General features: G+C 38.0%; 4 protein-coding genes and 2 long non-coding RNA genes across 9 annotated transcripts; all 6 read right to left on the bottom strand.

Moving 5' to 3' along the window:
* Positions 1–18,903: 18,903 nt before the first annotated feature.
* LOC110800218 (uncharacterized) lies at positions 18,904–22,573 on the bottom strand. Its single transcript, XR_002536561.2, has 4 exons — positions 22,231–22,573; positions 20,316–20,410; positions 19,895–20,209; positions 18,904–19,286 (listed from the first exon to the last, which is right to left on the bottom strand). It is a non-coding gene; the product is annotated as an uncharacterized lncRNA (long non-coding RNA).
* A 5,779-nt stretch (positions 22,574–28,352) lies between these two features.
* LOC110800217 (pentatricopeptide repeat-containing protein At1g80270, mitochondrial) lies at positions 28,353–32,596 on the bottom strand. The gene is made up of 3 exons (XM_022005521.2): positions 32,383–32,596; positions 31,062–31,647; positions 28,353–29,985 (listed from the first exon to the last, which is right to left on the bottom strand). Exons 1-3 carry the CDS (start codon positions 32,418–32,420, stop codon positions 28,735–28,737), a joined length of 1,875 nt encoding a protein of 624 aa, XP_021861213.2. The 5' UTR covers positions 32,421–32,596; the 3' UTR covers positions 28,353–28,734.
* Positions 32,597–33,431: 835 nt separating this feature from the next.
* On the bottom strand, positions 33,432–35,609 carry LOC130463784 (uncharacterized). The gene has a single exon (XM_056833022.1). The coding sequence runs from the start codon at positions 35,607–35,609 to the stop codon at positions 33,432–33,434; it is 2,178 nt and encodes a 725-aa protein (XP_056689000.1).
* Positions 35,610–35,645: 36 nt separating this feature from the next.
* Positions 35,646–37,767, bottom strand: LOC130463782 (uncharacterized). The gene is made up of 4 exons (XM_056833020.1): positions 36,874–37,767; positions 36,599–36,782; positions 35,950–36,498; positions 35,646–35,791 (listed from the first exon to the last, which is right to left on the bottom strand). The coding sequence occupies exons 1-4, from the start codon at positions 37,765–37,767 to the stop codon at positions 35,646–35,648; spliced, it is 1,773 nt and encodes a 590-aa protein (XP_056688998.1).
* Positions 37,768–38,718: 951 nt separating this feature from the next.
* On the bottom strand, positions 38,719–41,557 carry LOC130465809 (uncharacterized). The gene is made up of 3 exons (XR_008925824.1): positions 40,952–41,557; positions 40,651–40,739; positions 38,719–38,998 (listed from the first exon to the last, which is right to left on the bottom strand). It is a non-coding gene; the product is annotated as an uncharacterized lncRNA (long non-coding RNA).
* Positions 41,558–41,857: 300 nt separating this feature from the next.
* On the bottom strand, positions 41,858–45,683 carry LOC110786540 (replication factor A protein 1). Of its 4 annotated transcripts, none has more exons than XM_056834653.1 (12): positions 45,448–45,683; positions 45,142–45,228; positions 44,292–44,436; positions 43,931–44,114; positions 43,746–43,836; positions 43,522–43,646; positions 43,352–43,430; positions 42,911–43,040; positions 42,615–42,775; positions 42,414–42,534; positions 42,173–42,333; positions 41,858–42,078 (listed from the first exon to the last, which is right to left on the bottom strand). In XM_056834653.1, exons 3-12 carry the CDS (start codon positions 44,433–44,435, stop codon positions 42,018–42,020), a joined length of 1,257 nt encoding a protein of 418 aa, XP_056690631.1. In that variant the 5' UTR covers position 44,436; positions 45,142–45,228; positions 45,448–45,683; the 3' UTR covers positions 41,858–42,017. The 4 variants fall into 4 exon arrangements, with proteins under 4 accessions (XP_056690631.1, XP_056690630.1, XP_056690632.1 ...); XM_056834652.1 differs by having other exon boundaries at positions 43,931–44,204; positions 45,448–45,682; XM_056834654.1 differs by lacking the exon at positions 44,292–44,436 and having other exon boundaries at positions 45,448–45,678.
* Positions 45,684–72,089: the final 26,406 nt, after the last annotated feature.

Raw genomic sequence — 72,089 nt, 5'->3', positions numbered from 1 at the left:
ATGCCGAATTTGCCAGTGAACGTCCCTTCAGCTGGTTCGAGAAGTTCCTCACCTATCAGATTGAGGTGGAGAAGGCTCAGAAGGAAGGACGCATTCCTCCTGAGTTTGTTCCCAGCGAGGATGAGGAATGAGAGCTCCTAAGCGTCTTGTATTTATTTTGAGCTTGTTTTCGTGACTCCTTGCTTAGTGGCACTATGTGCATAATTTTTGTAATTATGACTAATTTTTGGAATGACCTGGTGTCTTTTGAAAGTTCTATTGCTCTTTAGCTTTTGTTATCTATTTTTTTTTATTGATTCTACGATTATATCCGACGCCTCTGAATTGAGATGTCAGATGCCTGCCCTGGTCTTTTTGCCGAGGTCTTTAGCTACTTTATATAGCTATTTTTAGAAATGTGTGACCCCTGTGTTCTAGGTGATCAGCCTAGTGAGGGTGCTAATCTGGGCCACTTCTTAGGCCTTTAAACGACTAGTCTTTATTTCTTGGGAGAACGTTAGTTTGCATTTCTCCAAGGAATTTGGTAACATATTTGTCATAAAGATTTCCCAGCAAGGCCGGCTTGCGGGGAATTTTTCATTTAATGTTTAAAGCATGCTACATGGTGCGTCTAGGTTTTGGACGTCTTTACAAAACATATAATCAAGATAACATAAGTGTTAATCTAGAAAAAGTACTTCTTGAGGTTATCCGCATTCCATGTACGCAAAATCGGACGTCCCTGCATGTCTTGGATCCGGTATGTTCCGTCTCGAACCTCCTCGTAAATCTCATATGGACCTTCCCAAGTAGAAGTGAGTTTCCCTTGTTCATTGGCGCGTCCGACGGCTTCCATTTTTCTAAGCACAAAATCTCCGACTTTTAGTATTCTTCTAGAAACCCTTTTGTTGTACTCCCTCGTCATTCGGAGTTTGTATAGCTGCTGTCGTAGAGCCGCGTTTTCTCTTGTTTCTGGTAAGAAATCCAAGGCCGCTTTCATCATTTCCCAATTGGCATCTTCATTAAACAACATGACGCGCAGAGTTGGTTCACACATTTCAATGGGTAGGACGGCTTCAGCTCCATAAACTAACAAGAATGGTGTTTCTCCTGTGGAGTTTTTTGCCGTGGTCCGTATAGACCATAAAACATTGGGTAACTCGTCGGCCCATAAGCCCTTTGCCTCATCAAGCTTCTTTTTCATCCCTTCAGAGATGATTTTGTTGAATGCTTCTACTTGTCCGTTAGCTTGGGGGCGTCCTACTGATGCAAAACATGTTGTGATACCATGGTCAGCCAACCAATCTTCCAATTTGGGCGTCTTGAATTGTGGCCCGTTGTCAAAGACAATAGACTGAGGCATTCCAAATCTTGTGATGATGTTTTTCCAGATGAATGCTCTCACATCTTGTGCCTTAGTGTTTTTTAAAGCTTCAGCTTCTACCCATTTAGTGAAATAGTCGACGACAACTATTACATAACGCAATCCTCCTGGTGCCGTCGTATAGGGACCTAATAAGTCCATCCCCCATTTGGAAAATGGTATAGGGCTGGTGATTAGTGTCAGTTTCTGCGCCGGCCGTCGAATTAGGTGAGCAAATCGTTGGCATTTATCACACCGCTTGACCAAGTTGAGAGCGTCTTCTTTGAGAGTGGGCCAATAGTATCCGGTTCTTAGGGCTTTTTCTGCCAGGGCCCTCCCTCCTATGTGAGAGCTCCATAATCCCTGATGAAGATCTTCCAGTACCTCATGCCCCTTCTCGGGGGTTACGCAGCGAAGAAGAGGCCGTGAGAAGGCTTTCTTGTATAGAGTCCCATTCCATATCTCAAACCAAGTACTTTTTCTTTGTAATTTTTCTGCCTGCCTGGGATCATCAGGGAGTACTCCATTCATTTTGAAATTAACAATGTCGTCCATCCAGGTGGCTGTTCGGTCTAGGATATATGTCCTCGATGTGTCAATGCTTTTGAGCTGCTTTACTTCCCAAAACACATGATGTAATACCTCGTATTTTTATAATATTTATAAATATATTTTGTTATATTTATAAAGCATTTTACGATTCATTATCATGTAAATAATATTTAAATGCATTTTATTTAATGTATTTTAATTAATTAGAATATTTATTATTTTAATTAATTACGAAACGAAGTTAATTCTTGAGTCGGGAAATTAAATGAGTTGCAAATGATTTTTAAAGCTTCGGGTTTTAAATAAAAAGTCCAGTTCGTTTTATTAATCAAGCCCAATCCAAACAGTTTAATTTAAATCCTAAGCTAGCCCAATTTATTTAATTCCTAAGCCCAACCCAAATATCCTAAGCCTAGCCCATCAAGGGATTAGGGAGCCTATAAATAGACTCCCCCATCATTAAATAAACCCCTAAAATTTCATAAAGCCCCTTTTTGATTTCTTGCCCAACACTCCTCTCCTCTCTTTGCTCGGCACCCGCACGGCCTCAGCCTCGAGCCTTCATGCTCGCCCGTGCTCGCCCGCCCTCGCCCACACACTCGCCCTCGCCTCTCCTCTCTTGCCCGCAGCCGCAGCGAGCCTCGTGCGCTGCTGCTGTCCCTTGCTCGTGCACTCGTGCACACCTGCTGCCCCTCTCTCTCGCTCGTGCCCTCACGCACAGCGCTGCACCGCTCGCCCTCTCTCTCTCGCTCGTGCCCTCGTGCCCTCGCGCACAGCGCTGCCCGCTCGCCCTCTCGCTCTCCTTCGCGCCCAGCTCGCGCGCGCCCCCTCTCCCCGCTCGCGCTCGTCGCCCTTGCTGCGCACACACACATTCGTGTGTGTGTGTTATTTGTTCGTTGTTCAATTCTTTTCGCCCAGCCACATTACATTCGCGGTTGTTCCGTGCTATAGGCCGGATTTGTATAATTCTCTTCTTCCTTACCTATTCTATTTAAATTCCGTATTTTAAATTATTATATTAATATTGTTTTGAGTAATTAAAATGCTGGGAACCGGTTATGAATACCGTGGTTTAAGGATTTGTGTGTTGTGATTCATTAGGTTTGTTTTAATTATTAAAGGATGAATTTTCAGATTTTGTTTATTTAATAAAGCATTGATTTTTATGATATTAAACTAGTTTAATGGAATTTTCAAGTTAGGGTTTTAACCTAGACCTAATGAGTCAATTGATTAGCATAATTAGGTGATGATTTTAATTATGATAATCAATTATATTTTCAGATTTGAATAAAGGTTTAAAGTGTCAATTTTTATTGATTTTAAAGGCGGAAAAAGTATGTTTTCGTACTAGGGATTGATTTTGCAAATTGAGACGATTTTATTATTGAAAAACGATTGAATTCTAAAGACTAAATGAGGTTTTAATTTTTATAAAGCTGCTGGAAATTTAATGAACATGGAAATAATTTAAGTTTCATTATTTTGATGATAGGAGGTGATTTCTAGTTGAGTGCTCGTTATTGCAAAGTGGCCCCTACGCTTAGGTATTCAAGGTACGTACAAGTCTAGGGCGACCACACCTTTTTGTCAATGACATTACATGATTGTTGATGATGTGAATTACATTATGTGGAATCATGTTTATTTTGGTGAACGAGCATGTGATTTGTGATGTTGGATTTATTGGATTAATTGTTGAACAAGCATGTTAAAATTATTATGAGTATGGATTTCATTGTCAATCATGTTGTTCAATATTTACGCATGTATGGTTTATTTCACATGCAAGGGATGGATTAGTTATTTGTATGCTACTGTACGGGATGTCTAGCATACTTTGAGCCATTTATTTGTACCTCGTTGTACTATTTATTTTACCACATGTGAAGGGTTAGCTCACGTAAGCCACCGCAGATGTAGGGTTCAGTTGGGAATATTATGTATGATATGAATTAGGATTTGTCGTGCAAGGGCACAACCCTCATGTTAATGTGCATGAAGTGGAGTCTCACTTTGGTGAGGAGGAACATGGTAGTAATATCACAAGTGTCTTGCTTGGTTGATCACAAGTCTTAAAGCATTAAAATAAGATTGTTTTGGTTGTTGTTTATTAATGGTATGTATGCATGTTGACGAGTCTTGAGTTCACCTTTAATAAAATATTAATAAACATAAAGTGCAACCGGAACAAGCTTCAAAACTCTTGGAACGTATATACCTTGAGTATGAACAATGGGGGGAGTCTTGCCGGAAATCTCGTACTCCTACTAATGATACAAGACGTTGTTTCATTTATATTATGCGCAGGAATTCCGTCGGTATGGCCCGACACTCGGTATGGCCCGATTTTATTATTATTATATTTGGTGTATGGTTGGCTCCCATCACCTTTTCCCTTTGTGGATTATTCTTTTGGCCCGTTCGAAGCTTATTCTAATTAAATTGTGAGTCAAGAGTCGAGTCAAGAGTCGAGTCTTGTGTCTCATGATTGTTTGTTAAGTATTATATGGCTTTTTCATGTTGATTAGTACTTAGTGAGTGATGCATGTTTTAGTTTCATTTACTCTATGCTTGTAAGTACTCAGCTTTTGCTGACTACGTGCTTTGTGTGTTTCTGGTCATGGCCTTTGCCTTAATGACCCTATGATGATCCATCATTTGCACTTGCATTGTTGGGGAGTAGATTAATATAGCAGGTTGGTAGATCAAGTACGATCGAAATCATGTGGCTTGGGATGATTGAGAGAGTTGCATGCTTTCGTTCTTTGAAACTATTTTATTTAATATTTTAATTACGTTTGAAATGTTTGAATTATTTATATTTTGGGTTTTGGGCCATTATGGTTCCAAATTGTAGGAGGCCTCAATATTTCATTAATTATGGTTTTTAAAAGTTAGTTGACATTTAATTCCGCTGCGTAATTCTGGTAATAGCCTTAACCGTTATCACGGTGGCGGTAATACTTTAGTAATTCCTTTATTTTAAGTTAGAAAATGATTTTATAAAAGCAAGGAATTATTAGGGTGTTACAAAGTGGTATTTGCAGAGCTCTAGTTTGAGAGCTGCTTTGCATTAATTAATAGTGCAAAGTGGTAAATCCTTAAACTACGATTGCGGAATTTTAGGATTTTCGAAAATTATTTTCCTAAAGTCAAAACGTATTATTTTGAGTACTCAATATTTTAAAGGTCAAATATTAATTATTTTGGGTCGTTTGAAAAGAGTTGAAAAGTTCGAGACTATTATTTAAATTAAGTTATTTTATTCGAAATTTTTTCGGAATTTCCGAATTAATTTTTAATTCATTCGAACTTCCTTTTTTTCGGATTTTTCTTTTAAATTTCCGAATTAATTTTTTTTTTAATTTTTATTTTTATTCGAATTTCTTGAATTTATTTTTATTTTTATTTTCGGATTTTCTTTTAATTTAAATATCCGAAATTAATTTAATTTATTAATAATTCTTATTAATTTTCGATTTTAATTTAAATAATTTCAACAAAGTTATGAGTTATTTCTTAATTAATTTCGAAAATTAATATTATTTTCAAGTGAGAAATGGGTAGACTAAGAAGGGCATATTAGTCTAAGAATGCATATTATGTGACAATGTGATTATTAAGTGCCATGTATATGTTCTAACCATGTTTTATCTTGCTTCATGTGATTAATTGCATCATATTTCATGTTGAGCATATATTTGTGCATTGAAATTGTATGGCTCCACGAACTATTTATTGTATGCTTTTGGGGTTGGAATTTCTATGGAAACGCGTTAGTAAGATTTTTGAGTTGTGAATTTTCAGGAATTAAGGATGCTACCTTCTAAGTTCACCAGTCTAGGATACTTAGAGAAGATGGATAAAGAGACTCCTCGCACGTATGTTCAGAAGATCGTGTTTGCTTGTAACTATTTGGCTTCGACCAAGAATATGCCCCACCTTAGGCACAAATATATGATGGCTAGTATGATTATACATTGTTTACCCCATAAGAATCCTTACATAGACCTCAAGAATAGGTTTAGTGACATGCATTATGGTGATGGTACCCCTAATTGGTACAAATATGGGACTAGTGATGGTAGGTGGAAGTATGATTCTGAGGTTCTTGCTACTATCCTAGAGGTTGCGGAAATTAGCTATGAGGATGGAAAGTATTCTGCGGGTCTAGGTATGGGCTATGGAGGAATAGAAAGTGATGGTGAGGATGGCATGATCCATGATGAACAAGCTAGTGATGTTGAGGAGGATAGTGATGATGATGTGGTAGAGATTGAAAATCCTAACCCTATAGTTCCTGAACCAACCATTGAGATATCCAGTGGGTCTGAAGATGAGCTTGAAGAGAATAATGTGGTTGATAGTGAGCCACAGCAAAATGATGAGGCTATGGATGAAGACTCGGATCCGGAAGAAGAATTGGATGATCCTAATGATCAAGACTTTACTCCAGAGCAATACAAGGAAAGAAATGATCGTTGTGATGACGTTAGTCTCTAGAGAAATGTAATCCTTAGTTTTATTTTTCGTTGATTAATAAAGTGGCAAAGCTACTATTTATGGTTTTAGTTTATTATAGTTGGAGAATAAATGTTATGGCATTAGTGGATGTAAGACTTATTCATTGGAGTTTTAATAAAAGAATAGAATTTCCTTTTCGTTATCCTTTAAGTTTAATTCTCAATCCTAAGTCTTGTGGGTATCGCAAAGGGATTATTTTTTATTTCTTCAATGAAATTTTATGTGCAAGGTGGTTTAGTAGCAACCATCTAAATTTACTTGCATCGAATAGTGGGGTGAGAAGGCCCGAAGGTGGCGCCAACTCTTCCCCCTAGGTTGCGCTTAAATGTGTTCTTGTTGTGAGTAGGTTCGCTGTCGAACCAGTGCCTTAGTGATGTCATGTCCAACCAATATTAAAGTTAGCCTCTTTATTTATTCAAGAGAAGGGATATGGCTAGCCAAGAGATTTCTGAAGTGGTTAGACAACTAGCTGAGGTAGTTCGTGACCTAGCTCAAACCAGAGCAAACCCAATGCATGACCCGGCTGGGGAAATGTTTAAGAAAATAGCTCAAAGCAAGCCTTCACTCTATAGCGGAGAGATTAAACCAAGTGTGTTAGAGAACTGGTTGAGAGAGTTTGATAAACTCATTATAGCTGTGAATTGCCCCGAAAACCTTAGGGTGAATAGTGTTGTGTACTACCTGAGGGGTGAAGCTGATTTATGGTGGCAACGATGTGAAAATACCCTTAGAGCCACACCTAACTTTTGATGGGAAGCATTCAAAACTGCACTAAGGAACAAGTTTTACCCACCTTACCTGAAGAAGAAAAAGGCGCAGGAGTTCATTGAACTCAAAATGGGAGGTCTGTCTGTGACAGAATACTATTCTAAGTTTATAGAGCTGTCTAGGTTTACACCTGAAGTGGTGGCAACGGAAAAGCTCAGGGCTCAAAGATTTGAGAATGGTTTGACCATGGACTTACAACTGTTGTTGTCTGGAGAGACCTTTACCTCATTAGACACCCTGTACGGAAAAGCTGCCCACCTGTATGGGTTACAGCAAAGGAAGAATGGTAGTGCTGAAAAGAGAAAGGATGGTGGAAGCTCGAATCAAGGAAATAACCATCAGAATCAGGGGAATTTTAAGAAGCACAAAGGAAATGGGAATTTCCAGTTTAGGGCTAACAATGGTGGTAATCGCAACAACCAAGGTGGTGGAAATCAGTCTGGAAGGAATGGAGTACGGACCTACGAATGTAGGCGCTGTAACATGAATCACCCTGGAAAGGATTGTGATGGAAACTTGGTGACTTGTAGATTCTGTCAGAAGTTAGGCCATAGGGAGTATGAATGCTATTCTAAGAATGGAAAGCCTAACCTAGGTAACCACCAAGGCAATAACCGGAATAATCAGAACCGGAATGGGGGAAATGGAGGTGGAAATCAAAGGAACTACCAAAGTGGTAACAATGGAAATAGCAATGGCAATCACCAGAACCATGGAAAGCCTGGAGGGAACCAACAGCTGAATGAGAATCGAAACAACAATGGGAACACCAATGGAGGTGGCTATAACAAAGGAGTTGCCCAAGGAAAGTTGAATGTGATATCTAGGCAAGAAGCGGAGACTTCCTCTGACGTCATAGCGGGTACTTTTTCTATTAATTCCGTTTTAGTTAAAGTTCTATTTGATTCTGGTGCCACTTATTCTTTTATATCAGTAGATGCTTTGGGGAAATTAGGGTTGAAAGAGCCTGAATCAATTGAAGTACCTATAGTCATACCTACTGGTAGTATAGTGAAGTGTACCAAAATCCATAGAGATGTGCCTATGACCATAGCCAAGACCGTGTTCTTATCTAACCTAATCGAATTCAAGCTAGGAGAGCTAGATGTAATTCTAGGAATGGATTGGTTGGCCAAGTTCAAACCCAAAATAGATTGTGAGAAGCAGAAGGTTCACTTGAGGTCTAGCCTAGGCAAAGTAGTGTCATATCGTCGTTTTGGTAAATCTAAGAACATAGGAATCATCACGGCAATGGAACTCGTGAAGCTAGTCAGTAAAGGGAACCCAGCCTTCTTATGTAATGTGAGGAACTTAGAGCATGTGATCAAGGATCAGCCTGAGGGTATTGCAGTAGTCAATGAATTCCTTGATGTATTTCCAGAAGAGATCCCGGGGATGCCTCCCAATCGACCTATTGACTTTACCATAGATTTAGAGCCTGGAACCGCCCCTATTTCAAAAGCACCTTATCGAATGGCTCCAGCAGAAATGAATGAGTTAAAAGGCCAACTAGAGGATCTATTGGAGAAAGGTTATATTAGGCCAAGCGCATCGCCTTGGGGAGCACCAGTGTTGTTTTTGAAGAAAAAGGATGGAAGCATGAGGCTTTGTATAGACTACAGGGAGCTCAATAAGGTCACAATCAAGAACAAATATCCATTACCTAGGATAGAAGACCTATTTGAACAACTAAAAGGAGCAGGAATCTTTTCAAAGATCGATTTGCGTTCGGGTTATCATCAATTGAGAATCGCTGACCATGACATACCAAAGACTGCATTCAGAACTAGATACGGACATTATGAGTTCACTGTTATGCCTTTTGGGTTAACCAATGCCCCTGCAATATTTATGGACTTAATGAACCGTGTATTCCATGCCTATTTGGACAAGTTTGTAGTGGTTTTCATAGATGACATCCTAGTGTATTCAAAGAGTGAAGAAGATCACGCGGAACACTTGAGATTGGTGTTGAGTACCTTGAGAGATAACTAGTTGTATGCCAAGTTCTCAAAGTGTGAGTTTTGGCTGGAAAGAGTTGCATTTTTGGGACATTTTGTGTCAAAAGAAGGGGTGGCAGTTGACCCTACTAAGATCAAAGTTGTTAGTGAATGGCCTACACCCAAGAGTGTGACTGACATTCGTAGTTTTCTGGGATTAGCTGGCTACTATAGACGATTTGTACAAGACTTCTCTAGGATAGCCAAGCCCATGACTACCTTGATGAAGAAGGAAACCAAGTTTGAATGGAGTGACCAGTGTGAGGAAGCATTCCAAGCCTTAAAGACGCGATTGACAACCGCGCCAGTGTTAACCTTACCAGATGAGAGTGGTGCATACGATGTGTATAGTGATGCCTCTAAGAATGGTTTAGGGTGTGTATTGATGCAAAACGGGAAAGTTATTGCGTATGCGTCAAGGCAATTGAAGCCATATGAATCCAATTACCCTACCCATGATTTAGAGCTAGCAGCTATAGTATTCGCATTGAAGATATGGAGACACTATCTGTATGGTGTGAAGTGTAGGATATTTACGGACCACAAGAGTTTGAAGTACATCTTCACACAGAAGGATTTGAATATGCGCCAACGAAGGTGGTTGGAGTTAATTAAGGACTATGATTTGGATATCCAGTACCATGAGGGAAAAGCCAATGTAGTTGCGGATGCCTTGAGTAGGAAATCAAGTCATAGTGTTAATGCGTTAGTAGTTGCTAACGAGCTGTGTAAGGACATGCAGCGTTTGAACCTCGAAATAGTAAGTGGTGAAAGCCTTGTGGGATTAATGAATGCCTTAACCATCCAACCGTCAATATTTGATGAGATTAGAGAGAATCAAGCTGGTGATGTAAAGTTGGAGCGAATCAAGGAAAAGATTTCGCAAGGTAAGGAGTTAGATTTCCGAATCCATGATGATGGAAGTTTGAGGTACAAAGGCAGGTGGTGCGTGCCTCAAAAGTGTGGAGAATTGAAAGAGAGATTGATGAAAGAAGGGCATAATACGCCATATTCTGTGCACCCAGGGGGTGACAAGTTGTATAAGGACTTGAAAAAGGTCTACTGGTGGCCAAGGATGAAGAACGAAGTGGCTGAATTTGTGGCTAGATGTTTGACTTGTCAGAAGGTTAAAATTGAGCATAGGAGACCTCAAGGGAAGGTCCAACCATTAGAGATTCCAAGCTGGAAATGGGACTGTATTTCTATGGACTTTGTCACTTGTTTACCTAAGTAAAAGACTGGGAATGATACAATTTGGGTTGTGGTAGATAGGTTGACCAAGTCAGCAGTGTTTATACCAATGAAGAAAACCTGGAAAATGGAACAACTTGCTAAAGCCTACATTAAGAATGTTGTGAGGTTACATGGAGTTCCTAAGATATCGTATCAGATAGGGATTCAAGGTTTCTTTCGAATTTCTGGAAAAGTGTGCAGAAGAGTTTTGGTACGACATTGAAAATGAGTACAGCCTTCCACCCAGCCACGGATGGACAAACTGAAAGGACTATCCAAACCCTGGAGGACATGCTTCGGGCATGCGTTATTGATTTCCAAGGAAGTTGGGAAGATAGCCTAGATTTGATTGAGTTTTCCTATAACAATAGCTATCATGCTAGCATTGGAATGACACCATTTGAAGCTTTGTATGGACGAAAATGTAGAAGTCCACTTTGTTGGAACGATATTAGTGAAACCGTAGTGTTGGGACCTCAAATGATAGAGGACACCATGAACCAAATCAGAACCATCCAATCAAAGATTCAAGCGGCGCATGATCGCCTAAAGAGTTATGCAGACTTGAAACGTAGGGATGAAGAGTTCAACATAGGTGATAAAGTGTTGCTCAAAGTGTCACCAATGAAAGGTGTCATGAGATTTGGAAAGAAAGGGAAGTTAAGCCCTAAGTACATAGGCCCACATGAGATCTTAGAAAGAATCGGAAAGGTAGCTTATAGACTAGCCTTGCCTATGGACTTGCATAGAGTGCATAATTTGTTCCACATATCTCAGTTAAGGAAATATATCCCGGATAAATCGCATGTGTTGCAACCGGAGACCATAGAATTAGACCAAAGTCTAACCTTTGAGGAAATACCTGTCAAGATCCTTGATAGCAAAGTGCGTAGTACGCGTACTAAAGATGTGAAAATTGTCAAAGTGTTGTGGTCTAATCAAGAATCTGAGGAAGCCACTTGGGAAGCGGAGGACGAAATGAGAAAGAAATATCCCGAGCTTTTTCCCGAGGTTAGTTGAGTTACGGGGTCGTAACTCGTGTCTTTTAAGGGGGGTAGAGTGCGGTAGAATTTCGCGCTTTTTACCTTGTTTTTCCCTATTTTATGCTCAATTTAGTGCTTTCTATTGAATTTGCACTTATTATTGTCCTGTTTAATCATGTAAAGAGTACAACAACTTAAAACTTTTGTAAATGAACGTATTGAAAGTCTCAGAAAGTCTCAAGTTTTGAGTTGAATTTAGATTTCCGAACCCAAGTTTCGGGATGAAACTTCTTTTAAGGAGGGTAGACTGTAATACCTCGTATTTTTATAATATTTATAAATATATTTTATTATATTTATAAAGAATTTTACGATTCATTATCATGTAAATAATATTTTAATGCATTTTATTTAATGTATTTTAATTAATTAGAATATTTATTATTTTAATTAATTACGAAACGAATTTAATTCTTGAGTCGGGAAATTAAATGAGTTGCAAATGATTTTTAAAGCTTGGGGTTTTAAATAAAAAGTCCAGTTCGTTTTATTAATCAAGCCCAATCCAAACAGTTTAATTTAAATCCTAAGCTAGCCCAATTCATTTAATTCCTAAGCCCAACCTAAATATCCTAAGCCTAGCCCATCAAGGGATTAGGGAGCCTATAAATAGACTCCCCCATCATTAAATAAACCCCTAAAATTTGATAAAGCTTCTTTTTGATTTCTTGCCCAACACTCCTCTCCTCTCTTTGCTCGGCACCCGCACGGCCTCGGACTCGAGCCTTCGTGCTCGCCCGTGCTCGCCCGCCCTCGCCCACACACTCGCCCTCGCCTCTCCTCTCTTGCCCGCAGCCGCAGCGAGCCTCGTGCGCTGCTGCTGTCCCTTGCTCGTGCACTCGTGCGCACCTGCTGTCCCTTGCTCGTGCACTCGTGCACACCTGCTGCCCCTCTCTCTCGCTCGTGCCCTCGCGCATAGCGCTGCCTGCTCGCCCTCTCTCTCTCCTTCGCGCCCAGCGCGCGCGCGCCCCCTCTCCCCGCTCGCGCTCGTCGCCCTTGCTGCGCACACACACGTTCGTGTGTGTGTGTTATTCGTTCGTTGTTCAATTCTTTTCGCCCAACCACATTACATTCGTGGTTGTTCCGTGCTATAGGCCGGATTGGTATAATTCTCTTCTTCCTTACCTATTCTATTTAAATTCCGTATTTTAAATTATTATATTAATATTGTTTTGAGTAATTAAAATGCTGGGAACCGGTTATGAATACCGTGGTTTGAGGATTTGTGTGTTGTGATTCATTACGTTTGTTTTAATTATTAAAAGATGAATTTTCAGATTTTGTTTATTTAATAAGCATTGATTTTTATGATATTAAACTAGTTTATTGGAATTTTCAAGTTAGGGTTTTAACCTAGACCTAATGAGTCAATTGATTAGCATAATTAGGTGATGATTTTAATTATGATAATCAATTATATTTTCAGATTTGAATAAAGGTTTAAAGTGTCGATTTTTATTGATTTTAAAGGCGGAAAAAGTATGTTTTCGTACTAGGGATTGATTTTGCAAATTGAGACGATTTTATTATTGAAAAACGATTGAATTCTAAAGTCTAAATGAGGTTTTAATTTTTATAAAGTTGCTGGAAATGAAATGAACATGGAAATAATTTAAGTTTCATTATTTTGATGATAGGAGGTGATTTCTAGTTGAGTGCTCGTTATTGCAAAGTGGCCCCTACGCTTAGGTATTCAAGGTACGTACAAGTCTAGGGCGACCACACCTTTTTGTCAATGACATTACATGATTGTTGATGATGTGAATTACATTATGTGGAATCATGTTTATTTTGGTGAACGAGCATGTGATTTGTGATGTTGGATTTATTGGATTAAATTGTTGAACAAGCATGTTGAAATTATTATGAGTATGGATTTCATTGTCAATCATGTTGTTCAATATTTATGCATGTATGGTTTATTTCACATGCAAGGGATGGATTATTTATTTGTATGCTACTGTACGGGATGTCTAGCATACTTTGAGCCATTTATTTGTACCTCGTTATACTATTTATTTTACCACATGTGAAGGGTTAGCTCACGTAAGCCACCGCACATGTAGGGTATAGTTGGGAATATTATGTATGAAATGAATTAGGATTTGTCGTGCAAGGGCACAACCCTCATGTTAATGTGCATGATGTGGAGTCTCACTTTGGTGAGGAGGAACATGGTAGTAATATCACAATTGTCTTGCTTGGTTGATCACAAGTCTTAAAGCATTAAAATAAGATTGTTTTGGTTGTTGTTTATTAATGGTATGTATGCATGTTGACGAATCTTGAGTTCACCTTTAATAAAATATTAATAAACGTAAAGTGCAACCGGAACAAGCTTCAAAACTCTTGGAACGTATATACCTTGAGTATGAACAATGGGGGGAGTCTTGCCGGAAATCTCGTACTCCTACTAATGATACAAGACGTTGTTTCATTTATATTATGCGCAGGAATTCCGTCGGTATGGCCCGACACTCGGTATGGCCCGATTTTATTATTATTATATTTGGTGTATGGTTGGCTCCCATCACCTTTTCCCTTTGTGGATTATTCTTTTGGCCCGTTCGAAGCTTATTCTAATTAAATTGTGAGTCAAGAGTCGAGTCAAGAGTCGAGTCTTGTGTCTCATGATTGTTTGTTAAGTATTATATGGCTTTTGCATGTTGATTAGTACTTAGTGAGTGATGCATGTTTTAGTTTCATTTACTCTATGCTTGTAAGTACTCTGCTTTTGCTGACTACGTGCTTTGTGTGTTTCTGGTCATGGCCTTTGCCTTAATGACCCTATGATGATCCATCATTTGCACTTGCATTGTTGGGGAGTAGATTAATATAGCAGGTTGGTAGATCAAGTACGATCGAAATCATGTGGCTTGGGATGATTGAGAGAGTTGCATGCTTTCGTTCTTTGAAACTATTTTATTTAATATTTTAATTACGTTTGAAATGTTTGAATTATTTATATTTTGGGTTTTGGGCCATTATGGTTCCAAATTGTAGGAGGCCTCAATATTTCATTAATTATGGTTTTTAAAAGTTAGTTGACATTTAATTCCGCTACGTAATTCTGGTAATAGCCTTAACCGTTATCACGGTGGCGGTAATACTTTAGTAATTCCTTTATTTTAAGTTAGAAAATGATTTTATAAAAGCAAGGAATTATTAGGGTGTTACACATGACGCGGCGTATCACAAGACGCTGAGCTTGCTACTTTGGACAAAGCGTCTGCTTTGTTGTTTTCAGATCGGGGTATATGTTGTATTTCAAAGTTAGACAGCTGCTGAACTTCCTGACGGACCTTTTCCAGATATTTTATCATGGCGTCATCCTTGGCCTCATATTCTCCTTTTACTTGACTGACGGTTAACTGTGAGTCAGATAAAACCAGGACGTCTTCCGCCCCTGCTGCTTTGCTCATCTGAATTCCAAATATCAGGGCTTCGTATTCAGCTTCGTTGTTTGATTCCTGAAAGTTAAAACGCATTGCATATTCATAGATATCCCCTTCTGGTGATTCGCAGATAATGACGGCTCCCGACCCATTTTGGGTGGCAGAGCCGTCCACATGAACTATCCACTGGGTTTTCTCATTCCTCAAATAGGGTGGCTTGGTCAGTTTCGCAATGAAATCAGCAAATGCCTGTCCCTTTATTGCCTTCCGCGGCTCATACGAAATATCAAATGCGTTAAACTCAATTGCCCAGTTGAGCATTCTTCCGGACGCTTCTAGATTGGTGAACGGCCGCTTTAGCGGTTGATCCGTGTAGACTATCAGCCGATGAGCCAGGAATTATGGACGAAGCTTCTTACTAGCCAAGAACAGAGCGAAGCCGAACTTTTCAACTGTTGGATATTTGAGTTCGGCATTCTGCAACATGTGGCTGACAAAGTAGACAGGTAGTTGCGTCCCATCCCTTTCTGTAAGCAAGACGACACTTAGTGCGTACTTTGAGATGGCAAGGTACAGATACAAGACTTCTCCTGAGAGAGGGCTGACCAGTCGTGGCAAAGTATGCAGGTGTTCTTTTAGACGAAGGAAGGCGGCCTCTGCCTGCGTCGTCCACTCAAACTGGGTGCCCTTTTTGATGGTACTGAAAAAGTATTGACACTTATCTCCAGCTCTAGATAAAAATCGCCCCAAGGCGGCAAGACATCCAGTTAGGCGTTGCACATCTTTGACCGTCCTTGGAGACGTCATATTGATGACCGCCTGCACCTTGTCCGGATTTGCTTCAATGCCCCTTTCGTCGATCAAGAAACCAAGGAACTTGCCAGAGGATGCCCCGAATATGCACTTCTTGGGATTGAGCCTCATTTGGTATGTCCTCAGGGTCTCAAAGGTTTCTCGCAAATCGTCGAGGTGATCCATCTTTTGTTTGCTTTTTACAATCATATCGTCGATATAGGCTTCTATATTCCTCCCCAGCTGCTTCGCGAAAACCGTGTTCACCAACCGTTGGAAGGTGGCTGGGGCATTTTTTAAACCGAAAAACATTACTTTGTAGCAGTACAATCCTTATTCCGTGACAAATGACGTCTTCTCTTGATCTTCGGGCCACAATGGGATCTGGTGGAATCTGGAGTAGGCGTCCATGAAGCTCATCATGGCATGTCCGGTCGTTGAGTTGACGAGTCGGTCTATCTTTGGCAGTGGGAAACTGTCCTTGGGGCAAGCTTTGTTGAGATCGGTGTAATCAACACACATCCTCCATGTCCCATTGGTCTTGGGTACCAGTACTACGTTAGCTACCCAGTCGGGGTACTGACATGGACGTATGAAGCCTGCATCCATTAGTTTTTTAACCTCAGCAGCGGCGGCCAAATTTCTTGCTTCTCCATGATTCCTCTTCTTCTGGAGCACTGGCTTTATAGCGTTATCTACATTTAGCTTATGCACGGCTAACGCCGGATCAATGCCTGGCATCTCTTCTAGCGTGAAGGCAAATATTTCCTTGTATTCTCGGAGTAGTTGCACTAATGCTGCTGACATGGGGTCGTCAGGGTGAATCCCAATGGGAACCGTTCGAGACGGGTCTGCTAAGTCCAGGATTATAGCATAGTGTGCTCCCACTGGTTCAGGTCGTCTTTCTGCATTGTGCTCCGTTGGTGTCTCCCGGGTTTTACGACGGGTTGTCAGAGGTTTAGCTTGCTCTTTTCCCTTTGGAGAGGCTCCCCAGTCCGTTGGCTCCAATGTCGATAAGTAACAATCCCTGGCCAACTGTTGATTTCCATAGAGAGACCCAACGCGTCCGTTACTTCCTACAAATTTGACCAGTAGTAAATGAGGAACGATCACAGCTCTTAGGTCGTTGAGTGTTGGACGGCCGAGTATGATGTTGAATGTGGTGAGGTTTGCTACAATTATAAACCGGATGACGCCTTCTTTGGTCACTGGGGGAACTCCAATAGAGGCCGGGAGTAAGATGGAGCCGATTGGACGAACGATGCTCCCTCCGAATCCTACCAAGGGCCCGTACACTTTTTCTATGGCTTCAGGATCGTGTTTTAATTTCCGTAGACATTGAAGACTGATTATGTCGGACGAGCTCCCCGTGTCCACCAGTACTCTCTTCACCTTGAGATTAGCCACCTTAATCTCTATAAGCAGAGGGTCATCATCATATGGGGCTGCCGCCCTTCTGTAATCGTCTTTGGAAATTTCTACAGAGGGTAGATTCATCTGTGCAGGGCGAAGATAAGATGGGCCTATTTGCCGTCCTTCCTTACATGGTTCTCCTGCAGCTATTCCCCCTGATATTACCATAACTCTTTCGTCTGAATACTTCTTAAAGGTGAGGCTCATTTCTTTGTCCGCGTCATTTAAAAGGATGTACTGGCGGAGGTGTCCTTCAGCCGCGTGGTCACTTAATATCTTTCTCAACATCCGACAATTTTGGGTGTCATGTCCTTCATCGTTGTGGAAAGCACAGAAAGGGGCCTGTTGGCTGGAGGTGGTCAGTCGTCGGGGGGACGGTTCTATTGCCAGACTCGGTCCCTCAGCAAGGAGGATGTTTTCAAGAGCCGTGTTGAATATAAAGGAGCCCCTAGAGGACGACCTCCTTCGCCTTCTTTTCTCCTCAGTGCCGCGGCCATTCTTTCTCATGATGACGCTCTCATGCTGTCTTCTAGGAGTCTTGAGAGAGTGATGGCCCTGGGCCTCATTATTCTTCTGTGAAGTTCGTCTCGTCCATCTTCCTGGACGTTCCTCTTTTACATGCCGACTCTCCTTCTCCAGGGTGCGTCCTTTCATAGGTGAGTCGGGATCTTCTGACAAAGACTCTACCATCCTTCCATTATCGTGCTTAGGATTGACTTCGTGAGCGCCATTCAACAAGTGCTGCACAGAATTCGCGGCAGCAGGCCGGCTAGCTGCCGTGTCACAATGAGTTTCGGACCCATCTTTAGACACTCCTCCCCTGACTGGGAGTCCCGTTTTGTCCTCGGGTTTTCCGCACTCAGATTGAAGTTCAGCCATGACACTGTACCTCCCCACAGACGGCGCCAAATGTTGTGGGATCTTTTACGGTGCTGACGTGGCACGCGTTCCTCGGAGGTATCAAGTATGACCTGTCACGAACTTCTGGCAACCTGCAAAACAAGAATATTCCCATAGGAATATTCCCTTCGATGCTTAAGTAAGTATAAGCTAGAGAGAGAAGTAATTTATAGAGAGAAGGCAGAGCAATGTTCGTTTTTGTTGGTGGGAATCAATTGATTGCCCCTTACCTTGGGATCTGAGCTATTTATAGGGCTAGGGTGTCTTGGGAATTGATCCCTCAACCCTAGCTGTGGGATGCGTGCCCCTTGGGGAGTTTATGACACGTGTCATTTGGCCAACAATGATGAGCCTTTTACGAATTGGGCCTGGCTTCTCAGAGAAGGTGGGCTTTCCAAAATAAGGCTTTGCTCTTATTTCGTTTAGGTACCAAGTTTTGAGCCTACTTCCTAGGCTAGGGCCCAGCTGGCCTGTATTGGTCATTGTAGCTTCTTTGGGCCTTATGGCGGAGATATTCAGGCCCACATCAACAATAATAGTAGTTTGGATTTAAAATTAATAATTTTCCATCTAGCACTCTCACTACAAGATAATGTTTTATTTATGACGGTAAATCCCGTCATTGACTCATCGTAAAAGACCAATTATGATTGGATTACCCGTCACAAGCCCGTCATGAAAGGGGGTCGTTGTAATTGACTACCCCGTCATGACCCCGTCGCAAAAGCTTATTGTGACAGGAAAAATTCATGTCGCAAAAAACCTATTATGATATTAGAAAATCTCATCGCAAAAGGAAAAACACGACGGGCTAACCTCCTATCGCGAAAAGCCAACTAGCAACTATGACAGACATCTCTCGTCGCAAAAGACATGGCAATTATTCTCATATGCACCTGCTTGTTCATTATGCACCTGCTACATATCCCAAAGCAATGTCAATGATTCCTACATATAGTAATACCATCATCAATCATCATTGCATACAAATACCATGAAGTTCATTTCCAGTTTCACAAAATCCAAATCAACATCAGTTGTCCATGATTAAAACCACCACAACCAATTATCTGATGCCCAAGATATACAAATACCATGAAGTTCATTTCGAGTTTATCTGATGACTAATTATATAAAAATTCAAACTGAAAGTCCACAACATAGAAGAGTCAGCCAGTAGAAATGAGGCACTTTAGCAGAGTAGTCAGCATGGAAGCATATCAGCAACACCAACTTAACTTGAGAGCAGTCAGCAAGGAAGCCAGTAGAAATGAGGCACTTTAGCAGAGCAGTCAATAAGCTTACTCGGCTATTCTTGAGTCTGCATCAAATACATTGCATGTAAACCTTGAAATTGAGTTTTAATTTGAATCAATCAACTTGTAAACCACATACATCACAAACATATTGTGCACATCAGTACCTATTATTATTACTAACCACAAATGCAATATAAGAAGTAGAAGAACCATCACAATTATTTCCAAATTTATCACTTACGATATCATCAATTCATCACTACTTGATCAATTGTAAGATTAAGAGGAAACTGCTTTTCACGGTCAAACATCATGTAACAATAGCAACACATCTTATTCTTGTTTGCAGCATTATATTGTAAGAAAAAATGTAATTGTTCTTCACCAAGTGAATTCAGGACAACTAAGTAAATATTAATAACTTAATTCATTCCCATGAACTAATTGCTAGATCCCTGCTGCTCATATTTGATCTAACACTTCCTTGAACTCTTAATGTATTCGGATCATTCTACAATAGTTTGATAAGTAACTAGGACTAATTTTTTCAATTTTATCTACTAATCTGCTACACACACACACTTTTTAGTGCTGCCAATACCTGTACATCATGTATTTTATCTATCATAAAAAGTGACTTAATTTAAAGAGGGGGATTTATAGTATTTACCTTACTAATCACTAAAAGCATCTAGAATGGCCTGAAGTTTTCCCTCAAATTTTGCTTCAACTTCATTTAAGCGAGTAGCGAAGGTTCTATTTTCTGCTTCCACATGTTCTATTCTTCCCAGTAACACTTCATTAACTTTTCCAACTTGTTTTAACTTCATTTCAAGGTCGAATCGGTTTGGTCTCTTAGATCCTTAGGCTTGATAGCACCACCATACCCAGCAACATATCCTTTATTTTGCCTCCCAAAACATTCTTCTATGACATCAAATACCTACATCTCTGGATTTTTTTGAATTTTCTTCTTGATCATTTCCTTTAAGAATTAAAAATCAAGTTAGTTGCAATATCCAATAGAGTTTCACAGTTTCAAAATCCACTTATGGAAGTTAAGAAACAAAGAGGAAGGACGATAAACTTACATGTTTTTCCACAGTTTCGGGCTTGTCTAAGATATTTCCTGTTTTGTGAGTGTCGAACTAAAACTTCTCAAAACCTGGAGGATTTCGAGATCACCCTACAAATAATTCAATCAATATATCACACTTCTATAAAACAAAGTAATTTATGTAAACATTATTTTCGTATGGATGTCATATTACTATGTCATACTTTATTTGTCGAAATTAGGTTGTTTCATACACATGTGAGGAGGAAGATTATACGGAATGAAAACAACATGCCAAATGCTATAAGATGTACGTGAATTTTTATAAGGTTGGAACCCATCACTAGCCAGACCAAGCCTCACATTACGGGGCTCCATAGCAAAGGTCTTATGCAACTCGTCAAAATGTTTCCATGCCTTTGAGTCCGAGGGATAATGTGCCAGATTAGCATCAACATCTCTGCCATGATGCCAACTCATCATTGAAGCTATCTTGCTAGACATGAACAATCTTTGAAGCCTTGGCTTTAATGGAAAGTACCTTAATATCTTTGCTGGAATTTTCTTACCCCTCTTGCTAATTTTAGGTTCCCCACTTCGATTATCTTCCTCCCATCTAGATTTCTTACAAATTTTGCAACACTCTAGATTTATATCATCCTTCCAATACAACATACAATGGTTTGGGCATGCATCTATCTTCTTGTAGGACAACCCAAGGTCTCAAATAACTTTTTTTGCCTCATTATATGAATCTGACAAACTAGAGTTAGAAGGAAGCATTTTCTTCTGCAAATAAGCTAACAACATATCAAATGATTCATTAGTCCAACTACCGAGACAGTTGATATGTAACTAATTCCGACAATTTTGAGCACCTTGAGCCTTCATATAATGGTTGCTCATTATCATGAAGCAACTTATAGAAGGTTTTTGCATAGTCACTTGGCTCATCCTCTTCTACTTTTATGCCCTCCATTTGACCAATATCAGGAAACATATCACCCAACATCTCTCTTATCTCATTGATCCTCTTCCTCTTCCTCATCCTCGTCATCTAATTCGTTATTCTCCTCATTTTCTTCAAGATCCACATCCACTAAACTTTCCCCATGAAAATACCAAGTCGTGTACCCCTTGTCCATCCCATAAATAATCAAATGACTACTTACTGTTTTCCTATCATTATATGAGTTTTTGCATCTATTACATGGACATGCAATAAGTTGAGAATCTATAAATTTTTAAAAACGCATAATCTAAAAACTCCAAAACTCCATCTCTATATGCTTTGCTAAACCTATCATCCAAGTGCATCCATTCTCGGCCCTTTTCCTTATCCATCCTACGGCATTATGAATAAAAAAGATATTCAAACAAACATACTTGATAGAGCCATCATTAAAAATTCCTAATTGCGACATACACCATTAAAACCCATTATGAAATAAAGAGCAGTAGATTACAACTTGATCTTATTTGCAGGACATGAGAGATAGGTTTACACATGAAGTTTTTTAAAACTTACTAAAAGAAGGCAGTGATAGAGTAACGGCTAAGGTATATGTCAATATCAAAACATTTAAATACAAATATATGTGATCGCAAACACAACGAGAATTGATAAATGCTTGATGGTATAAGGTAATTACTGTACTGGTGATTTTCTGCTCTGACGCTAATATCTTAAATTTGCGTGTTTAATAATCTGAATTAGCCAATTCCAAAACATAGGAATCACTAAAGGAATTCCCAATTTAAGCACACTAAGTAGATAACATAGGCTTCTATCAGCAATATTCTTCACATATAAAAAACAGAGACTAAATGAAACATAATTTCATTATCATAAACAGGAAATATGCCGTATCATACTCAACAAATCAAATTGAAGCAACAAATCAACTTAAAGCAACTAAAAACGATAATAAAAGAGTGAAATTATATACCTGATAATACGAATCTGCAAACAACAATATTCGAATCTTCAACTTGGAAAAAACCTAAGTTGCATCCTTCAATATTTACTCAAATAATCTCTAACTTGCAATTGTATTGTCTTAATTAAACTTTAAAAGCTCGATTAAGATTGAATAAACTCGATTTTCATGTAGGAATTTCAAGAATCTCTTGCGGTGAAGATGGAGTCGAGTCGCCGAGTGAGAGAGGAAGTTTGTCGCCTTTGTTTGTTTGTTTGAAGCTTTGATAACTTTGTCGGCTTCCCCTCTTGTTTGATGGAGCAAAATGAAAGAAGAGGGAAAATAAGAGAGCCTGAGTTTAATTCTTGTGGGTGGGTTATGACGGTTCACATTTCCCGTCGTAGAAACCATGCCATAAACGACGGGTTTTGGGCCTGTCTTAAATGGGTTGTCGTTAATGGCCCAGTTTTTTGTAGTGTCTTTTACCTATATTGAGACCTATATTGTTCATATAGTGACTATAATAAATTAAACACAAAATTTCTTAGATATAGTAACCATTTTTTGAATCATAGTAACCCTATATTTTTAAATGAGAATTGTGACTTAAAATGACATTATTCAAGCACAACATGTAACAACACATTAATTTGATATTTTTTTTCCATTATAATCCTAATAAACATACAAAAATAAATTAGGAACAAGTTGTTAACTTATTTTTAATAATGGTCCGCAATAAATTTAGTGTTCACCAAGTCCATTTAAGTGGTGGAATTTAGAGTACTCTGTAGTAACTTACAAAGTACTCCGAATTGACTGAAATTTCCTGATTTCTTTCAGGAAAGGAGAGAAAGAACTTTTAACTAAGTGGTAAAAAAATTGGTCAAAATACCGTACAAAATCTACTCTTTCGTAGGAGTAATCACGTGGCTCATGACTAGGTGTCAAATCGGGTCATCGGATCGGTTTTTGGTCGGTTATAAACGGTTCGGGTCTTGTCAAAATTCGATTTCGGATGAAGTCGGTTAATATGTTGTTTCGGTTTCGAGTCGGTTTCGGTTTGGGTAATTTTGGTTCGGTTAAATCTCGGGTTCGGTTTGAACGGTTTTAAAATGGTTTTGTATCAGTTTAGTTCGGTTCGGGTGTATGTCGGATACATTGCTATTTTTACCGGCTTACTGCGGGTACGGGTGATATCCGGATCGGACAAGTCTCGGGTTCGGGTGTACGTCAGATTCAGTTAATATTTTAACCGATTTACTGCGAGAATGGGTCATGTCTGAATCTGATATAGTCTCGGGTTCAGGTCAATTTTGATCGGGAGTCTCGTGTTCTGGTCAAGTTCGGATCAAGTTCGGATCGGTAGCACCTCAGATCGGGTCAATTACGGATTGAGTTTGCGGTTTGTTGTTCGAGCTAAGATCGGGTTGGCTTGTATTCTTATGTTGTATGGATCGAGTAGCTCTCGAGTTCACTATCAAATTCAAGTCACTTTATAATTATAATATTAAATTCCAAATACTGATTTTTTAGAATTCTACTCCCTCCGTCCAAAATTCGGTTGAAAGTCGGTTTCGGGTTCATTCGTACCGGGTCAACACCAATGCGGGTTAAATCGGATATCGGGTTTTACCGGGTTAGTTCGATTGCAGTAGTTATCGCGTAAAATCGGATTTCGGATTGCTATCGGGTCGAATGCGGGTTCGGTTCGGTTCAAACTAGTCGGATACTAATCGGGTTACGGGTCTCCTCGGGTTGTTAGTGGATCGGTTCAGGTCTTTGATATACGGGTCAAATCGAATTTTGGATCAATGTCGGATCGAATCGGTTTAGTTCGTTTTCAAGAGCCTCTACTTCTCGGATATATTCGGTTTGGATGTTGGTCGATTTAGGTCGGTTTCTCGGATCGGGTCAAATTTTGACAGCCCTACTCATGACTACACAAATCATACTCCGTTTTTTTACCAATTACTATAATTTCTGGTTTCGAGAAGAGGTGAGTGTAACAAAAAGGTAGAAAAAGTTGATGGTGTGGTCTGTTCACACTCGTTATTAAGTAATACCCCTCTGTTCCTAAAAGTTCTTCTTGTTTTCCGAATTGACGTTCCAATTTGTTCTTCCTATTGTGAATGTTTTCTCTTGTTGCCAATTTTTTTCTCCAAAATACAATCATGGATTTTTTGTCATTTAACACCTTAAAAAAAACAGTTTTTGTAATTTAACACCAGTTTTCCGTTATGGTTCATGTTAAAATTGGGGATTTTGTGAGAAATTCAGTAATGGGTTGAGCACAAAGAAGAGGGGAGAACATTAGCAATACGGTTCTCTGTCAATTGCTTCCCTCTTTGACGATCACCAAGACGGTTCCACATTCCATATTTTTGCAAATTCCTTTACAACAAAATCTTTTCCTATATCTAAATTTTTTATCAAGAAGAAGGTCGCTAATTGTTCGCCACCATTAGAGAGCATGCCATACTTTTGCTGATTCAACCTTGCTTTTTATATCGATTTTTCTGCTACTCTTTCTATTTTGTTTACTACTTCATTTTCATAAGGATTGTGGTCGCGTCATTGATATATACATTTTATATAGAGTTTTTACCCCCGCCCCTTAGTACTTTTCTGTGTACGTTAAATGAGCTCCTATGAGCCATTTTGAGTACTAATATGTATTATGTAGTGTGTCTTGAGATTTCAGGTTGTTTGAAGAGAAATTGGCCTTTTTAGGCTTGTTTCGTGTTATTACGGACTACTACACGTTCCCAAGTAGGTTTGGGGCGATCATAGTCGACTCTTGGGAGCCTATGATGTCCATATTTGAGCCCCAAGAGTTAGACTCGATGTTATTATTGAAAAATGATGCTTCTAGCCGGTCGCCCTACGATCGGTGGGTGAAGGGAGACCAACCGGGCGAGCAAAAGGAGAAAACTCCCCTTTCAGCACGCGCCCGATCGGGCGCCCGTCGCCCGGTGCCCATTGGGCGCCCACACAACATAGATTTTGAAGGACGAAAATCCGCCCGACGGGCGGGTTATGAGCTGCACCCCAGTCGGACGACCCAGCGCCCGATCGGGCGACGACTGCTTCCCGCGCTTTTCCCTTAAGTTTGTTTCCGGTTTTTAGCATGTTTTGGGCAAGACTATTTAAGCCCCCTTAGTTTTGTAATCTTATTATCTTAGTAGAGAGCACTTATTTTATTTTGACACTTAGTTTATTCTCTCAAATATTCCAAACACTTAAGTCCTTATTTCAATTAAAGTTCCAATCTTTCAGTTTGTCCTCGTTCTTCGTTTAGGTATTATTTCCGTTCCCTAGCATTATTATTTAATTTTAATTCATTGCTTTGATTTGTTAATTGCTTCAAATCATGTTTGCATTCAATATTAGTTTTGCTTATTTCAACTATGTGTGAGTAGCCTTATTCTAGGGTTTGGGAATCCATGAACCAATATGAAGGGATGATTGAATGTTGTTAATGGTTCATATTGTTGGTTAATTCCTATTGATTGTTTTCATTATACTTTGCGATTAGATTTGCGTAGATTTATTTGTATTAGTCTAGCAATATCAAGTTAAGATTCGAGAGATGCAATTTGATGTTTAAGCTTATTTCAATAGGTAGAATTGGGATTAATACACAGCGAGAGCCTGTTAATTTCAAGTCTATGATTAGTATCGATTCGAGAGAGCATGCTAGTCTGGTTAACTGCTTTATTGATTATTATTGTTGTTTATCATCCTCGATTGTTGTTCATTGGTGAACCTATGTCCTAGACCTTTTATTATCTGATTTATCACTTTCCAATTATCGTTGTAGTTTTATTATTCAAACCAAATCAATCTCTTGTTTCTCAATAATCTAGACTTAGTTTTAATAGTAGAAAGAATGTCAGTTCCCTGTGGATACGATCCCTCCTTTCCTTACTATGTTTTAGTTGATGAACGTTAGGTTTATCTTTGATAGGAGTGCGTATTAGCCTGTCAGACATCAACGACTTGTAATTCAATTTACAAAGATTCTAAAATGGAACAAGCGCATCAAATGTTATGAATCCAACAACGCGCATGAGGTAATTTTGACATAAATCTAATATGAACCCGCCCAAAACCCTTTAAAATAACTAATATGATCGCACATTCCCACCCATTCAATGTATTGTTATGCTCTCCCCTCTTCTTTGTGCTAAAACCATTACTGAATTTCTTGCAAAATCCTCAATTCGATTTTCACATGAACTATAACGGAAAACGTTAAGTGGTGTCGACTTTACTTTTTGTTGTTTTTTAAGGTGTTTAAATATAATAAAAATTAAGTTAGGTGTTAAATTACAAAAAATGGTTTTTTTAAGGTGTTAAATGACAAAAAATCCTATAATTATTCTACAATTTAATTTTCTACCATATCCTACTTTTATTCCATTCACATACTCAAATATTCTCATTTATTTCCCTACCACCCCTCAAAAAATAAAAATAAAAATAAAAGAATATTTCCCCACCACCTTATTTGATTCATTCATTCACACCCACCTTATTTTATGATTTTAAAATAAAATATCTCCGCTTTCTTTCTTTATTTTTTATTTTTTTTTCTTTCGTTTATTGTAAGAGTAGAATCTTTTAACTTTAATTATTAATCTTACACCGAATCATACCAAGATTTTATTTTTCTTAAGAAGAATTGACATAAATAATCTCAACTTTCACCAGTGTTCTCAAAATGATCCCAATTTTGAATTATTCTAGAATAATCCAAACTTTAGGGGTACCTTTTAAAAATAATCCGGACTATTAATTTTCAACATATTATAGACCTAAAATGGATTAGTGTAGGCAAGAAAAATAAAGGTTGGCTTATTTTGAAAAAGTCTCCTCAAAAGTTGGGATTATTTTGGAATAATTCAAAGTTGGGATTATTTTGAGAAGATGGGTGAATGTTAGGATTATTCATGTCAATAATTCCTTTTTCTTATTCCCTTCCCCGATTCCAACTGATAAAAACACAAGGGAACGGAGGCAATATTAAATAGGGCCCTAGAATACAGATCCTAACACTTATAAAGCCTTGAGCTTATATTATTATTCACCCAATCGTGCAATTAACTACATACCCCCAATTTCCTTCTTTGTTTTATTTTGTTTTATTCTTATCAATAGTGTAATGTCTATTTTCACCCTTCCTTTTGTCTTTGCTTTTCTCCCCTTCCATTTTCGACCTGAGCACGTTGCTAATGTTCCATGTGAAATGATAGAATAACAATTTTGGAGAGCTTAATGTTGCATGTGGAATGTTAAAATATCGATAACACCTCTTGTAAACGTATTTGTAATCGCACATTATCAATTACGAGCAAATCGAGCTTTATGTTTGTTTTCCCAGCGTTCGCCATAAAATGTCATTTTACGAAACAATTCTACAAAAAATAAAAAATTATAGCTTGGGAGATCGTGCGCTAGCGCATGGTCCAACAATTATAACAAAAAAGTGAAGCATTGATTTACATAAACATTGGCCAGAGTGGTGATTTAATCATTTGCCTAAAATTGTATTGTGAACAGGAGGTCGTGGGGTTGATAACTAAGGGTGGGCAGACATGGGAGTCATGGGACTACCTGAATACCGAAATGGACCGGGCTGGGCCAGTCTGGTGAATTCAGGTCCGCTCCTCGGGCTAAAGAGAAGACAGATTTCGGGTTTCCGGTACAGTCTGCGCAAAAACCGAGTTGTTTATATTAACACTATATTTTACCACCGTCCTAGGAAGCCAAAGCTACCAAGAAACTCAAAATTCTGATACTACAGCCGAAAATCCTCGGCAGCCATGGGGCAACGTCAGAATTAGTCTCCTCCATCGGCCGCGCAACATCATCAGCATCAGAAATCTGAGAAAAGAGAGAGGTTTATAACACCACCATTCTCTCTTTTGTCGAAGATTTGTATTACTTGATAATAATTTTGCGATACATTCTGAGCCAGTAGTCAATGATTGTTGTCTGCAACTCTGCGTTGGTGATTGAATCTGATACATGTGCAACTGTCACGACATCGAATCTTCAATGAATCATATTGTGCTAAATTAAAAATAAGATTAAAAAAAAAACCGAAATTCTTCTCAGTTTCAGTGGCAAAAGTGCAAAAACATCCGTAACACAAGCACAGCTCTACTATAAACAAGAGAAGCCTGTAAAATGATGTCACTGTAAAATACTCTATGTTATCGTCACATGAAATCATAAGAAGTATACTCCTATTAACATTGGCTCCAATAGAAGGAGATCTCCTCGTATTTCTCGAAATCGACAAGGGAGGAAATGAAAGAAAAACAAACATCGAGATTTGCTATTGAACCAGCAAAAGCATATTTCTACAATGCTCAAAAACCTAGGCAAAATATTCAAACAGAAATAGCAGACTTAGATACTAAAGATGGAAGTAGAGTTACCAACTGAAGGCATCCAATGAAAGCAAAGTTTTGTCTAATCAGTTTCACCTGCAAGAATACACTTTCTACATGCTGAAAAGCCTATTCAATCGAGCAAATCAGACGCAGCAGTCTTTCTAAATGCATCAACCTGGGATAATTGTCCAGCTAGTCCTTTATTGGGAAATATATTCTCTGCCTTCATCCTCTCCCTAAACCCATATGCTGGAACTTTGGCGTTTATGTAAGCTTGGAGTAGTGCACTGAATGGCCTTGCACGGGACACATAGCCAGCTTGTTTCATCCTGAGGAAAATCTTTTCAGCGTTATGGACATCACCCCTTTTAGCATACTGATCTAAGATAGACATGTAAGAGCTAAACAACGGTCTTCCTTGTTGATTCTGCGAGGTTGCTTTCTGCAATACGGAGTCCGCTTTCTCCACTTCTCCGGCATCCACATAAAGCTTCACAAGAGCATCCCAAGCAATGGGTCCAATGCGGCAACCATCGTCTCCCATCTCTTTTAGTAGCTGCTTTCCCTTACCCAGCATCTTGTTTTCTGCATAAACTTTTAGCATGGTAGAATAATGCCTAGTAGAAAGCTTCTTGATTGATTTGGTCATGTTTTTATACACAGCTTCTGCTTTTTCAACATTCTTCAGCTTACCCCAAGCTTCAATAGCAGCCAAGTATTCTCCTTGTCGAGGCTTTGACTCGCAAAATTTCCAGACCCTTTCAACATCATCAGCACTGCCTAAATTTGCATAAGTAATAAGCAACGTGGGGCAGACCCCGCGATTAGACTCTAAGTCATCTCCTTCCATCTCCTTCAGAACCGCCACCGCCTTTTCTTTGAGTCCACCATACACATAATGACGAGCAATTGTGGCTTGGACACGGGCGTTGGGTTTCATGCCTTCAGCCTGCATTGTCTCAATAATTTGTTCCATACCAATTATGTCATTTGCTTGGCCTTTTGTGTCTATCAACAGTTGGTAAGTAAAAAGAGTGGGCTTAATATCATTCTTCTCCATCATTTGAAGTACATCTGCAATCTTTTTCTTGTCAATTCTCTTGTAAAGAACAAGCAACTGGTTGCAAGTAAAGGCTGAAATTGGAAATCCTAGGTCCTTCATTTTATTAAATATCTCTTCAGATTTACCCAAAGTGGTTTGGGACACACAGTTGGCAAGCAAAGTTCTATAGACCACCTCCTGTCTGTGGGATTTGGGTATGCTGTCTATATACTTCTCTGCCTTTTGAAGACCACGCACTTTGGCAATCAGATCAACCCTAGATGCATAATCCCGCTCAGTGTATTCAAAATCCTCTCTTTTCTCTAGCCACTCTGACAGCTGAATTATACAAACAACATTAAGAACAACAATAACACGAGCACAGTATTAACATTAGATATCCAATATATATGTAGAAAAGACAAGCGCATACAAGTAGCCATCTCAACTGGCTTCCTTGCGCACAGACTGCTTCAGTATGGACTAGAAGCAAAAAGGAATCTTGAAAAGAAAAAAAAAAAAGACACATAGTTCCTTTTGATACACAATCCCCTGAGAAGACAACAGACTATGATGAAATCACTTCAGTAATCAACTAAGCATTGAAAGAAAAATTATACTGAAAGTGACGTTGGGAACAATTCATACATACAGAATTATACTGGTAATCATAAAAATGGTAAATAAGATGATTCAAATATGGATAAATGAAAAACCCGATCAATAGAGCTAATCTCCACATAAATGCTAGGAGTGAATATGTAAATCACTCATGAATTTGATGAAAGACGATCTAATGGAGTTTCTATGTATGTAAAACAAATTCCACTAAGCATAGTTAGTATGTATAAAAGTACACCTCCAGTAGCTTTCTTCAGCGCAAGACAAACTTAATTCTTGACAAAATTTTCACAGCCATCGGAGTGACCATATGAGTCATATGCCCTTGCACATTTATTTAAAATGCAACAGTCTAAGAAGACACTTCTAACTCAGCCCATTTATAGGAGATGTCTAATTTCTTGATAGAGAGAAACAAACTAGGGGGTGGTTTGAAAATAGAAACACAAACAGCCTCAAAAACGACCATGAGCTAGATATAATGAAGATAAGGTATTTTCAATGGATCTTCAACAAACCTTTATAGATCTGAACTTTTCTTATTGGTATGAATTTTTCTGCAGTAATTCAATTTTGAATTAAACTTGAGAAGCCCTTATTGAAACCTAATTGAACTTACCGGAACATTTTCAAACTAATTATAACTTACTGAACCTTAAAATTTGTGGTAAAAAAAACGAGCCCAAAAAGCACTTTGAATTGGATTTGAAGATCAATAATCATTCAAACAGTGGAGTAACTGCACACACATACAAGGAAAATCAACAGCAAAACATGGTAGAAGGTCTAAGCACCTGCAAGGCCCTCACAAACATCTTGCGCCGCCTTAGATTCAGAGTAGCATGATAAACTTCAGAACGGCTTAATTCCTTTTCCTCAGCAGCATATTTATCAAGAGCATCTGAAACAGATGGACCAGACTCCTTCAATATCAGATTCAACAAAGGTGACAACCCCCCCAACTTCTTCTTTGATACTGCCTCTCCTGCATCTTTCAGCAGCTCAGTTTCCAAGGTCTCTTCAGAATTCTCATCAACACCAGACAAATCAGATTCAGAATCAGATGAATCAGATGAACTGTCACTATCTTCAACACCGCCCACAGCAGTCTCAGGGGCTTCAGGTGTTTCAAGCTCGGAAAATCCCTCTTCCAAATCATCCTCTTCCTCCCCACCACTCTTAGCACCAGCTTGAGAAGAAAGATTTCTAATCCCAACTGATTGATTAGGAAAATGTACAGAACACTGGCAAGCATTAGATGTTATCCACCTATCAAGCGTGAAGCCACGATGCTCATTACTTGACTTGTCTTCTCTGGGACTTTTGAACGGTCCAAGTCCAGCACAAGCTCGAAATGCTGCTACATTTAATCCTTGAGCCCTGAATATACAGGGTAAATAGCAAGATTTACCAATATGTAAAGCAGGGAAAGGTAAGACACATTTCATATAGCATAATATAGATATATCACAGAGGCAATGACTGGAAACAATTACTATATGATGTTGGGGAATCGAGACCAAACACACACTTGTCACTTCTTCAGTCTAAAATAGCCATAGATACCAAGACAACAGTTTGAGCATAATCAAGTAATCAATTAAAATAAGTGAAACCCCCTGCGTCAAAAGTTATCGTCTTTTGGTTCTAAATATTGGTATCCACCCATCCCCAAATCCTTAGGGGTAACTGAGATAGAAAATTGGGTATAACACCACAACTTCATTTCTTTCATATAACTGCTCAAGATTAAGTTATCACCACAATTGTCCCAATACAACACGATCATTTCACATCATAAATTGTCCGAAAATAACACCAAAATTTCCTCTAAAACCCACATTATAATTCTCAAATTAACTCATACGGAGTATCTGTATAAAATCTTAATTTTTGGAGGATAAATGATGAGATGCTCCAACTTAACAAACATAAAACCATTCATTTCCAAACCAGAATAAAATCAGTGAAATTCAAAACAAAATAACGCGATAGTTTGATTCAACCCCAGAACAAAAATTACTTTTTTGTGTCAATCACAATTCAATCGAAAAAAACAGAAATCAAAATCAGTTGCAAATGACAAAAATATAGAGAGAAGGAAAGATGGAATACTTGATAGAATTTGCAGAAACCCGACGAAGAGCCCACATTTTGCAGCTTGAGAATGTTAGGAGAGAGAATGTTAAACCCTTGCGAAATGAGGTACCCAAATTGAAAGAACACTTCTTAAACCCTAGCTTTCTTAAACCCTAATTAGAAACCTTGAGGTTTGTAATTCAGAGATGAAAATAGTTTTTGTACCAAAATGAAATTTGTATTATGTGGATCTGTATGATTACGTATACATAATACACTCTTGACGGATGCAATTATTAACGTATAATAACTTTTTTATCAAAAGGTCTTGCGCGCACAAGGTGTACAATAAATTTATTGTACACCAAGATAACTTTTATGCAGTTTTTTTGTAACTTTAACCTATTTTTCTATAACTTTTATATTATAAAATTAAAAAGTTGTTAGATAAACATTTTAAAGGGTTAAATGATTAATGTATACATTATTAGTGCTTTTGAAGAAATAATTTTTATTCAAATGAAAAAAAATTATCATTAAAAAATAGATAACTTTTACATATATAAATGTAACTTTTAAGCATTTTGAGTCAACTTTTACTTCGGTGTACAATATTTATTGTACACCCATTATAAATAAGAATTTGTGCTTTTCTATTAGGAAATTTTGCCAAATACAACCCAAACAAACTTAACACTTTACGGGTAATAACCTTAAACTTTCAGTTTTCTCAATTACAACCTTAAACTTTATACCCCACAAGGTAAGATTTGCACGCAATGCGTGCACAATATAAGAAATTATAACTAAATTCAAAATGTATGAATAAAATCTTAAGTAAGTAATGTGTGCCAAATATACAGACTTGACGACAATGAAATAAGTAACTTATATTAAATTTACAACCATCATCCTTCGGAAATTGTGTGAGGATTTTTGTTCCAAACACCTTGTTTTCTTCTAGATGTCAATCTTGCTCCCTAATAAGAATAATCATTGGTTATTTAAAAAATGTTAATAAAACTCACAAAAGGTATACAAATAGTTACACACAAAGTGTTAAGGAAAGTGCCTAATGTTTAGGGTTAAGAAATTCGAGGCAAGAGAACTTCTTTGTAAACAACGTTTTTTGTGAATACACCATTTCTTCCTCGAATATCACCTTTGCTAACCAAAATTTTGGTTGTTTGTCGGGAAGTCCCTCTCGATAGTGCAACATACAACTGACCATGACTAAAAACATGTTGTGGAAGATAAATACCAACATGAGGAATGGTTTGCCCTTGAGATTTGTTAATAGTCAAAGCATAGCACAATTTCACAGGAAACTGTTTTCGAGTCATTTCAAATGGCAACTTTACATCTTCAGTTGTTTTCAAAGGAATGCGTGGAATGAATACCCGTGTCCCTTTACAGCGTCCGGTCAAGATTTCAGCCTCAATCACATGATCCATTAACCGGCAACAGATTAATCTTGTCCCATTGCACAATCCATTACTTGCATCAATATTCCTCAATAGCATGATCGGTGAACCAACTTTTAATCTCAGAAGATGCGGTGGTAGGCCGCCAAATGACAATGAATTTAAGAATTCTGGCTGATAGAGATTTTGGCGATCTTCTGACACTGAGTCAAAGGAGTAGTAAAATTTTTCTTCCCCCACAAATTCGTTGAGTATCTTTTCATTCAACATGTTAGCTTCATCATTTGTTGGAGTTATTATAGCTCTCTCTACCATGTAAGTCACATCACCAACATGCTCAGTTAAGTTTGGGAATATCTCGTGAACTAAGATATCAATTGAGTTATGATTTCCATCTGTTACACACAATGAAGTTGGTAACTTTATCATGTTTTCATCAACTATAGGCTCACATCCATCACCAACTCTTAAAAGAAATTCTGCAAACTCTTCATCATTTCTAGATCTCATATTCTGATTGAGGCGAAGTAGTTGAACATGTCTCCATAGTGTTGACCTCACCAAACATGCATCTATGGTTTGCGCTTTTGTTCCTTTAGGTACAACGGGAAGGATTTGTCTAAAATCTCCACCAAAAACTACGACCTTACCACCAAACGGACTGTCAACCCCCATTAAATCTCTTATACTACGATCAACGGCCTCATATGCATGTCTATGAGTCATTGTTGCTTCATCCCATATTATAACAGCGGCATGCTTAACTAATTGTGCTTCAATATCCTGTTTGCTGAACTTCCATGTCGATGAAGCATGTAGTGTTACCGGAATTCCAAAAGTTTTATGAGCAGTTTTTCCTCTATGCAATAGTGTGGCAGCGATACCTGAGCTAGCTACTGCAAGACCAAATTGTCCTCTAAGTTTAATAGTTGCAAGTATAGCACGATATAAATAGGTCTTACCGGTCCCACCAGGGCCATCTATGAAGAATAATCGACCAGTATCTCCATCAATAGCTTCCATTATAACATCAAACGAATTACGTTGGTCATCATTAAGATGTTCAACACAATGCACATCTTCATGGGGCACTGGTGCGGATACTTCTTCATGTATAGCTCTGGCCAATTGTATGTTGCCATCTAATTGGATGCTTATATCAGGGAGGTCATAATCAGTGATAGTCTTACCCAATTGCTTCAACATGCGTTCTACATCATAGAGAACAGAGTCACGCACCAAATTTGTATTTGATGGGGATGGAAAATTGTAGTCTTCAGCCATGAAATGGTAGAATTCATCCCATAAAGATCGAAATCCAGTTGGTTGGCAATAGACCAATAGTGTGACAAATAATTTTCTCAATGATGATGGCATTTTGGAGTTAGATGCTTCAAGTAAACATTCACGAATGCTTGCATCGTTCTCCATTAAACCTTGTTTTTCAGCTGCTTCTCTAAAAGTAGGATAGACAATTCCGTTGACAGTTCGAAGATGTTGGAATGATTCTGGGCCTCTAACATGATTTATGAGCAAACGCAAGAAAAATCTTTCTCCTTCCATTGGCGATGCAGTATATATTCTTCCAATCACTCTCTGCTTATTCCTCCTTTTTCTCCATGTTTTTGATGATGTTAACCACCGATAATGTTGAGGGAATTCTATGTAAAGGTACTTCCTTGCTTCAGGATCAGAGACATTCATCTTAAAGAATTCAGTGAGCATGGTTCGCGAGTTTTGTGGCATTTGGAGGATATCTTCAATAGATTGATTTGTGTTAAACCTTATCTCTTGCCGATTTTGTAGGTGGAGTTGTAATCGTTCCACAGATGGACACATTCGAGTAAGTGTAAATTGATAAATTCTCCATAATGCCTATGGTGCACAAACCCATCTAGCATCTACAAATTGTTGAATCTCGTTGTTTTCTGATCCTGTTCGAACTTCCATGGAAACACGGTCGACACCCTTGTGCACATATTTGTATAAATATTTGACACACTTGATGCTACTACAAATCTCTACATTAATATGACAATCATACTTTAGTAGAAGCCATGAATTATATGGAACAACCCACTTATTATCAACATATGTTGTGCTATTCTCATGCAAAGGTACTGCAGGGCGATCACCACGACGACGGTAAATAGGGTAAGAGTTATCACCTTGGAAGTACTTGCAGAAAATGATTTAGGAAATTTTCGTTTACAAACTCCATTTTCCATGCAAGATGAATTTCGACGTCCAGCACCACACGGTTTATGGATCATATGTTTAAGAACAGCATCATATAATCGTGGCTCCTCATCTCTATCAGGTATCTCAGCTCTGACAATTTTGTCATATTCTTCAGGTGATCTTGGTTTGTCATTTTCATCCAGTATTAGTAACATGTGGACATGTGGAAGACCTCTTTTCTGGAACTCAACAACATAAACATACGCCACAACCTTTCCAAGGGCACTTTTGTCAACAACATCACTCTTAAACTCCTCAAATTTTGCATGAAATATCCTGGTGATTAAGTCGGGGCGATCTTGTGGTGTCTGACCGGGCAATAACTCTTCCACAATCTCTCTCCATGTTGGGTTGCATGTCATAGTCACGAAAAGGTCAGGCTTTCCATAATGTTGAACCAATGCCATTGCATCTTGGTATCGTTGGTTCATGTCTCGTGGGCTTCCAACAAACGAAGAAGGCAAAATAGTTTTTTTACCGGCATTTACTGGTAGTCATGAGTTTGGATTAATATACTTTGTGAAACATATATAAAGAAATACTTATTAACAATAAAATTAGATAATTTTGTGTAAGTAAATATATACCTGGATTGAGTTCTCCCGCATCCAAACAATCTTGCGAGCCTTGGTATAATTCAGCTCTTATGGTATCTTGATGGTCTCGAAGCCATCTCAGCTTATTAGCCTCAATTTTGACAAAATTATCAACTATAAATTGCTGGAATAATCGCCCTGCTAATAAGATGATGGATATGACATGTAGCCGTATCTGCAATAAAATAACCACCATGGATTAAAAATCATTGACAAATATACATATACAAACATGTATATAAGAGTTTGGTCTTATTAAATATTACTTGAAATAGGTAGGCATAGAAAGCTCGGCAAGGAATAGTTCTTCCATTAGTGTCAAGACTATTAATCGACCATCCATAAGAACCATATGGAAAGAGTAAAGGATATTGAAGGGGGTCATAGTATCCAGCCGTGTCCATAACAGTCATTAACTGGCCTGAATTTGACTGAACTAAAATATCTCTGGGGTTCAAGTTCGCAACCTCTTCTCCACCAACAATAACTGCAGCAACTTGAGAAGCAGTAGGTAGACAATATTGTGGTCGATCTGAAGGTTGTTCATGGATACGAAGTGCACATTGTTGTATGTCTTCACGTTGAGCTAAAAATCGAAGATTGTGGACAAAGGGATTGCATCGATCAAGAATTGACTTGATTTTTTGTATTATATCCCGTTGCAACGTGTTATTCTCTGCCAGGCGATGCTCGATCTCATGCTCAGTATCATATATGTACATTTGGAGGAATCGTGGCCTACCTTCTGATCCACGAGGAAGAAACCCACCTATCTTATGATATATAGAACCTTGAGCCCGGAAAGTATATACTCCTTGTTGAGCATTTGCTAAGCTCTCATCTAAGTGAACACCCATGGAAGTGAAAGCATGTATGTGATTTAGTTTTCTAATATCCTGTCTGAAATTCATTCCAGTTGGGGTTTGATCAATGTATAAAGAAAGCAGGTCATCAGGAACGGGTATGATTGGCAAGTTTATCTTTCCAGACATACAACAAAATTGGGATGATTCTTTATGAAAAAGTCGAGCTTGACAATCAGAACATGTTCTTGGAGGTGACAATTGAACATCTGGGACTCCTCTTCGTTCATGATAGTTTATTGCACACTGATTATTAACTCTTTCCCTATTTCTTCTTCGAGCATTGTTCCCAACCATGACATCATGATGGTTCGTGTTTGAAGTGCCACTGCTTTCCCCAAATTCTATGTGGCCATTGTGATTTCTACTTTTCCCAACACGCGTAGACACGTGCGATATGGAAGTTTGACCATTGGGTAGTGCTGCATCACAATTTATTTGATTTAAGATGAGAAGTTAATATCTTAACTATACTTTTATATATGTAGTCTATATAAATATTACATTTATTTAAGATTAAAATAGAGAATGTCTATAAAATATTCGTATTGGTTGTTATTTATGTTAATATTAATTAGTGGATTCAAGGCTTTCTTTTTCTTTTCTTTTTTGCAAATAAAGAATATAATCAATTTTTACTATAAATGTCTTGTTTTGGATGATTAACCTATATATTTTGCATTGTTAAAATGAAAAAGAGGAATCTATACCCGTATCAATTACTCCATAATTTATCAAACTTAAAGATTAGAAAATGATAGAATTAACATTTTACTCTTTACTTTCATTTGCTCTCCAAAAAAATATAAAAAAAATAACACACTTTCTATGTTGGGGACCGAAGATCTAATTCAATGGAAAATATTTTTTATAAACCCGATGCCTATCTTTTATAGCAAACCCTCCTAAATCTCATCGAATCCTGCAGATCATAGCAGGTAACCTAATTTATGATTCATATTTGTGACTAATTAATTTTGTACATATTATACGTCTTTTTACATATAACATGTATAATTTAATATACTGATTTATTCAATGATTAGTCCAAATTGATTTGTTTTACATGTACATAAAACCTAAGTATTTCATTTGATCAGTTAATGTAAAATAGTGATGTTTCACCTATGGAAAATGAGATTAATTAATCTATATAATAGACACAAATAATTAATTAAATTTCTTATAAAACATTTAACTAAGTTGTAAGAAAAAGACATTTTTCTGATAAGTAAGATGGACGTAAAATGCTACTTTTTTAAAATTTATGACAATGAACTCACATGTATGTATGGGGATAGAGTTTGTAGTAATGCCTACAACAGTTGAGTTATCTTGATTGGTAATGTCTAAAAACGCGGTCGCATTGCCATTTTGTCGGGCATGTCTTCTTGCATTATAGGTCAAACGCCTCTGAGCGTTTCTAGTATTGGCCTCTTGGGCACATTGTTCAGAAGTCATCCTCTGTCGTCTTAGTCTTCGGTACTCGGATGAACTTGGCCTTTGATTTTCCATACTTGCTACGGTTCTGCATAGATAAAGCAAACAATAAATTTTTGATATCAATTGATACATATTAGAAAAAATATCAAACTTTTCTTTAAATATAATACTCATATAAATATTTACTTTGTATCACAATTCTTTTAAATGAATTGCAGTATCTTATACTTCCTTTGCTTAGAAATAGTTGCACCACAGTCACTTTACACACTATTCATATATTAACTTTAACTCTCTTTTTACACATATATAAAAAATAAATGTTATCAATATAAAAAAATTGGTTGGATTAGTCTCAATGTCTACTTTTCAAATTATTCAATATAAATATTTTTACTAATAGATAATTAGAGATATTAACGGTCAAATGTGTGTGTGTTGGAAAACGTGAAAGTTAAAGTGGTGCAACTATTTCTAAACGGAGGAAGTATTATGTATTGTACCGGTGTGTAAGACATTATAAAATTCTCTTAGGATATAAATTGTACAATTCTAGTCACATTAGATTTTCTAATATAATTATGACTAATGATTGTAACACTATAAATATGATCAATAGAATACACACCAATTCACAAAGTATAACAATATACAACATGGTATAAGCTAAGGCTAGAGATCTAAATTCCACAAAATATTCTCTCTTCACAAAAGTTGCGTATTTTTTTAAAATGGGTCTTGGTAGCTTCCTCTAATATTGTGCTTGGTAGTATTATCTCCTTTAAATTGGTGACCACATGTGCCACTTTAATGTATTATTAATCCTTAAGTTGAGATTTAATCGCTCCAACTCTCATCATGACTGACGACGGGGATGTACCCAAATCGACCATGAGTGTACGAGGCTTTTATAGTTACAGCAAATTATACCTCCTTCCTTTTGTTTTCCTTCTACTCAGTTTTATTTTACGTGGTTTCTAAAGCTAATATTTTGAAAATATATAATGAATCATATCCAAAAATATATCTCGACCAGGCTAATATTTTTAGTTTATGATTTTAGTTTTATAAGAGCGACCCCATAAATAATAAGTGAGTAAAATTTAGAAAAACGGAAGGAGTATTATATTCTTACATTTATACTTTTACAATTTTTAATGAGGAAACATATATGACACGGTGCTAATTCAACCACATCTTTAAGTTAAGTACGTCGTATCAAACTTCAACTCCAAATTGGATTGTGTATTAAGATAAACATGATTCCACTTGACAGTTCCCAAAATGCCTTTTCAATTGATGGATAAACCATCTACTTGTTTCAGTTTGTTGGCACCTTGGTCCTTCTATTGCTTGTATTTGATATACCATAATATCAGGTAGTTTGTTGGATGTCATGGCAAAGAGCCAAAGAGGTTATCTACAAATATCTTGATAATCTATTGTTCTAATTGTGTACATTATTCCTTAAGATGTGAGTGCTTTTGACGATGATTATATTGCAAACAGGAAAAGTGCTGAAATATATGTTTCTTATGTTATACTTCGTATATGATTCCCGCCCAACTGCTAATATTTTTGGCTTCCGTTGTGAATGTCAGGGAAACAAAACACTAAACATGTCCATAAACAACTCACTAAGGTTTATTTTATTCCTTAATCCAAATCACCAATACAACCAAAACACGTACCCGGCTAGTAAGTACCTAAAATTTTCAAATAGAATAAGAAACATACCTCTCGTCAAATAACCTAGATCGTTCTTCGTCAATTGCTCTAAATATTGTCCCAATAACTCTCCTCAACTGACGATCGGCAATGGTAAACTGAAAATAAGAAAATTCTCATTAATAATAAAATAGAACTTACATTAAAACATAGGAGCTAACCATAGAAACCACATTAATACGTAAAAGGAAATAAAAAACGCGTAAATTTATCAAAGGGCATACATTAGTTATAGAATTAATTGAAGGAAATTTATATATGTTGATTGAATCAAGTAAAAAAACCATTAAACGAATTCTATAGTATATACCTGTAGGTTAGTATGGAGTGGGGATTAAATCGTTGATGAAAATAGGCTAATACTCCATAGCAATTCACGAAGGAAGGAGGTATGATGGCGTCAAACATGAGTTTATAAGTTTATGGGTTAGTTATTACACCATAGATATGACTTTGATTTTGCATACTTACCTTTTATTGTTCTTTTAGTGGGAAGTAGAAGTTGCAATTGTTATTATATCATGGGTAGTTTTTTCCTAGATAGTTAGCTAATTAAACATGAATGTAGGAGTATTACGTAATTCATGGGTAGTTTTTATTTTCTTAGGTAGTTTTTTTTTTATTATTATTATTTTTTATTTTAGTGTGTTAGGTAGTTAGCTAGATAGTTGGGTATTGATCTTTTTCCCCTAGCTAGGTAATACGTGATTAAATATATGTTGTTTTGAAAAAGAAGAACAATAATTTTGTTTTTAATTTAGTTTTAAAATTTGCGTATTAGTGCTAGTCTAGTTAAATTACGGGCATTTAGGTGTTTTACGCGGTTTTGACATGATTGCACAAAATTTCTCAATTGTAATTCTGTATCACAATTTGTGTAAATAACTCAGGACCCTCAACAATTACAGGCTTAATTCTGACAATAAGAATATTTCTTCTCTTTAAAGGAGAATCTGAAAATATACGGGTATGTATTTTCTAAACTTTTTAAATTTAATTTTGAAAAGTTAAATTTATCAACCAAAAACACCTCTTCTCTTTAAAGTGGAAATTTTGTGTCAATCCGAAATTCATCTATCTTATTGGAAATAATATTCGACGTACAAAATTTTATATTTGATATAATTTATGCTTAACTACTATGTAAAGCACATATATAAAGCATAGACCTTTGTACGGAAAATAAATAGAGATGATCGTGTCCGAAAAGTAGAAATTTGAGCTACAATAAAACCCCGAATATGAAAACTGAAAAGTATAATTAAAAATACTAAAATACTTACATATTTCTCACTAAACTAAGAAAGTCTCATCTAATTAATATTTTCTTATATATACAAACTCATAAAGAAAAGCATCAATAAATCACTAAAATTCTAATGATCTACATTGATGATACGATGTTTCTTCGATGGAGTTTTAGTCTTGTCACGCACCCTACAATAACAAAAGTTACCATTAGCTATAGTAAATGTATCAAAATAATGAAAGTGAGTAAATTTTTTTTTTTAAAAAATAAAGTGGTTCATACCTTTTAAGTAAATATGCACATTCTTCTTCCCAGTTCACAAATGTCACATAGGTAACTTTGTAGGATGACAATGCAGAAGTTATTGTTGGGGATGTTAAAATAAAAACATATGAGGTAAATAAACAGGACCACTTCGTCTTAATTATCTCTTTGTGAATGACCTATATGAAAAAAAGAATTAGAAAACGGAATCTATGATATTATTGAAAAAAATGATTATGAAATTTATGTATATGTAAACCTGATCATGCCACTCCTTCAGTTGGGATGTAGAAGATTGGAGAACAAATTCAACTTGTTTGTTGAACAACAACAAACACATCGACCTATTTGAATCTTTGATAGTGATCTTAACAGATACACTTATTCCAAAAAAAAAAAAAAAATGTAAGAATAGTTCTCATTGAATTAGTACATAAGTATTTTGGTGAATTGAACTTACCCTTGAACCACTTGTACACTATGCTTCTTGCTACACTTATAACATGTTACTTGATCACCAACATAATAGACCTTGTTATTGCAAATAGAACACGCATCATACCAGTCAAAGCTTTTGACATCAATATCAACCAACACCCCAAGCACTCTATATGTTTTGCCCTACATAATGAAATATTTAGAGCCACATATTTATTTTAAGAACAAAAAAAATACTCCGTCGTTTATGAAAATAATCAAGGTAAAAAGCATCATATATACGTTATTAAGCTTTGTGTGATAATTTCATAATATTACCTTTGGCATTAATGTGAACTTGGAGATTGTTGTTCGACATGCATTTGATGTCAAAAGTGTCCGATGCAAAGAAATACCGCGTGTTTGTATCCACCTCGCTTTAAGTTGAGCAAAATGGTCAAGTCCATACCTATAACAAAAGTAAAATATTTGCAAATTAGTCAATACTCACAAACTTGTATAACATAATTTAACTCAAAATGTGAATGGGTTTTATGAAGTACTTGTTATTAGGAAATCACTTAGTGTAGTGCGAAATCTACGCAAAAGTTGCATTATTAATGGATTTGGTATTTAGTGTAGTTGGATAAAATCTAATACAACACCACAATATTCTCTTTGTACGAATAACAATAGTTCCTAGCTGCAAATTAAATAAAAAGACATTAAATCGACATGTAATTAAAGGAACTGTGTGTCTATGACATTATTAACACTTACCATTGTGCCAAACTTGAAGAAATCGGATCCTTATGGTTGATATATAGTCTTGTATATTTTCCAGTTGTCAAATATGATCCTGTAAATGAGTTGGAATAAAGTAACATTAATTGTCTTAATTATGATTCCCAAACAAAATTATTTTTTGAAAGAAAATGAAAAAAAATTACCATTAAAATTTTGAACTTGTACGCCACATGCCAGCAGAATGAGGTTTTGAAAAATATCTATTATCACTCGATCACCGATTTCATCAACAAAATGATTCCATATTGTCAATCTCATAGCAAAGTAACTGCAACAACAAACATTTTGAAATATATTAGAATGAGATATATAAATATTATGATAAAGGGACAAATATTAGGATGAGAAAAGTTGTAAACTAATATACCTTTGGTCTAGTATGACTATATCTTGCTTAATAGTTCCTGTTGGGCCAACAGATTCAATCTCACTTGCATATATAACTACTCCCATGACATCTACGTGTTGGAAAAAAGAATGAAATATCGAATGTTAATGACTACAATTAATTTAGATGAATGGGTTGTGTGAATATTACTATTATGTAACTACCTATCACATTTCCTTCAGCATGCTTGAATGATTGCACCCCATGTAAGCTCACCAAATTGAAGTAATATGTTGGGAAGTCCTCCACATATGTATCGACCACTAAAACTTTCGTTTCTTTTGTTATGTTTAGTTGGTACGGATTTTGTACTACTCTCAACCAGTTGTCAGCTGGAATAACTTGTACCTTTTCAAAGCAATAAACTAAACCTTCTTGTAACTTGTCGATAAAATGATCAACATCTTTTGAAAACATAATACATTGTATAGGTTCCCCCTATTAAAAGTGGAATTAGAAAAAGTTAATATATTTTGAAGAATGATGTAATAGTTATGAGAAGAGTAAGTACGTAGTATATATTACCGTCGCATCTAGAAGAACCATCTTCCATATTTTTCTACCATTCTTTACATGTTGAATATCATATGATCGGATAAGTCTCGCTTTAACATTCCAACTTTGATAATATGGGTGTAAATACATAAACGGGGCATAAGAAGATGACATCCTATATAACACAAAATAGTTAGAATAAAAAATGAAAAAGTTTTATATTATATTATATTTATTATATGAGTAATTGTGGTACATGATTAATATTCCCCAAAAAATTCAAATATCAGGTGCTACTTAAATGTCTCCTTCGGTGATTTGACAAACTTAATGAAGTCAACTATGAGGCTATTTTTAAATCACTAAGGTTTAGTTTGTCAAATCTAATTTGTTACATTAACTGATCATTAACAGCTTCTTCTACTAATTAGAAGATATCCTGGCGGTGATAATTATTTCTAGAGAGGCAATTAAAGCGGGTGCCAAATCCCAATCACCATTAACGGCTAACAATAAGAGACAACCCACTCTAGCTTTCAACCCACTCTCAGCATGCAACTCTACAGCCTGGGCAACCTCCAAGTACGACATTGTATAATCCTTCTGATCCTGCCAAAAGCCTGAGTGAATATAAACACAACTCTTCTCATCCCTAATCCCGTGGAAATTGCATCGACGGGTTTACTTAATGAAGTCAACTATGAGGCTATTTTTAAATCACTAAGGTTACTGTCATTCGTAGGTATGCTATTGCTCGATAATTATCACCGCCAGGTGCTACTTAGTGCCTAAGTAAATCACTAAGGTTTAGTTTATTCTTTAATACAAATTACCAATACAACGAAAACACCTGGCCAATAAGTACCTAAAATTTTCGTACCTCTCACCAAATAACCCAGATCTTTCTTCGTCAATTGCTCCGAATATTGTCCTAATAGCACTCCTCAATAATAATTGACAATGGTAACTGAAAATAAGGAAAGTCTCCATTAATAACAAAAAAAAATAAGCTTTACATTAAAACATAGGAGCTAACCATGGAAATCACATTAATACATAAAAGAAAATAAAAAATCGGCGTAAGTTTATCGAATGGCACACAGTAGTTATAGAACTGAAGGAAATTGATATATGTCGAAGAATATTGAAGCAGTAAAAACAATTAAACGAATTCTATAGCATATACCTGTAGGTTATTAGGAAGGGGAGACTAAACTGTTGATGAAATAAGCAATATGCTCCGTAGCAGTTATGGATATATATGTGAGATTATATGTGAGATTATGAGGGTTGAAAGTGAATAGAAGAGGAGTTAGAGGGTGATTAACACTACCGGAGGTATGGAGCGGTTTCTTCCGCTTATAGAAAATAACTGCTCCAATTTATTTTATCATTTTTTTTGGAGGGGGGAAAAGATAATTATTGTGAGCTAATAAAATTGTAAATAAATTCTTAAAGTGTAACATAAAACGTACTAATTCGTGGGGGTAGTTTTGGAAAGTTAAATTTATCAACTAAAAATACCTCTTCTCTTTAAAGTGTAACATAGATGGATAGATTTTAAATTACAACCTCGTTTCACTTTCCGACGAAAAATATCAAAAAGTGATGTCATTAATACATTTTCAACAATTTTAATAGATTTTCTAAAAATTAAAATGACAATAATCATAAACAAAACAAAAAAATTTGTTTTGTTCGCAGCTTTTTCCCAACTCTTACCATCCTAATAATCATGATTACTCTCCCCTATTCATTGCATGTTCTTCATCAACTTCATGTACGTTCTTCATCAACGCAACAATGGTGACTCTCTCCTGATCTCCTCTGCGTAATTACTCTGCGAAAATTATTGCGTTGTCTTTGTATGTCTTCTGGAAAATTACTTTGATGTGAAACTTTGTATTCTTCAACGCTTACATATCAAAGTAAGTCAATTTTAAAGGAAACAAATTAATCCACGAACCATAATTTATTATGCAAACCGACCATCACTATTTCACAATTAAATCAAATCAAACCGACATTTTGTTAATTATACCCCCAGTCAACAATGATTTCCCAAATTATACTCAATTAAACTCGATTTTAAAAAACCCCAAATTCGAAGAACCCTAATTTCTGAAATCCTCGAATTTGAAGAACGACAAGAACCCTGGTTTCTCAAGCTTCAAACCTTAAGCGATCGAGATAGCATAGTTAAAGATATTGAGGAGGAGTTGAGGATGGAAGAGCTATCTAGTTATGGGAGTAATGATTGGTGATTGAGAAGGAGTAATGGGAGAGTTAGGAATTCGGGGAGATGTTGGAGGGAGTAATCAACGAGTTGTAAGGCTGGGATGGAAAAATAATCAGTGTTTTTTTTATTAATGTTATTTTAACATTTAAGAAATATATTAAAATTGTTTGAAATGCATTAATGACATCACATTTCGATAGTTTTCGTCGGAAAGTGACTCGGGTTGTAATTTAAAGGAAAACTGGAAATTTGAGGTTGTAATTCGTAAAGTGCTAAGTTTATTGGGTTGTATTTGAAAATTTTTCCTTTCTATTAATATACTTCGTATCTATTATGGTTTTTTGAGAAATTTCGAATTTATCTCCTTGATTAACATGAACAAGTAAATCAAGGGGTATACTTGAAAAAAAAAGTAAAGTCATTTAATGTAAAAGTGACTATGAATTAGGCTCATATAACTGTATATTTTGTATAGTAACTGTATATGATGTGGCCTAAAAGAATGCCACCTGACTGAACTATTAAAGCCCAGAAAGAAGGCCCAAAAGCCCGCCAGCGGGCTTTTCTCAACTTCACAGGGCCAAGGCCCAAACGATTAAGAGGCCCACTTGGTCCAAACCAAGCCTCCAAAAAACTTAGAAGGACACGTGTCCTGATCTTGCATAACACCCAATCATGCAGGACCAGTTCCCGAGAAACCCTAGCACTATAAATAGTGCAGATCCCTAGGTAAAAGGAGATCAATTCATTCCCACCAACAAAAAACTTATCTTTGCTCTGCCTTCTCTTTACAAATTACTTATCTCTCTAGCTTATACTTGCTTAAGCATCGGAGGGAATATTCCGACGGGAATATTCTTGTTTTGCAGGTTGCCAGAAGTTCGTGCCAGGTCATACTTGATACCTCCGAGGAACGCGTGCCACGTCAGCACCGTAAAAGATCCCACAAAATTTGGCGCCGTCTGTGGGGAGGTACAGTGTCATGGCCGAACTACACTCTGACAGAGAGTACGCTGGTGGAGAAGAAGAGAGACGGCACATTGAAGAAGCCAATCGAATCGCAAATGCTGGGAACACACCGCGACGGATGCAGGCTAAGGTGGTTGTTGAAGAAGAACCAATAACCGAGGCGTCTCCGCCAGGCGGCCATCTAAGCCCCAGCGTCCGAGACGCCGTGTTAGACGAGAATCTAGATTTGCCAGTCTCGGTGGGCTCCCTACGCGAGATCTTAACGGGATTCCAACAGCAAATGAATCAGACCTTTCGACAACAGATGAGCACTACATTGCAAGATGAAATTCGGAAAAATATGCTAATCTACTGCGCTGAGAGGACGGCTCCACATAGGCCCCTCAATCTAGGCGTCAATCGGATAAGCAGAATGCCGCTCAGATCCAACGTTTGGAGGGCTGGAGAAGGTTCTCGTCCACAAGCAAGCAGGGGAATCAGCCCTGTGCCTGCGCACTCGGGAAATGGCCATGACCCCCCCACCTTCTTACCTCGAAGGGACCCTGTCATACGACCATCGTCTAGGGGAAGCCCACCAGCCGTCTTACGGCCAGCCTCAAGGCGTCAAGAACATTATGAAGCTGAATCTGAACTATCAGACACCGGGTCCACTCCTGTGATGGAAAATCCGCCATTTTATCCCACTACACGTGGACCGACCCAGATGACGCCCTATAGGGTAAGCATGCGCCCCCGCCTGCTATCCAACCGCCATGAACCAACCTATCATATTCAGCAAGGGCTCAACAACCTGACGTTAAGGCACATGAGTACCCCTTTCTCTGACGAGATCATGAACGCCCCGAAGGAACCCAAGGTAAAAACTCCTACAATTGAAGCGTATTACGGGACTACCGACCCCGATATGCACCTTGTCGCATACCGCCATCACATGTACGTTCAGGGAACCAATGAAGCCACTTGGTGCAAATACTTCCCAGCCACGCTCAAAGGAGTAGCGTCTAAATGGTCTGAACGGCTGCCCCCAGGATCAATTGCCTCTTTTAACGAACTACAAACTTTGTTCTCTACGAGGTTCATGGCGCACAAGGAAGAAAGGAAAACAAGCATGCATTTGGGACGGATCCAACAAGGGAAAGACGAGTCCCTAAGAAGCTACGTGAAGCGTTTCAATCTAGAGGCTGGACAGATCCCAGACTTGCCTGATGGCGTCTCTTTTGATAATTTTATCAGAGGATTGAAGAAGGGATCCTTCAAGTTTGATCTGGTTAAGAAGAGTGTAAGGACTATGGCCGAGGCCGGTCCTAGACGAGGCTGAAGCATTTATCCATGCAACAGAAATATGCAGCGCGTCCAAGGAATGAAGGATTGGAGAAACAACAGACTCCTCCGGGAAGAAGGATAAAGTGGACCGAAAATCCCCACGAGTGCATGGCACATGGGCTCTCTCAAAAGAGCATGATACCAACTCTCCTGGGCACAAGAGAGAACGACCGCAAGAAAGGGAATATTTCGAGTACAACACAGATCTTCTCACCATACTAAGAGACGTGGGGACAAGGTACGACCTTGATCGACCTTTCCCCATGAAATCTCCTGCTGGGACTCGAGATCCCAAATTATATTGCCAGTTCCATGAAGACATAGGACGGTACAGGCCTCCAGCCCCTCTTTAACATGAAACCAAGAATTGTAGAAGCTTGAAGAGGGATTTAGATGGCCTAGCCTCCAAAGGGCACCTCAAGAACTACTTACAGAAGAATGCTCATGGCTTTGAAAAAAACCAATACAAAAAGAACAAGTCACCTGCCTCACCGACTAAGGGACAACACAGCGACAGAGGATTTGTAGCCGTCATATCTGGAGGACCGGCCGCTGGAGGACCCACCATGAGAGGACAGAAAGATTATGCTCGCCGCTTAGGACAAGTGCTACTGTCAGCCAAAGCACCCATGGATTCATTCCCAAGGATAGAAATATGTGAGTCAGATGGCAGACAGATAGCCACGCCGCATGATGATCCCCTTGTGGTCGAATTCAAGATATCTAACATGAGGGTTAAACGCATACTAATAGACACGGGAAGCTCGTCCGACATAATGAGTCTAGAATGCCTCAATCGCCTAGCGCATGACCCCAAAACCATCGAAATAATTCACTATCCCATCATTGGTTTCGGAGGGAGTATCATTCACCCTGTTGGCGTCATCACTCTGCCGGTTCGAATTGGGGATAGGAAGAATGGGCGAAAGATAGAGGTGGACTTCCTAATTGTTAAAGACTTGACTGCATACAATGTCATCTTGGGATGACCCACCCTAAACAAGATTAAGGTTGTAGTCGTCACCCATCTGATGCTTCTGAAGTTTGTGTGGAATGATGGAGTTATAGGCACCATACATGGAAATCGACAACAGGCTAGGGACTGTTACCTGACGACCCTCAACCCATCAGCATGGAAGCAAGATTCTGCCGAAGTCAGAGGAAAACGAGAGCATGAAGATGAACCTCAAGTCGCCAAAGAAACTAGACCCGTCCAAATAGAAGCGGTCAAAATTGAAGAAAGTGGCTGAAAGTAGAACATCATTAGGGCAACTATTGTACTCAGAGCCTACAAAACGGCCTAGTTATTGTACTAGAGCCCACAAAACGGCCTGTAAATGCCCGCCTAAGACGCGGTGAATGTAGCAAGCAATTTAGTAAATGAACACTTATCTGACGAATACAAGTCTCAGTTGAACCTTTAAAAAGGAACACTAAGGGGTGAAGAAACTCACCAGAAAACAATCCCTAAAATAGTGGCGTCAATATCTGCTAAATAAACAATACCCAGTGCTAATAAACACGAAGGGTTTGGACGTACCCAGTGCTAATAAACACAAAGGGTTTAGACATCCAACATGACGCCTTTTCTTCGAAAGGCGCCCAAAAAAGAAGACTCAAACAAGAGCAAACATTCAGACATAAGACCTCCTCCTTGGATGGCGTCTAAAAAGACTAATCGTTTGACGGCCTGAGAAGTGGCCTAGATTAGCGCCTCAAATTAGGCTGATCACCTAAAACACTGAGGTTCCCGTCCAACAAATGGACCCAAAAAGAATTCCCAAGAAATCAGTAACGAACTGATGGAAATAAAATAAAATAAAGTGCACAACGGCACGAATTGTTTATACATAGCGCTCAAGGCGCAAACAAACCAGATCAAATAAATGCCAAAAGGCACCAAAGTTATTACAAACGCCCACGGCGTCATTCAAACCAACTACGAGAAAAGTCGCTTAAGGATGAGGGGCAATAGAACTCCCGTCCTGGACATCTTGGCCTTCAGGGGAGTTCACCTCGTCTTCCTCCATGTCCTCCTCCCCGTCACTGACGAACTCAGGGGGATCTAGGCCTAGGCGTCTAGCCGTCGAAACGGCTATCTGATGGGAGATACGACATTTGAACCAGGAAAAGTCTTTCCCGTCCATAGACTGATCCCACGCCTTTTGGGCACTCTCCAAGATGGACTCCTCGCCCAACCTGAAAGAGCTGGCAGCTTCCTTGCGCACGGCCTCAATCTTCCCCTGCATGGTCTTGAGTCTTGAGCTGACCCTCAAGAACGCTCACCTTGGAAGAGAAATTAGTCACCCGCTCCGAGACGGAAGAGTACTCCTTTCTCAACACGGCCAGCCGCTCCTCATGCTCCAGCAACTTCTCTTTATACTTCTTGGCGTCCTCCTCGGCCTTCCTCAGAGCTTCCGTCTTGGATTTGATCTTCTTGTCCGCGTCCAAGTTGATCAATCTGGCCGTCTTCTCAGCATACTGCTCATGATTCTTGATCTGGTCCTTGTGCTTGAGCATCTCATTATGCATATCAAAGCGATAGTTCCTACTCTCGGCACAGCGAAAGAAAAGCTGCCAAAGACAACATAGGATTAAAAATAACGTACATATATAATCATAACTACAAAGATCCAGGAGTAAGTGTCTCACATCAAGGACGAGGGACTGAATGGACCCAAAGAATCCCAAGTCAATCCCGGGGAGTGACCTCACATATTCCTCAGGGATGGCCGCATACACGTCCACAAGGATCTTATCCTTCGCCTCTGAGCTAAAACCGGCAGAAGGGGGGATGCTTGCCACCTCGGCCCGCCGCATCCGCTTGAACATCTCAACTGAACCAAACGCCAAGATTATCAAACATCGTGCAAAACACAACTTGACACGACATATTTAAAGTACAGAAACACTAACCAATTGGCGAAGCTGCAGGAGAAGTAGATGCATTATCAGTAGAAGGAGCCTCAACTTCCTTGCCTTTACCCTTGTCCTCCTTGGACGAGGTGGTGGCGTCAGCAGCCTCAGCCTGTTCGACTGCTACTTCGTTAGCAGCTGCTCCGGCAGCAAAATCCCTTTCGATGTCCGCCTGGGAAGAGACCTCCTTTTGCTCAGGAGGAGGAATAAACGTCTGGGTAGGAAGAACCTCTCCCTCAGCTAGGGGAGCGGACGGTTTTGGTACCGACGGCTTTGTGCCAGCATCGGCCGTACCCATCTTCTTAAAGAAGGGCCGTTTTGGCTTAGGAGCCTCCGTCGAAGATGCAGGACGCTTCTTCGTAGCTGGCAAAGTGGGTTCCTAAAGATGAAGGAAGTCAGCGACCAAATCATGATCAGAAACGAACAGAGGCAAAAACTTAAAAATAATAGATAAAAATTACCTTGGCGACGTCACCAGAGGCACCCTCGCTGGACTTCTTGGAGGAGTCCTTTTTCTTGGCCTCCACGGCCTTGAGAATGTCCTCAGTGTACACCTCGGACAGCCAAGCAGGTACTTCCACTACACCCTTGTCTTCAGAGGATAGGCGATCCATGGCAGAACCTACAAAGCCAAGGGTTAAAAAAAAAAAAAAGTGAAAATCTATGGGGAACTACCTCTACTCAAATAGGAACAAAGACCAACGACCGAAAGAAAGACTATATTGGTGAACTGGCCGACATGGGGAAGCCAAGCATTAGGCACCCAGGCATGGCTCTTTGACGACAGTCGATACATCTCGGCCTGGAACAAGGGCTTCACTAGTCCCCACTCTCTGGACGAAAGGCGAGGGTAGGCGTCAGCTTTAGACAAATAGCGGGGCCGACGGTTCCACCTAGTAAGACGTCTAGAAAGAGAGAGGTCTTCCATTCGAACAATAGACCACTTCTTCCTCCACCAAACCCAACTAGAAGTCTTACCCACCACCGTCTTATATCCCCGACGGCTGTAAAGGGTGAACCACCCCTGGGGAGAACGAGAAGAAGGGGCAATGACTACGAGACGAAGGAAAGCAGGAAAGGAAGGGGTGACGCCGCTTAAAGCACACTTGGCAATAAAACCAAAAATGTTTGCCCAGGAGTTAGGCGTCAATTGAGCAAGGCCAATGTCATACCCCTCCAAAACGTCCGTCACAAAGAGGTGCAAAGGGAATCTAAGACCCAACCTAAAGGCAGCAGTATAAACAGCTACCTCTCCCTGGGAGAGTTGGTCCACGGAGTCATGGGGTCGAGGGCTCCTAAGACTAAAACCTGGGGGCAGAAGCAGAAAACGCTCAAAGTCACGTCCCTGCTCTCTCAGGTACCTCAGCCATTTCATGCTGGGAAAGATACCAGAAGGAAATAGATTGACGTCTTCCTTTCCCCTGACCATGGGAGGAAGGTTTTTTGCAAACTCCTCATTTGAAGAGCTAGAGGAGTCATCTTCAAAATCCTCCCGTGGAACGCGGGGACGGCAAGCCACATTCTTCCTTCTTTTAGGGGAATGTGCCGTTCTTATGGCCCCGTCTCCTGTATTACGGGAGGAGCGGACTCCACTCCTACTTCCTTGGGACGGGTTCGAAAAAGGAACCCTATCGTCCCCCTCTCGCGGTGAAGCCCATGCACGCACGTTGGCTGTTTGTCTAACTCGAGCCATGCCGTCCTGCATAAGGGACAGGACGTCTGACTTTAGCAAAGGAATGAAAGAGATGGGCGTCATAACCCCCAAGATGCCTCCACAGAACACTATAAACAATAAACAAGAGAGGTCCCACAAGCATACAAAAAACAAAGTTTTGATAGAGAACTTACCAAAAAATGATCAAACCGATGAGAAGTCTTGACAAGTCCTCTAAACCCTCAAGAACACTGGACCACGAATCCAAGAACACTCAAGCGCAAGCACAAGCAGATCTTTGGCAGAATGAAATTTGCTTTCTCTCTCTAAGAAAATTGCTCTGAATTAACAAAAGAAAAATGAAAGAGGTACTGAAGCTTTTAAAGGAAAATCTAAGCTCTGAAAAGCCCTCACACGTGGCGCTCCCTCCGATCAAGCAGCCTACCCTACAGGGACAAGGGGCCTCCTCCTTGAGCGGCAAATGATGTGGCCTAAAAGAATGCCACCTGACTGAACTATTAAAGCCCAGAAAGAAGGCCCAAAAGCCCGCCAGCGGGCTTTTCTCAATTTCACAGGGCCAAGGCCCAAACGATTAAGAAGCCCACTTGGTCCAAACCAAGCCTCCAAAAAACTTAGCAGGACACGTGTCCTGATCTTGCATAACACCCAATTATGCAGGACTAGTTCCCGAGAAACCCTAGCACTATAAATAGTGCAGATCCCTAGGTAAAAGGAGATCAATTCATTCCCACCAACAAAAAACTTATCTTTGCTCTGCCTTCTCTCTACAAATTACTTATCTCTCTAGCTTATACTTACTTAAGCATCGGAGGGAATATTCCTACGGGAATATTCTTGTTTTGCAGGTTGCCAGAAGTTCGTGCCAGGTCATACTTGATACCTCCGAGGAACGCGTGCCACGTCAGCACCGTAAAAGATCCCACAACAGTATATAATTCGAAATTGGTGCTAGATGTAATCAGATCTGGACGACATGGAGGGAGGCAAAGGGGACGGCAAGGACGCGAGGTTACCAGTTGCTATTTGCGTGCCAGCGTGGTGTTGGTGGCAGGTAGCAGCGCACGAAGAGTGCATGAAGACATGTCTACTCGTGGTTTGGATTGGCTTCCGCTTGCGGTTATTGAAGAGAACGGTGGAGCCGAGTTAACCGATGCAACAACATCGGTAGTCGGAACTGAGGGTTGTGATCATCACCAACGAGAACGAGGATGTTGTAGTGTAATAGCATGTGGGCGAGGGAGAGAGAGTGGGAGAAGGTGCAGTTGAATATGGGGCGGAAGGGAATCGTTGTTTAAGATGAGGAAGCCGGAGTTGGTAGGTGATATGCCTTTCACTAACCAAAATGCCACTTGATATAATCTTTCTGTTAATCTCGGAGATCAACTCGGAAAAGCTCTGGGTTTTTCATGAAATGTCACGAGATTTGAAAATTTCACTAAGTAACCCTCAATTTTCAAAAATTCAACAAATACCCATATTTCAAACTTAATGCACCAACTACCCTTAATAACATCATCAACCACTAATCAATACAAGTTAACTCTAATTAAATCACTAACTGCCTAATTAACCCATATTTTTTTCTTTTTCTTTTTTCTTTTCTTTTTTCTCCCCCTTCTTTCTTCCCTTCCTCATTCAAGGTTCTAATGTCCTCTTTCCACAATAATGTTGAAACCACCACGACCAGTTCACCACACTCCTCATCCCATCCCATCAACCCATCAGACTACGCTCACAACCCTGGCCTACTACGCTGTCGTACTTTGCAACTACCCTACCATAACTTGCCTCCTCTCCACCCTCCCTAAACTCACTGGCCCCTCTTAAGTCATCAATGAGTCTGACTCACTAATGAATCATATTTGTATAGGGTATTTTAGGCGCATTTAGGTTGCATTTCTAGGCATTCGTCTCATTTTAGTTGCATTTAGAGTCACATTTTCATAGTGTTATCGCTATTGTACTCTATTACGCTCCGTTTGTGTTTTCCTTAATATTTCAGGTGATTTTATGGTCATTTGGATGCTTTTGAAGTGTGTAGAGGTGATGTGAATGACTATCAGATGGTTCGTATTGAAAACATCGTGTTTGATTGGAAAATGGAGTTTTCGGAAATAATTTGCGGAAGTTCCGGTTCACTTAGCTTGATTTATTCGGCCATCGAGGCAATTTGTTATTTTGGATGACACGGGGCTAGTTTCCGATGCTCGTCATAAAATCTCGGTAGTGTGGGAAGCATCGTCATAGCATGAGTACATATGTTGCATTGTCGCAGTCCAAAGCTTCAGTCTCGTAGGCGTCATCATCTCATCAACGTCCATACGTGCGTGTGTGGCCTCATGTCAGTTGTAAGCATCGTCACAACAATGTACCTGATCGTGCAATGTGCCTACAGCGATGCGCGTTATGCCCACATCTATCGCGTTGTGGCCGCACCCAGCCCGCAGAACCCCGTCGCCTCGCTAAACAACGTCTGCCATGCTCACAACGATGTGCTGCCCCCACAACGCACACCTTCTTCTTCGATGCACCCGCAGCCCGTGCGCTGTGTCCACAGCAAGATCGCTGCGCCCACATCGCACTCACGCCTTGCATAAGTGAACTGCTGGCCTGCTCACAGCGCAAGGCTGCGCCCACAGCGCGCCCAAGCCGATGAAGCTATCATATTGCATATGTCTCTCTCGCCGTCAGTTTTTCATTGCCACGTCATCACTCCATCGACCAATCATTAACGACTTCTACTTTTATTTTCTCATTTATTTATTTATTATTATTTCAGAAAATAGGAAGCCTATAAATATTGAAGGGAATTATTTTCCTAGGGTTTTTTATTATGTTATTTTTTCCTTAAAATTCTTTTAACGCTTATTACTACTTTTCTCTCTTTCATTGTTGAACGTTATTTCCGGTTTCTTTCATTCATCAATCTAAGGTAATTTCATAATTTCTCTTGCTTTAATTCATTCTTATTATTTTCATTCCTTAGATTAATTTGTTCTTTGATTATGAAATTCATTCTTATTATTTATTTCAGGATTTTTTGTTATTTAATTTATTGATTATGATTGAGTAATTCCAATTGATTTGTTCTTAATCGTTGATTCATGTTATCGGCCACTTTCATGGATTGATTATCTAGCTAATAGGAATTAGAATCGAAAGATCGTATTTTTAGAGGCTTGGTACAATTGGCAATTCTGATTACGTTAGCGATTGTACTGCATATGTTGAATTGAAAGTGTTAAGACCCGACCGTAGGATTAGCATGCACTTTAATTACTCGGCTTAGATTATTCATTGTCGAATTGATTTGTGTTCTTGGATTGGTATAAGCATGGTGAACCAAACAAACGCCCTAGACCTTTAATTCATTGATAAATTCTCATTTACATTATTGCTTTAGCTTTATTAGTTAATAATATTCAAAATCAACTTTCGTTTACTGAAATAGTTTATTGAATTGGGCAAAAACTAACAGAACTTGTATCCCTGTGGGATCGACCCGTATTTGCTAAGTATCTGCTAACAACAGACACCATGCACTTGCGGTATCACGTTTTAACTCATCACTCACTCCTTCAAGAAAAAAGAACCGAGATCATATCTCCTCCCTTCTCGACCGCCATGAAGACATCCTATTTCGGGATACTCCCCTCCACCCTGTCGTCCGCTTAAATGACATCGTCTCCGCACAATTCCTCGCATCCGTCGGGGACGACATTTCGTTACGAAAGTACTCCTAAAGGAACCCCCTACAAGTTAAAAGTTCACCAAAGAATTCGGGGTGTCAGGGGCATTGCAATCATGATTTGGGGGAATTTGGGCGTCTTGGGACGGTAGTGGTTATGGGTTGGATCTGAAAATTGCAGAATAACTCATCGGCGGACGACATAGCGAGCAGATATCTGCGCATGCGAGTAAATTCGAACAAGCGTCGAGCTCGACGAGGACGAAGGAGAGAATGACATAGGTTGTGGTCGGTGGTGACAGATAAAGGGTGAAGGAGGAAGAGGTGGCGGGGTGCTGGAGGCAGCAACATGGTGGCTTTCATGGTAGTCGTAGAGGAAATGGATGAAGAAAGGGGGGGGGGGGGGGAGAGAAAGAGAAAGAAAAAAAAGAAAAAAAGGGAAAAAGAAATGGGTTAATTAGGGGTTAATGAGTGGGTGGAATTGATATTAATTGGGTTAATTAGGGGTTGATGACGTCATTAAGGGTATTTGGTGTATTAAGTATTGAAATATGGTATTTGGTGAATTTTTGAAACATGAGGGTTACATGGTGAACTTCTTCAAACCTCAAGGGCATTTCACTAAAAAATTGTATCTATTAATAAGTTATAAAAAATAATATTATAATAATATACATCATGAATAATCCGACAAACTTTATACTAATATTTTAAACGGTTTTTCATTAAACAACCCTTAGTTTTCACAAAATTCAGCAAATATCCCTTGACTTTTCAAAATTCACCAAATACGCGGGTCGTCAACCCCTAATCAACTCAATTAACATCTAATTAACCTACCCATTAATGACATAATTCTCTCTCCTCCTTTCCCTTGGCCTACACTGTCCCTTTATCTCTCCTCACATCCATGGAAATTGTCCTTCATCTCAACAATCGTGACCTCAAATTTTAGATTTATTTTTCTATCTCCACCACCAACCGTTTTCGACGGTGTCAGAAAAGTGACGAATGTCACGATCTTTTCTCTCATCTCAATCACCTCTTTTTCCCTCCTCTCTATCTCTTATTTCTCTCTCCTTTCTATTTATAACCAAGATCTCAATAAGGCAACAATATATGCAGATTTTTGAAGATTAAAATAAAATTTTACAAATTTTTACTAGAAAATGAGTTTTGGATGAAATCCACATGTGGAGGGGGGGGGGGGGGGGGAGTGTGAGAATCGTGCCATGAAATTTCTTTCTTCAATTTTTTTTTTTGTTTTTCGGTTTGAATTAATTTGGTATTTGATTTACATTTCACGAATTGAAGATGATAAAGGGAGAGGAGCAGTGCCGATGAGGGTTGAGGAGAATAAGATGTTAACCACTATCCTCATCTCCCTTGTGTCATCCCGGTGAACCGTCGCACCTACTTGTCGGCGTGGGGCCGTCTCCGTAGGATGCTATAATTGTGGTAGTTGTTGATTTATGTCGGTGTTGCCTTGCTTTTCCTTTCCCATATTTTCTTTCTCCTCATGGACAACTAGTGTTCCTTATATGTTTGCTAATCACTTAAAATTGATCCTACACTAAACACTAATTGTTTTAACAAGCCCCCTAATGTGACTTGGTCACTATTGAAAAGACGGTTAGCTAAAATAAAAAACAGGATTCCTACAATGTTTACTATGAAATAAAATAGGGATATACCTCCTCTCTAGGCTTAATAACATCAAGACTTTTGGGTGGTCTTCCCCTCTTTGGTTTAGCTGGAGGCAAACCTTCCTTCATAACCACTAATACAAAAACGGGCAAAGAGATCCTTAAGAAAATACCCATTGGTTGAGATAACGGGTCTCTTCAATATAAGAGACCAAATATTAGAGGTAACGAGTCTCTAATGACTGAAATGGCCCACAATTTATCTGCAAACATTACGGTGGAAAAATCAAGAGACCCCTTATATTAGATAACGGGTCTCTAATTTATCAAAGGGCCCACATTTTCTGTAATGAAAATCAAAAGGGAGAAATGTGAGACCCGTTAGTTAAGATAACGAGTCTCTTATATACACTGGACCCACAAAGATAAAGTAACGAGAAAAGCAGGAGACCTCTTATTTGATATTGGGTCTCTTTCATTTCCTTCTTTCACATCTTCCAACAACCTTGTTCCATTTAAAAATAATTAAACCAAGAGCTTTTCCTTCCATCTCTCTTCCTCCGCACTGCCCTCTAGATCTAGAAACCCAATTGGGAAAATATCCGCGATAATGGCGCCTTATTACTTGAAAGCACCTAGACGCAAGCACCCAGAGTTCAACGAGCTACACTCTCGCAAATCTAAACTAGAATAACCTTTTCCAGGTATGTAATTTTTTAGTTTAAATATCTGGTTTTGTGATATTTTTGTTGATTTTGTTTGTACTTCATGTTGATTTAGTTGCAATTGTGTTGCGTTTTTTCTTATATATTCTGGATTTCTCGGAATTTAGGGCTTATTTTTTTTACTTGTACGGTTATGTGTTGTGAGATTAGGGTTCTTAGGGGTCGGTCTCTGGGAGGATTTGAGAGGAATTAGGATTTTATATTGGTTAAAAGTTTTGTGGGTGTAAAGGTAATTGAGGTAATAATCGAAATATGAAGAATTGCGGTTAGTTTGTGTGTTTCTTCTGCGAAATTAGTACTGTGTGAATGCAAGAAGTATCGTTATTATGTTATTAGTCATGTTTTATTTGTGAGTTTCTTTGTTTTATTTGTAGTCTACTATTTCCATATTGCTATCGGTTCTGAAAAGTTGGACTTTGCCGAGCTTGAGTCAAATGGAATTGTCTCGTTGAATTGGTCGGTCTCTAATGGTTTAATGAGTCTGAGTGTTAGTAATAAAGAAATTCTTTGTCTTTTTAATTTAAAGGAAAACTTATTTGTTTTAATTGTAATATGCCTATTGTTTATTGGACTTTTTGATAATTTGTAGGAATATTTATTTGTTTTGATTTCATAATACAAAAAGGCTTTGATGAAATTAAAAGTTGTGGCATGTATTCTTTAACAGTGTCTCACTGCAACAATCTGATGTATTTATCTGTTTCCACTGTCTCTCCATGTAGGATTTTTCTGCCTAAATGGGTTGCGTGTGAGCTCGGACTAGCACCCGTGTTTTGGAAAACTACGAACGACCTTCCTTTAACTGTGTTATATTTCTTCATCACCCTTAACCTTTAACTATACAAAGGACTTGTCAACTAACAAATCTAACTGATCAACTCTCAGGGAGAAAAACTCATAATTTTTTACAATCCAATTGCCACCAATATTGAACCTAATGAAGATTTTGGAATTGATTTAATGGTACTTCTTTCCCCCTTCTGAGATGTTTTGTGTCATTTCAATCATAACTTCTCACCTATCAGTCTATAATGTTAATGATTTGAGTCTACAGGTGGATTAAATCATCCTATTATGTTTGGCGGTGAGCCAAGAGCGATGCTCAAAAAATCTAGAGGCAAAGTTGATCCTCCGATCTTTAGTATTCAAATATGCACCCCTAAGCATGGTTCGTGTTTTGTTTCACCACTTCACCTTCCTTTGTGTAACCTTTGGATATGTATGTCTTGCTAACATACCATTTTGTGATGTGTCAACTATGAACTTGATTTTCTCTTTCACCAACGATTCTAAGTGAGACACTCCTTACAGACTGCAGTTTCAAATTCTGAAGGATTTTCAAAACAAACCAATCAGTTTGTTTAATGATGTAAGCACAATGCTCTCATTTTACTGCAGTTAATCATCATTGAAATTTTTAAACGTTCAACATATAGCATATGATAAAATAAAGGAAACTAGATAGTCTGACAACCCAAGATTTGAAATGTAGACTGGAACACACTGAAAACATCATACTTAGAATTAATTTACTTCATACAGAGTATCAAAATTAAAGTATATTATTTAACTAGCTGGCTAAGTGATATGTAGTGCACTAGTGCTGAATGTGTAGTTGCCGAGAATCAAAATCTCTACGACTTTGAGTCTCCAACTATAGTGTGCATAACTAATCAAGACTAGAATATGTGCAAACTCTAAGTCTTTTACAAGCACTATGTTGGTGTACCTGTCAGAGCCATAGTGAAAATTGACCTTAACAAACTTCAAGGTTAGACATAAAAAACTCAAGCACATAGGTCATTCTGATATTTCCTCTGGTCATATGTGCTGATATACTCCCTTTGTCCTAAATAATCAGCTGCATTTCATGTATGTTCAATATTTTGTTACTGTTATAAGTTTTTACAAATCTGACGGAAAAAAGTCCTAATATGGATAGAAACATAAACTTGAGTACATGAAACAATATAGAACATTAACGGCAACAATACAGAACGTTAACGGCATGTGTAACCTTTGGATGTTTCTTCCTGATATAACATCTTATGATGTGTCAGCTAATGAACTTGATTTTCTCTTTCACCAACAATTCCGAGTGGGACGATCCTTACAGAATGAATTACATGACGTATGATAGTCAAACCTTTTGTAACACCCCGACAATTCTCCTTTTTCTAAAATAACCCTTTTTATAAATATAAATATAGAGAATTATCAAAGTATTATCGCCCGTGTGAAAACAAAATGGCTTATTCATAATTTTGCAGCGGAAAACATAAAACTAACTTTAGGTTTATAAATAATCGATTACAGATTTAATCCCAAAAACCAATCAACGAAATTAAGGAAATGTAAATAGTGCGGCAAGTTTAAAGTCCAATTTAACAAACCCAAGTCACTTAGCAAAACAAAATAAATACAAGCTCTCTAATCCCGATCCCAATGATGCATCATCTTCAAACCTGTAGATGGAAAACGCTTATTGATCCTTAGAGACTGCTCACCAAAATGGGTCATCACAGGATCAATAAGGCATAGCCATGATACTAAAACAATACTAATCCTAACATGATTCTATTAAACGAACAACCCTAGGATGATACTAATAAAACATAAGTAAGGATAACCAAAACATATTGACTTGAAAACTATATTTGACTTAACTAGACCTTTGTATCATTAACATTATTTTAATTGAAATAGTCAATGGACTGAGTTGTCTACTAGAAGACTTCACTAAAGAAGACGAGGTACGGGCGCGACTCCGTAACCCCAATGACCTGCGTTATCGAGGAACTTTTGAATAAAATAGAACTGGTGATCAGCAAAGATGAGTACAACATACTAAAACAATAATCAATACACACAAACAAAGAACGTAATCAGCAAAGCTGAGTACTACATACTAAAACAATAATAATCCTAACATGATTCTATTAAACGAACAACCTTAGCATGATACTAATAAAACATAAGTAAGGATAACCAAAACATATTGACTTGAAAACTATATTTGACTGAACTAGACCTTTGTATTATTAACATTATTTTAATTGAAATAGTCAATGGACTGAGTTGTCTACTAGAAGACTTCACTAAAGAAGACGAGGTACGGGCGCGACTCCGTAACCCCAATGACCTGCGATATCGAGGAACTTTTGAATAAAATAGAACCGGTGATCTGTCCGGCCCCAGAAAAATCCATAGGCGACTTATGACCCCAACTCCTGATTGTCCATCACTTCAGACGTGCACAGTCTAAAGCTATTGCTACTTAGTTTCACTTTACATGATTTACAGATTAAAACTCTGTTATGACTCAACAATCACATAAGTCATACCATCAATAATTATTCACAACTGTTTTTATCTTGGAATTAAGTAAGTGATCACAAAGGTATCAATCAAGACTCATTCCAATTAATTCAACATTTCCTGTAATAATGATCAACCCCTGTATATGGGTATAAGGTTTCAACTTACTAAACAAGGTCCTCGGCCCTCATAAAGTAGTGAAAAGCTAAAAGGGGACAACTATCAATCGATCTAAACCAATATATATAAAAAAAATCTAGTGTTCCCAACCAACATGTTTGCATCAATCAGCCATACTAACATGTTATAATTCTCATAACGAAATATATGTTCAACATATTCATCCAACAATATTAAACATGTAGTTTTCAACATAACCAAGTTCATCGACAATTCAACATGGTTTCAATAATAACACACATCTCGAAGCACACAGGTATGTACGTACCTTGTGTAAACAAACTGATAAGCCACTTTAACACTTTCAAAAGTCGCCTAAAGAGAATTCTCCGCCTTAAACAACCAACAAATATTCCCAATCAATTTCTAATCATTCGCAACCATAATAAAGCATTCTAAATACATCCTAAATATATTTAGAACCTTCCCCAATATCAAAACTTGAATATTTGATTTCCTAGCATCTATTGAATTTGTGATTGAAATTCGTTGAAAACTCTTTGCAAACATCATACTTTCAATTTTCAGCAATATAAACTCATTTAAAAACTTCACCAAGGCCAATTTACGTTCTTAGAACATCGAAACAATAAATTTAATAATCCACAATTGTCCTACCATGATTTACAACCATTAAAACCTTGAAATTCATACTTTAGATAATCAAAAATCAATATTTGAATGAATTTATATAATCTAAAAATTAAATATATTATTTAAACATAATACATAAATCTGAAATTCTAATTAAATCATAAAAACTTATAATTTAAATTCAAGAACATATAAAATTTAAATTATTAAAACGTAATTAATTCATTAATTAGTTTAGGGTTTAAGGATTAACCAAAAAGGGAAGAGAGAACACGGTGGTTGGACGGCGGCGCAAGGACGGCGGCGACGGAGGTTGGTTGCGCGGCTTGACGGCTGTGGAGCAACGACATCGTTCAATAAGGGCCGAAGAATCAAGAACGAAGAGCAAGAAAATTAAAAATGAAAAAAAGGAAAGAAAGAGGACTACTGTGGACGGCGGTTGTCGAGGTTTGTGCGGCCGTTGCGCTAGTGGTTGGGCTGACGGCGAGGGAAGCTCACGAAGCTTCTGTTGTTGCGCGAAACCAAAAAAGGGGAGGGTGATTAATGGTAAGGAAAGACGAAAAGAAGTGGGAACGAAAGAGAAGAAGGAGAACGAAGAAGAAGGAGATCGAAGGAGAAGGAGAACAAAGCTTACTGGCGGCGACTGGTTGTCCGGTGGCTGGGCAGCAGCAAGGACGACGTGATTGGAAGCAAAGTTTTGAGGGTTTGAGAGTTCACGTGAGTTTGCAAGGGAACAAGATGAGGGTCTTGAGTTTTACGTGAAATAGAAAAAGGGAGGGTTTGAGTTTTGGGTTTTTTTGTTTGGGCTTTGCCAAGTGGGCTAGAATTAGGATTTAGTTTTAGGATTTGAATCCAAAACCGAATAGGATCGTTTTCTAAATTCAATCAGTTTTCGTAATTCGATTTCTTTTCAACTTAAAATTCTAAAATTACTTTTGATTTCATAAATCGTTAAAAACATTCAAAATGTAATAAAATAAATATACGTTAATTATATATTTATTTCTATAATCCGTAAATTCTTATTTAAATATAATTAACTATACGTTAAATTATATAAATAATGTTTCTAAATTTACGGGGAATTACAATCTACCCCTCTTAAAAGACGTTTTGTCACTAAACGTGACACGAAAATTTACATATTTTTCCAAACTTTTCACCTTATTCTTACCGGAGAAGTTCTTTGTGCCACTCATGTGCACTCTTTTTCCAACTTTAAGTTACTTGTAATATTCACAAACACATTTTCTTATGCGGAGAATCTATTTACTTGCATCAACATGTACAATTTGCTAAAAAAAAGCATAAGAATGCATAAAAACACCATAAAAATTAGGTAAAAAGCGTTAATTTTTATCGCATTCTACCCCCCTTAAAGAAAACGAGTCACGCCCTCGTACCTCATCTAAGAAAATACCTCTGGATACTTGATCTTCATTTCAGCTTCGGCTTCCCACGTTGCCTCTTCATACTCGTGGTTCGACCAAAGCACTTTCACGATGCTGACGTCCTTATTGCGTGTACTACGCACCTTCCTATCAAGGATTTTCACAGGCCTTTCCTCGTATGTGAGACTACTATCAATTTGGATTCTCTCAGGCTCCAAGATATGACGCTCATAAGGATTCCTACAATGTTTACTATGAAATAAAATAGGAATATACCTCCTCTCTAGGCTTAATAACATCAAGACTTTTGGGTGGTCTTCCCCTCTTTGGTTTAGCTGGAGGTAGGCCTTCCTTCATAACCACTAATACAAAAACGGGCAAAGAGATCCTTAAGAAAATACCCATTGGTTGAGATAACGGGTCTCTTCAATATAAGAGACCAAATATTAGAGGTAACGAGTCTCTAATGACTGAAATGGCCCACAATTTATCTGCAAACATTACGGTGGAAAAATCAAGAGACCCCTTATATTAGATAACGGGTCTCTAATTTATCAAAGGGCCCACATTTTCTGTAATGAAAATCAAAAGGGAGAAATGTGAGACCCGTTAGTTAAGATAACGAGTCTCTTATATACACTGGACCCACAAAGATAAAGTAACGAGAAAAGCAGGAGACCTCTTATTTGATATTGGGTCTCTTTCATTTCCTTCTTTCACATCTTCCAACGACCTTGTTCCATTTAAAAATAATTAAACCAAGAGCTTTTCCTTCCATCTCTCTTCATCCGCACTGCCCCTCTAGATCTAGAAACCCAATTGGGAAAATATCCGCGATAATGGCGCCTTATTACTTGAAAGCACCTAGACGCAAGCACCCAGAGTTCAACGAGCTACACTCTCGCAAATCTAAACTAGAATAACCTTTTCCAGGTATGTAATTTTTTAGTTTAAATATCTGGTTTTGTGATATTTTTGTTGATTTTGTTTGTACTTCATGTTGATTTAGTTGCAATTGTGTTGCGTTTTTTTCTTATTTATTCTGGATGTCTCGGAATTTAGGGCTTATTTTTTTTACTTGTACGGTTATGTGTTGTGAGATTAGGGTTCTTAGGGGTCGGTCTCTGGGAGGATTTGAGAGGAATTAGGATTTTATATTGGTTAAAAGTTTTGTGGGTGTAAAGGTAATTGAGGTAATAATCGAAATATGAAGAATTGCGGTTAGTTTGTGTGTTTCTTCTGCGAAATTAGTACTGTGTGAATGCAAGAAGTATCGTTATTATGTTATTAGTCATGTTTTATTTGTGAGTTTCTTTGTTTTATTTGTAGTCTACTATTTCCATATTGCTATCGGTTCTGAAAAGTTGGACTTTGCCGAGCTTGAGTCAAATGGAATTGTCTCGTTGAATTGGTCGGTCTCTAATGGTTTAATGAGTCTGAGTGTTAGTAATAAAGAAATTCTTTGTCTTTTTAATTTAAAGGAAAACTTATTTGTTTTAATTGTAATATGCCTATTGTTTATTGGACTTTTTGATAATTTGTAGGAATATTTATTTGTTTTGATTTCATAATACAAAAAGGCTTTGATGAAATTAAAAGTTGTGGCATGTATTCTTTAACAGTGTCTCACTGCAACAATCTGATGTATTTATCTGTTTCCACTGTCTCTCCATGTAGGATTTTTCTGCCTAAATGGGTTGCGTGTGAGCTCGGACTAGCACCCGTGTTTTGGAAAACTACGAACGACCTTCCTTTAACTGTGTTATATTTCTTCATCACCCTTAACCTTTAACTATACAAAGGACTTGTCAACTAACAAATCTAACTGATCAACTCTCAGGGAGAAAAACTCATAATTTTTTACAATCCAATTGCCACCAATATTGAACCTAATGAAGATTTTGGAATTGATTTAATGGTACTTCTTTCCCCCTTCTGAGATGTTTTGTGTCATTTCAATCATAACTTCTCACCTATCAGTCTATAATGTTAATGATTTGAGTCTACAGGTGGATTAAATCATCCTATTATGTTTGGCGGTGAGCCAAGAGCGATGCTCAAAAAATCTAGAGGCAAAGTTGATCCTCCGATCTTTAGTATTCAAATATGCACCCCTAAGCATGGTTCGTGTTTTGTTTCACCACTTCACCTTCCTTTGTGTAACCTTTGGATATGTATGTCTTGCTAACATACCATTTTGTGATGTGTCAACTATGAACTTGATTTTCTCTTTCACCAACGATTCTAAGTGAGACACTCCTTACAGACTGCAGTTTCAAATTCTGAAGGATTTTCAAAACAAACCAATCAGTTTGTTTAATGATGTAAGCACAATGCTCTCATTTTACTGCAGTTAATCATCATTGAAATTTTTAAACGTTCAACATATAGCATATGATAAAATAAAGGAAACTAGATAGTCTGACAACCCAAGATTTGAAATGTAGACTGGAACACACTGAAAACATCATACTTAGAATTAATTTACTTCATACAGAGTATCAAAATTAAAGTATATTATTTAACTAGCTGGCTAAGTGATATGTAGTGCACTAGTGCTGAATGTGTAGTTGCCGAGAATCAAAATCTCTACGACTTTGAGTCTCCAACTATAGTGTGCATAACTAATCAAGACTAGAATATGTGCAAACTCTAAGTCTTTTACAAGCACTATGTTGGTGTACCTGTCAGAGCCATAGTGAAAATTGACCTTAACAAACTTCAAGGTTAGACATAAAAAACTCAAGCACATAGGTCATTCTGATATTTCCTCTGGTCATATGTGCTGATATACTCCCTTTGTCCTAAATAATCAGCTGCATTTCATGTATGTTCAATATTTTGTTGCTGTTATAATTTTTACAAATCTGACGGAAAAAAGTCCTAATATGGATAGAAACATAAACTTGAGTACATGAAACAATATAGAACATTAACGGCAACAATACAGAACGTTAACGGCATGTGTAACCTTTGGATGTTTCTTCCTGATATAACATCTTATGATGTGTCAGCTAATGAACTTGATTTTCTCTTTCACCAACAATTCCGAGTGGGACGATCCTTACAGAATGAATTACATGACGTATGATAGTCAAACCTTTTGTAACACCCCGACAATTCTCCTTTTTCTAAAATAACCCTTTTAATAAATATAACTATAGAGAATTATCAAAGTATTATCGCCCGTGTGAAAACGTAATGGCTTATTCATAATTTTGCAGCGGAAAACATAAAACTAACTTTAGGTTTATAAATAATCGATTACAGATTTAATCCCAAAAACCAATCAACGAAATTAAGGAAATGTAAATAGTGCGGCAAGTTTAAAGTCCAATTTAACAAACCCAAGTCACTTAGCAAAACAAAATAAATACAAGCTCTCTAATCCCGATCCCAATGATGCATCATCTTCAAACCTGTAGATGGAAAACGCTTATTGATCCTTAGAGACTGCTCACCAAAATGGGTCATCACAGGATCAATAAGGCATAGCCATGATACTAAAACAATACTAATCCTAACATGATTCTATTAAACGAACAACCCTAGGATGATACTAATAAAACATAAGTAAGGATAACCAAAACATATTGACTTGAAAACTATATTTGACTTAACTAGACCTTTGTATCATTAACATTATTTTAATTGAAATAGTCAATGGACTGAGTTGTCTACTAGAAGACTTCACTAAAGAAGACGAGGTACGGGCGCGACTCCGTAACCCCAATGACCTGCGTTATCGAGGAACTTTTGAATAAAATAGAACTGGTGATCAGCAAAGATGAGTACAACATACTAAAACAATAATCAATACACACAAACAAAGAACGTAATCAGCAAAGCTGAGTACTACATACTAAAACAATAATAATCCTAACATGATTCTATTAAACGAACAACCTTAGCATGATACTAATAAAACATAAGTAAGGATAACCAAAACATATTGACTTGAAAACTATATTTGACTGAACTAGACCTTTGTATTATTAACATTATTTTAATTGAAATAGTCAATGGACTGAGTTGTCTACTAGAAGACTTCACTAAAGAAGACGAGGTACGGGCGCGACTCCGTAACCCCAATGACCTGCGATATCGAGGAACTTTTGAATAAAATAGAACCGGTGATCTGTCCGGCCCCAGAAAAATCCATAGGCGACTTATGACCCCAACTCCTGATTGTCCATCACTTCAGACGTGCACAGTCTAAAGCTATTGCTACTTAGTTTCACTTTACATGATTTACAGATTAAAACTCTGTTATGACTCAACAATCACATAAGTCATACCATCAATAATTATTCACAACTGTTTTTATCTTGGAATTAAGTAAGTGATCACAAAGGTATCAATCAAGACTCATTCCAATTAATTCAACATTTCCTGTAATAATGATCAACCCCTGTATATGGGTATAAGGTTTCAACTTACTAAACAAGGTCCTCGGCCCTCATAAAGTAGTGAAAAGCTAAAAGGGGACAACTATCAATCGATCTAAACCAATATATATAAAAAAAATCTAGTGTTCCCAACCAACATGTTTGCATCAATCATCCATACTAACATGTTATAATTCTCATAACGAAATATATGTTCAACATATTCATCCAACAATATTAAACATGTAATTTTCAACATAACCAAGTTCATCGACAATTCAACATGGTTTCAATAATAACACACATCTCGAAGCACACAGGTATGTACGTACCTTGTGTAAACAAACTGATAAGCCACTTTAACACTTTCAAAAGTCGCCTAAAGAGAATTCTCCGCCTTAAACAACCAACAAATATTCCCAATCAATTTCTAATCATTCGCAACCATAATAAAGCATTCTAAATACATCCTAAATATATTTAGAACCTTCCCCAATATCAAAACTTGAATATTTGATTTCCTAGCATCTATTGAATTTGTGATTGAAATTCGTTGAAAACTCTTTGCAAACATCATACTTTCAATTTTCAGCAATATAAACTCATTTAAAAACTTCACCAAGGCCAATTTACGTTCTTAGAACATCGAAACAATAAATTTAATAATCCACAATTGTCCTACCATGATTTACAACCATTAAAACCTTGAAATTCATACTTTAGATAATCAAAAATCAATATTTGAATGAATTTATATAATCTAAAAATTAAATATATTATTTAAACATAATACATAAATCTGAAATTCTAATTAAATCATAAAAACTTATAATTTAAATTCAAGAACATATAAAATTTAAATTATTAAAACGTAATTAATTCATTAATTAGTTTAGGGTTTAAGGATTAACCAAAAAGGGAAGAGAGAACACGGTGGTTGGACGGCGGCGCAAGGACGGCGGCGACGGAGGTTGGTTGCGCGGCTTGACGGCTGTGGAGCAACGACATCGTTCAATAAGGGCCGAAGAATCAAGAACGAAGAGCAAGAAAATTAAAAATGAAAAAAAGGAAAGAAAGAGGACTACTGTGGACGGCGGTTGTCGAGGTTTGTGCGGCCGTTGCGCTAGTGGTTGGGCTGACGGCGAGGGAAGCTCACGAAGCTTCTGTTGTTGCGCGAAACCAAAAAAGGGGAGGGTGATTAATGGTAAGGAAAGACGAAAAGAAGTGGGAACGAAAGAGAAGAAGGAGAACGAAGAAGAAGGAGATCGAAGGAGAAGGAGAACAAAGCTTACTGGCGGCGACTGGTTGTCCGGTGGCTGGGCAGCAGCAAGGACGACGTGATTGGAAGCAAAGTTTTGAGGGTTTGAGAGTTCACGTGAGTTTGCAAGGGAACAAGATGAGGGTCTTGAGTTTTACGTGAAATAGAAAAAGGGAGGGTTTGAGTTTTGGGTTTTTTTGTTTGGGCTTTGCCAAGTGGGCTAGAATTAGGATTTAGTTTTAGGATTTGAATCCAAAACCAAATAGGATCGTTTTCTAAATTCAATCAGTTTTCGTAATTCGATTTCTTTTCAACTTAAAATTCTAAAATTACTTTTGATTTCATAAATCGTTAAAAACATTCAAAATGTAATAAAATAAATATACGTTAATTATATATTTATTTCTATAATCCGTAAATTCTTATTTAAATATAATTAACTATACGTTAAATTATATAAATAATGTTTCTAAATTTACGGGGAATTACAATCTACCCCTCTTAAAAGAAGTTTTGTCACTAAACGTGACACGAAAATTTACATATTTTTCCAAACTTTTCACCTTATTCTTACCGGAGAAGTTCTTTGTGCCACTCATGTGCACTCTTTTTCCAACTTTAAGTTACTTGTAATATTCACAAACACATTTTCTTATGCGGAGAATCTATTTACTTGCATCAACATGTACAATTTGCTAAAAAAAAAGCATAAGAATGCATAAAAACACCATAAAAATTAGGTAAAAAGCGTTAATTTTTATCGCATTCTACCCCCCTTAAAGAAAACGAGTCACGCCCTCGTACCTCATCTAAGAAAATACCTCTGGATACTTGATCTTCATTTCAGCTTCGGCTTCCCACGTTGCCTCTTCATACTCGTGGTTCGACCAAAGCACTTTCACGATGCTGACGTCCTTATTGCGTGTACTACGCACCTTCCTATCAAGGATTTTCACAGGCCTTTCCTCGTATGTGAGACTACTATCAATTTGGATTCTCTCAGGCTCCAAGATATGACGCTCATCAGGATTCCTACAATGTTTACTATGAAATAAAATAGGAATATACCTCCTCTCTAGGCTTAATAACATCAAGACTTTTGGGTGGTCTTCCCCTCTTTGGTTTAGCTGGAGGTAGGCCTTCCTTCATAACCACTAATACAAAAACGGGCAAAGAGATCCTTAAGAAAATACCCATTGGTTGAGATAACGGGTCTCTTCAATATAAGAGACCAAGTATTAGAGGTAACGAGTCTCTAATGACTGAAATGGCCCACAATTTATCTGCAAACATTACGGTGGAAAAATCAAGAGACCCCTTATATTAGATAACGGGTCTCTAATTTATCAAAGGGCCCACATTTTCTGTAATGAAAATCAAAAGGGAGAAATGTGAGACCCGTTAGTTAAGATAACGAGTCTCTTATATACACTGGACCCACAAAGATAAAGTAACGAGAAAAGCAGGAGACCTCTTATTTGATATTGGGTCTCTTTCATTTCCTTCTTTCACATCTTC

Source organism: Spinacia oleracea, chromosome 1 (genome assembly GCF_020520425.1).
Source record: "Spinacia oleracea cultivar Varoflay chromosome 1, BTI_SOV_V1, whole genome shotgun sequence".
NCBI classification, from domain to species: domain Eukaryota; kingdom Viridiplantae; phylum Streptophyta; class Magnoliopsida; order Caryophyllales; family Amaranthaceae; genus Spinacia; species Spinacia oleracea.
Note: the sequence above shows the minus strand (reverse complement) of the source record. Positions and strands in the feature narration are given on the sequence as shown.

Excerpts from the sequence above, each read along its gene's own strand:
- LOC110800217 (XM_022005521.2), bottom strand. The coding sequence starts at position 32,420 with ATGTGGGCTCTTCGTCGGGTTTCTGCAAATTCTATCAA. Across the intron at positions 31,648-32,382 it reads GTTTCTGCAAATTCTATCAA|GGCTCAAGGATTAAATGTAG; the intron begins GTATTCCATCTT and ends CTGTATATTCAG. Across the intron at positions 29,986-31,061 it reads TGTTTGTGAGGGCCTTGCAG|CTGTCAGAGTGGCTAGAGAA; the intron begins GTGCTTAGACCT and ends TGTATAATTCAG.
- LOC130463784 (XM_056833022.1), bottom strand. The coding sequence starts at position 35,609 with ATGTGTCCATCTGTGGAACGATTACAACTCCACCTACAAAATCGGCAA.
- LOC130463782 (XM_056833020.1), bottom strand. The coding sequence starts at position 37,767 with ATGGTTGGGAACAATGCTCGAAGAAGAAATAGGGAAAGAGTTAATAAT. Across the intron at positions 36,783-36,873 it reads TCTATGCCTACCTATTTCAA|ATACGGCTACATGTCATATC; the intron begins GTAATATTTAAT and ends ATTTTATTGCAG. Across the intron at positions 36,499-36,598 it reads TGCGGGAGAACTCAATCCAG|TAAATGCCGGTAAAAAAACT; the intron begins GTATATATTTAC and ends CATGACTACCAG.
- LOC110786540 (XM_056834652.1), bottom strand. The coding sequence starts at position 44,435 with ATGTCATCTTCTTATGCCCCGTTTATGTATTTACACCCATATTATCAA. Across the intron at positions 42,776-42,910 it reads AGTTCACATTAATGCCAAAG|GGCAAAACATATAGAGTGCT; the intron begins GTAATATTATGA and ends TTCATTATGTAG. Across the intron at positions 42,535-42,614 it reads AGTGTACAAGTGGTTCAAGG|TGTATCTGTTAAGATCACTA; the intron begins GTAAGTTCAATT and ends TTTTGGAATAAG.